The 72,089-nt window shown below is 32.3% G+C and overlaps 8 protein-coding genes and 1 non-coding gene across 13 annotated transcripts in view; 5 read left to right on the top strand and 4 right to left on the bottom strand.

The window, feature by feature from the left end:
- The window catches only part of LOC7488113 (telomere repeat-binding protein 5), a 6,130-nt gene extending 5,453 nt beyond the window's left edge, over positions 1-677 (bottom strand). For 3 of the 5 annotated variants that reach the window (XR_002983759.2, XM_024608598.2, XM_024608599.2), the window contains exon 1: positions 369-677. The gene's annotated coding sequence lies outside the window, so the exon portion shown is untranslated. The remainder of the gene's footprint in view (positions 1-368) is intronic. The other 2 variants (XM_024608601.2, XM_024608600.2) reach the window with 1 other exon arrangement.
- An 18,615-nt stretch (positions 678-19,292) lies between these two features.
- On the top strand, positions 19,293-22,190 carry LOC7481532 (uncharacterized). The gene is made up of 4 exons (XM_002314139.4): positions 19,293-19,581; positions 19,782-19,885; positions 21,639-21,768; positions 21,913-22,190. Exons 1-4 carry the CDS (start codon positions 19,453-19,455, stop codon positions 21,949-21,951), a joined length of 402 nt encoding a protein of 133 aa, XP_002314175.3. The 5' UTR covers positions 19,293-19,452; the 3' UTR covers positions 21,952-22,190.
- A 955-nt stretch (positions 22,191-23,145) lies between these two features.
- On the bottom strand, positions 23,146-28,641 carry LOC7481531 (PGR5-like protein 1B, chloroplastic). Its single transcript, XM_024608761.2, has 7 exons — positions 28,320-28,641; positions 28,103-28,165; positions 27,927-28,013; positions 27,439-27,676; positions 24,252-24,325; positions 23,998-24,096; positions 23,146-23,451 (listed from the first exon to the last, which is right to left on the bottom strand). The coding sequence occupies exons 1-7, from the start codon at positions 28,554-28,556 to the stop codon at positions 23,371-23,373; spliced, it is 879 nt and encodes a 292-aa protein (XP_024464529.2). The 5' UTR covers positions 28,557-28,641; the 3' UTR covers positions 23,146-23,370.
- A 2,241-nt stretch (positions 28,642-30,882) lies between these two features.
- On the bottom strand, positions 30,883-30,954 carry TRNAG-UCC (transfer RNA glycine (anticodon UCC)). The gene has a single exon. It is a non-coding gene; the product is annotated as a tRNA-Gly (tRNA).
- A 632-nt stretch (positions 30,955-31,586) lies between these two features.
- Positions 31,587-33,881, bottom strand: LOC7488112 (probable xyloglucan galactosyltransferase GT14). Its single transcript, XM_002313394.3, has one exon. It carries the CDS (start codon positions 33,659-33,661, stop codon positions 31,667-31,669), a length of 1,995 nt encoding a protein of 664 aa, XP_002313430.2. The 5' UTR covers positions 33,662-33,881; the 3' UTR covers positions 31,587-31,666.
- Positions 33,882-36,251: 2,370 nt separating this feature from the next.
- Positions 36,252-37,277, top strand: LOC7488111 (60S acidic ribosomal protein P3). The gene is made up of 2 exons (XM_006378955.3): positions 36,252-36,532; positions 36,934-37,277. Exons 1-2 carry the CDS (start codon positions 36,332-36,334, stop codon positions 37,105-37,107), a joined length of 375 nt encoding a protein of 124 aa, XP_006379017.1. The 5' UTR covers positions 36,252-36,331; the 3' UTR covers positions 37,108-37,277.
- Positions 37,278-42,982: 5,705 nt separating this feature from the next.
- LOC7488109 (scarecrow-like protein 14) lies at positions 42,983-46,205 on the top strand. The gene is made up of 2 exons (XM_052455963.1): positions 42,983-43,314; positions 43,573-46,205. Exon 2 carries the CDS (start codon positions 43,573-43,575, stop codon positions 45,859-45,861), a length of 2,289 nt encoding a protein of 762 aa, XP_052311923.1. The 5' UTR covers positions 42,983-43,314; the 3' UTR covers positions 45,862-46,205.
- Positions 46,206-55,702: 9,497 nt separating this feature from the next.
- On the top strand, positions 55,703-59,294 carry LOC7488108 (scarecrow-like protein 33). Its single transcript, XM_002314135.4, has 2 exons — positions 55,703-58,707; positions 58,885-59,294. Exon 1 carries the CDS (start codon positions 56,232-56,234, stop codon positions 58,614-58,616), a length of 2,385 nt encoding a protein of 794 aa, XP_002314171.4. The 5' UTR covers positions 55,703-56,231; the 3' UTR covers positions 58,617-58,707; positions 58,885-59,294.
- A 12,360-nt stretch (positions 59,295-71,654) lies between these two features.
- Positions 71,655-72,089, top strand: part of LOC7488107 (scarecrow-like protein 14) — a 2,368-nt gene continuing 1,933 nt past the window's right edge. Inside the window, exon 1 of the mRNA XM_002314134.3 lies at positions 71,655-72,089. This exon is cut by the window's right edge and continues 1,933 nt beyond it. Within this exon, the coding sequence (XP_002314170.1) occupies positions 71,940-72,089 (150 nt within the window). The 5' untranslated portion in view covers positions 71,655-71,939.

The following is a 72,089-nucleotide window of genomic DNA, read 5'->3' on the forward strand; positions in this document are numbered from 1 at the left end:
AGAGATCTCAGATCGAATCCGTTGAAAACAGAATTGTGGATTGATACGCAAATCCTTGAAGAATCTCTATGAAAGAACAAAAAGTGAGAGAGGGACACGAATTAGAGACAACAAAAGAAACCCACTTGAAGTTTCAGATTAAACAAAGGAAAATGAGATAAAAAGTTCAAAACTTCGATTCATGTATGAACAATTCAGGCATCGAATTTGCTTTTAAAATCCCATTTTACATCAACCAGGCCAAACAAAGCACAGTGTCATAAAAAAAAAAAAACCTCTCTTCAAATCGTCAAAACCCACATTAAAAACACCAAATTTTACACAATTGGCGAGATAAAACCCACAAGAGAAATCAAATTGTCACTCACCTTCTATTAAAAAGCCAAAATTCTCTTCCTTTTCTGGTTCAAAGTTCACCCCTTTATTATTTTTTTCCTTCACGTAAAGAGGGAAATTCTGAGAGGGAATTTAGAAGAAGATGCAAAGATCATGGAAGAAAACACAAATGTCTTGTCCCTTACACGGCACTTTCTTTCTCTCTGTTTCTCTAATTTTCTATCCCATGTTTTCCTTTCACCGAGAAAACGTTGTTCTTTTGAACGCTACCCAATTTTATTTTCTCTCTCTCTCTCTCTCTCTCTGATGGAAAAACCCTCTAAAAACCACCCAACATTTTTCTTAAACCCCAGTTCTTATACCATTGACTCTTGGCCACCGGACCTATCGGTTAGCGCTTCCAGGTGACTCACTATAGCCAGTAATGGCAACTTACCTCAAGACCGGTTCTTCGTGATTGGGTTACCCTTCTTTGGCATCCTTTCATCCACAGGATGGAGAAAAACATTGGGTTGCTTCTCTCTCTTTTTGTTTTTTTTGTTTTTTTTTTTTAATTTTTCTGGTGGTGCCACAAATTGACTCTTCCATTTGTATTTTGTTTCCATATATAGGAAACGCTAAAGTTGTCTGTCTCCACGTAAATTTCTTATTTGCATCATACAAATAATTGTTTGTTAAGGGAAACTTACTAAAAAAATTATCCTCTAAATATGGCTAAATCCAACAATTTATCATCAAATGAATCCACCCTAAATATGACTTAAAAGCAAATGAAATCCAATACGCTTACTCTGCTCAAATTTATAGAAAGATTCCAGGTTAATGAATTCTTCACTCATGGACTCTCGTTCGTCATCGTGCACCATGAAAGAAAACTCGTTGTCTCTAATCTTTTTTCCTTTCATCTATGAAATCTAACTCGTCCATCAAAAATAAATCTCCAAATTAGATGTAATCTTGTCAAGTTGAATAAATAACAATTTAGTTAATTAGGAATTTTGTGAGCTTGTCAAATTCTTTTCCGGTTTAGTTGAGAGAATAATCAAGAAACTCGCACGGGTTTTATACTCGAATCTCATTTTCTTAATCCATCGTTAATAACAATGAAAAAAATATTTAAGTGTATTAAACTACTGTAAAACATTATAACCATGCAAAATGAGGAAATTCTCGCATTCATACTCTCTTTCCCTCGGTGTACAAATTAAAAATATTTCACTTCTTGTTATTTTATCTATCGTTATTAAACATATTTGTTAGTTTTAGTTTTGCTCACGAGAGCTGATCTAAATTGAATTTAAATAAATTAAAAAAAAAACATCTAGACAAAGACAATACAAACTATGTAGTTATTGATTGAGGTTGATCTCTCAATAGCCTGAAAATCCATTTCTTTATCGACATAATTTTTAAATAGATATGACAACTATAATATCACATATAGTAAATAGTAGTTATTAAAAAAATAGCAAAAAGTTTCTTCCTTTTTTTTTATAGAAAATTTGGATTACAAGTTTAAAGAGTGTTTTTATAATGTATTTTTAATTTAAAATTAATTGAAATAATATTTTTTAAAATTTTTATTTTTAATATCATACATTAAAACCATAAAAAAACAATTAAAAAAACTAAAATTTTAAAGTAAAAAATAAATTCAACCATATTACCAAACACATTCCTATTTTCTAGACACGCAAGAGAACTGTTCCGATTTGTTCACCCAAGTTTTCTTACCGCCGCACGTTTTGGTTTGTAGATAACACGTAAGTTACAGTCAATCTCTGAATAACTTGCTTCAGTAATTTCACACACGTGTCTACAGATCCATACACTGTTTTTTTCTTACTTCATTATCCAATCAGATGGCAGGGGACCTCAATCACAGATCTAAATTTAAAACGGACCGTCAAGGGCATATGGGTCATTATCCGAAAACGTAGACGTTTCGTAAGTTGTTGTGTGTATTCAAGCAGTTATCCCGATAAGCATGTTACGCTCTTTTTCACTTCTTTTTTTTCGGAAGAAACAAAAACTTGTGGTCTGTTTCTTTAAGTCCTTGCCACGTAGATAATAAGAATCTAAAAGAAAAGCCTTAGTTTCGCACGTGGCGAAAGAGGAGGTCCCTATTGGTCGCTTTTTGGTCAGTATTATCTGAGGAGGGATTAAATTAAATTAATAAAAGTACTTTGAAAAATATTGCTGTGGTGGGCTGGGCACTATCAACAAGTAACGGCGAGAGGGGGAATCTCCGTAAGAGATAACGTTGATGGAGGGGTTGCGTGGAAGGTTGAGAGCCACGATAGGTAACGGCGTTGTGCTCGGGGATAAGGGGCGTGGGGATTACGGTGGGACCGAGAGAGGTGGTGGGCCCCATTAAATGGAAGATTTAAAAAGTGTTTCTGTCCAAATTTTGGTCCTAAAAGACATTAATTTTTTATCGAAAAAAAAAAAAGTGTCAATTCTTTGATGGGAAACCGACACGTGCATGAGAGAAGGGCGGGTTGCCAAGAGAGATGATCTATGGTGTTTAGTTGGGGGTTTAGGTCTTTGGCTGGGTTTAATGTTGGTTTAGGACAAGAGACGGGAGGATAATCATGACACGTGGAAGATCAGGAATGGCTCCACACTACAAAATTTCTATTATCGGGCCGATTATTTAGTTTGAAGTGGTAGTTGAGTACATTTGGTGGATATGGTTGGTGACTTATGAGAGGATAATTACAGACACCTTCCTCCCACATGCCAAACCGTGGAATTAGTGATAATCTAGACTTGTGATAGCAAATATAAGATAAACTAGACTAGGTGTCTGTGTTTTTTCCCAGGTTGGATAAATTTTTTTTATTTTAATAATGTTAAAATGTCGAAATAGAGTAAATATATATATATATATATATATATATATATAAAAATCAACAAGTAATGGCGAGTCATTAAACTCTTTTAAAATATATATATATCGCAGCCCAAGTCATAAGATTAAAATAATATAATAAAAAAATAAAAAGAATTATAAAACTCTTTTAAAAAAACTATTTTAACTTTTTAAACTCGTGACTCGAGTCATTATACTTGAAACACCCAGTATGGATAAAACCATGAAGTCCATTTCTCAATCAATCAAATATTGAATGAATGAAATTGAAAAAAGAATTTCAATTATACAAAAGAATAAAAAAATAGTAATTAAAAAAATAAAGATCAAAATTAAAACACAAAATAAATTTTATATTTGATTGAAGTGTGAGATTGAAAAGAAAATTCAATTTAGTAAAAGGACAAAAAAATTCAAAAAAATGAGGATCAAAATTGACATAAAAAATCAAAACAATGTTTTGGCTGAAGGGTAAAATTGAAAAAGAATAATAACTTTTACAAAATGACTAAGAAAAAAAATTAGAAATCAAAACAATAAGAACCAGATTGCAAAAACATGATACCATCAATTTAAATTGAATGATGAAATTAAAAATCAATAAAAATTATACAAAAGGATCAAGGTAAAAAATTAAAAATTCAAAGAATGACAACCAAGTTGGAGAATATAGTTTTTGGTAAATTGAGATTAAAAGATAAAATTAAAAACAAATAAAAATTCTACAAAAGAGCCAAGATAAAAAAAAATCAAAAGAATAAGAAATGAAGTTGAAATATCAACAATCAAGAGTGTCAAGCTATAATTTTATGGGATAAGAAAGAAAATAAGGGAAAAAAGAGAAGAAAAACTGCATAAATCACCTGGATGGCTTAGGCACCTCCCATGTGCCTCTGGGTAGTTATTCTTTTTTTTTCTTTACACCTTTTTTTGAAAAAAATATTATTTTTTATTTTTTAAATTTTGAATATTTATCACTCTACACTTGGACAATTTATATCATTATTTTTGTTTTTATCTTTATTTTTTTGTAATTTTTTTGTAATTTTTCTTTCTTTATATTTTTTTTAAAAAATATTATATAAAAACTAAGAACATGATATTTCACTGTAACAATTGCAACATTATTCTATTTTTTTACTATGTTAAAAATTAGATTGAGATCTTACATATTTTTATTAATGCATATGATCTTTATTATATTTTATTATATATAAGCATCGACTTTTTGATTTTCGGTTATATTTTTTACTCGATGTCAAAATATATATTAATAACACATGCACATTAATTCTTTTGCGTTAGAAAAAACAATTATTCTAACAGGCTTTCTAATTACAATATTTCTTTGTTAAATCTCTTCATATGCTCTAGTGCTCATATTCTTCCTCTAGATGATAAAAAAACATCTTCATAAAGTTTTTTTTTTTATGTTGGGATACTTATGATAAAGTGAGTTATAAACTTTTCATAGAGATTCTAAAAACCAAATACAAATCTAGTTCCAAATTATGAAACCTCGTCCGCACTAAACCTTGAAACATGGTGGGGAAAATCTTTTACATGGAATTTAAATCTTGTATGATCAATTCTAAGCTACTATACATGTTTTATTAGGCTTGTTATCTCATTATAGCTATCTAAATTCTTGTTAAAGAGGAAGTCTCTCAGAAGATACATGTCTAATATATAGTTGGCCAATTAAGAACCTCTCACTTGATGGGGGATCCACACCTCTATATCTAAGGCCCATATTACCGTAAATTTGACATCTTTTTTAGTTTTCTTCTTATTCATTCATGCTACCCTAGAAAAAACTGAATAAATTGTAATGGTAAATTTTACGCAAGAAATGAAAATAAAATCAGTAAATCACCCCCAGGAAGGTTGGAATTGGGCTGTATTTTGTTGCTTATTGATAAATATGGCTACCCCAAATAAATGCACGACTCAACTAATTCTGCAGAATATGGATCGAAATGCATCCCTTCGCACAAATTGTTGGCTCGAAAATCAAATAACACGTTTTAGACATCTTGCAGATATCTAAGGCAGTTCTGATCATATATATATATATATATATATATATATATATATATATATATATATATATTGGATTGTTAGAGCTCCGGCATGTTTAGCTAACAATTGATGTTGGGGAAGGATGAGAAAAAAATGAAGTGTTTCCACTCAAAGTCTTATTATTCCTCTTATTTATTTATAATTTCCAATACTTAATTTTTTTAATAAGAAAAAAGTTATGGAGGGATTTAATTCACTATTTAGCCGACATCTTTGCTATTTTGCTTCCATAATATCCAGTGCCCATTGATCCATGGAGTATGTACTTGAGCAAGACAGCGAGTCGTTGGTGGTACTTGTGACATAATATATATGTTATTATTAATGGCTTTCCTTTTATATCTCCTTAGACAAACAAGGAAAGCTTGGCTTTCAATATCCTTAGTCAATGAAGTAGATGGATGGATTTTATTTCTTACCTCAACTTTTCGATCGTACCTTATCCTCTCTCTTTTTCCTCCCTATGGTTTCCGGCTCTAAAATCTCACTAGACAATATATCCCTACGTCTCTCTCCAATGCAGCTGCTATTTGATCAGAAACCTCGTCGATAGCACTCAACGTTACTGAACAGTGCAGGAACAAGAACTTATAAAATGGTTAGATGAGTTTGGAGTTTGAGCAAGTCTTGATATTTCTTGTGGTAAAAGCGACTGCCACTACACGTTGATTCGTCGAGTCTAGTTTTTGGTCAAAGAAGATTGTGTGTTGAAAGTGAAAACCTCTTTGGTACTTTCGCTCTTGTTTGCCTCATTCAACATTGATTATCTATCAAAAGGTTTTTTTATAAAAAAAAACAAAATCTTTATGATATATGTTGTCAATTTTTTTTTTTTAACCGAGTAGTAAAGTTTTAAGATATAATATTAAGTAAAAGCTTTTTAAATTTAAAACTTGTATATGTCTATATAAAATTGGGTTATGAAACTCTAAGATATGATCTCAAGTAAAATCTTTTAGGCTTGAAATCATAGTTTTAGACCCGGCCTGGTTCAAGGCCCGGGTTTCGGGTTTTGACCGGGTCAAAAAAATTTTAAATCAGAACGACGTCGTTTTAGTAAAAAAAAAACAAAAGTCAATGGGTTGCAACTGGGTTTTTGACCGGGTCTTACTGGGTTGCCGAGTCAACCCGCCAGGTCACACTGAGTTTTTCCTTTCCCTATTTTTTTCTCAACCCGGCTCAGTTCCAGCCCCGGGTCGACCCACCGGGCCGGGCCGGGTTTCAAAACTATGCTTGAAACTTCACAAGTCTATACTAAGTCGTTAGGTAAAGCTCCAAGATATAATCTCAAGTAAAAGATTTTTGGGCTAAAAACTTGCACATGTCCACATAAAGTTGTTAGGTGAAGTTTCAAGATATGATCTCAAATGAAAATCCTTTGGGGTTGGAATTTACACAGATATACACGATCTTATACTTTATTTTTATTGAATAGAATAGGGTGATGAAATTTGAATTCATTACTACTTAATCAACAAGATTATAATACTATATATATCAACCTAAAAATTTAAATTATTATTTCAAACTTTAAGATATAATTTATATTATTTTATAATTAATATTATAACAATTCATGTTATATTGCATATTATTTTAACAATTTCAATAGATAAGAAGTGATTAAAAGATTATTCGAATGCGTGGAGCACGTTCTCTTATTGGATTTGATTCGCACAATTGCTAGATGCAGACAAAGGTTCCGTTTGTTTACGCGGCTGCAGCTGCATTTTAATTAAAACGTAGTTTGCAGCTGTTTAGCGGCTGAAACGTTGTAAATAAAAAGCAGGAAAATCCTGCTTTCCATTCACTATACATGCTAATTGCATTGTTGCAATTAGCATGAACAGTGTACATGGTACACTGTTCAAGTGAACAGTGCAGGAGAATTGCACTGTTCACGTGAACAGTGCAATTCACTTGCACTGTTAAAACATGTTTTTTTTTTTTTAGTGTGTGTTAATTTTATTAATATTTTTTTAAAAAAAAACTAGTTTAGAGTAAATTAAATTTATTTGCACTGTGATATGAACAATATGTTTTTACTGAAAAACTAGTATAGAGTGAATTAAATTCACTCGCACTGTAATATCAATTTTATACCTGATAATATTTTATTTAATTGTATTATTAAATAGTTTAATGGAATAATAAAAAATATTTTATATAAAATATTATTTATTTCATAATGTAATATGAGTAATTAATTCTACAATATTTAAATTTAAAACCATCAATATTAATATATATTTTTTAAAATTATTTTATAACCTCAATTTCAAAAGCATTCTTACCCAAACACATTAAATTACTTTTTTTCAACCTCAATTTCAACCACAGTTTTAACCAAACACCTATTTTTTCAAACTAACCTCAATTTAAAATACTTTTTATAAAACAATTTTTTTCAAACCACAACCACAACTACTACAACAATACCAAACACACACAAAGTCATCCTTTGCAATTTCTGTATTTCGATCCAGAATTTATCTAATATTTCTGAACACGATTGTCTAATTACATCTACCCAAAAGATTAGCTAGAAAGACCAAACAATACAATTATTTATCCTCATTACTAAATCAAGCATTATTTCAATTAACTTAATTAATAGTGCAGGTAAAGGATGATATAATAAAAATATTTTTAATGAACTTAATTGTTAGAGTGGATAGTGATTTTTTTAAAAATAAAGAATTTGGATTCGTGTCCTTTGAATGCAGGTCGGATATATTTTATTAAAGTATTTTTTTTCTTTTAAAATACATCTATTTTAATTTATTTTATTATAAAAAAGAAATTTCTAACTGGATTATAGAACCCAGAAGGTGAGTTGCAAAGATCTTTCAAATGTTGCTTTTAAAAAAAAATTATGAAGCGAATATTAACGACACCAAATTTATTTCTATTAAAAATATGTTTGTTTTTATATTTTAAAAATTATTTTAATTTATTAATGTTAAAAATAATAATTAAAAAAACATTTTAATATATTTTAAATTAAAAAACACTTTTAAAAAAAAAATTACTATATTTCCAAACATGTCTAAAAATGGATGACACTGCGATGCATCCTATATTCCTAAACGAGCCTTGAGAGTAGAAGCCCTACCTCTTCCTCAAATGCCAATCACCTTTCTCAAGATTTTAAATATTAATTATTAAACAACATGAAACTCTACATATAAGAATGTTTGGGGAAAGATTTATATTACAAGGTCTTTTTTTCTAGTTTTAGAAAAGAAAAAAAAATGTTAAGATTGATATGATTTTTATAAATTAACTTTTGTTATTTTTATAATTTTTAATTCAAAGAAAAGTTATAAGTATATTTAATTAGAAATGATTGTTAACTTAAATAAAAAAAAATGTTACAAAATTGAGTCAGAAATTTTAATCTAATCAAAAGTTGAAAATTTTAAATTTTAATTTATAAATTATAACTTATACTATATTTTTTCCTTAAAAATATATTCTTAGTCATTTCTACCTATATACACTTTCAACTTAAAATCATTTTAACACATTTGTTTTTTAAGTTATATATAAAAATTAACTTTTAGATTATGAATTAAGTCAAATTAAATTTATAATTAGACACTCAATTAGACGAGCTCTAGATTTATTTTTTAATCACACTCCAACAAAGAATATATACTTAAGGTCTAGATCTAGCACGGATTTAACCCAAACTAGCAGATATATTTTGAAAATTGGTTTTTGACATGGTTAGTTGATATATTTAAACCAAATTAAATATGGAGTCTATTAATTACATTTAAAATTGAGACTTATTAGATAGACTTTATTAGACTATCTACAACTCTTTAATTACATTTAAAGAGTGCCATGACACCCTTAAATTTTGAAAAAAAATTATAGTTCAATTATAAAATTCTAAATATTTTCTTAATTATATAATTAAAATCAAGACTTATGTGTTAGGAAGAATGCATTTTGCAACCCAAATATTATGTATTATCCCTGTAGCATTTTGTTTTTCAAGGCTGTTCTAAGCCAGCCCCATTTTGAAGCTCTAGTTCCGTCCTTATTTAATTCGTACATGTAAAGGGCCAAGTTTTGCTGATATTGCATCTACAGATCTACTTTACGCATATGTGTATGCTGTGTTCTTGTTGGCTGGAATGAGCTCTTGTAATCATAGTTTTAAATCTTAGTCTGGTGGGTCCATCAGGGATCCGGTCAGGTTAAAAAAAAACAGGGGAAAAAAAAACTTGGTGTGACCCGACTGACTTGGTGGGTTGACCCCGCAAGACCCGTTTAAAAATCCAGTTGCAACCCATTAATTTTTATTTTTGTTTTTTTTACTAAAACGACGTCGTTTTAATTTTTTTTTAAAAAAATTGACTCGGTGACCCGGTTAAAACTCGAAACCTGGGTCTTGAACCGGGCCGGTCACCGGGTCGGGTCTAAAAATTATGCTCATAATACTCATTACTTAGTAAATCACCTTTACAAGAGGAGGAGGAGGAGGAGAAAAAATCAATTTATATTAATGAACAGCTCAATGTTATTTATTTATTTGATATTAAAACATAATCTAAATGGTGTGGGGGAATCACTGTTCCCCCACACACATTTCACTGTGGATTACAACAGTAATCCACAGTGATTCTTTCCCACTTTTTTATTTTTTTTTAACTTTTCTCTTTTTTTCGTTTTTTTTCTTTTTTTTTCAAATTTTTTTTTGTTTTTTTCTAACTTTTCCCCTTTTTTTTTGTTTTTTTTCTTTTTTTTTTCAATTTTTTTTTCAAAATTACTTTTTTTTTTCAACTTTCCTAATTTTTTTTTCTTTTGTTTTTTTCAAAATTATTTTTGTTGATTTTACTTTTTAAATATTGACCTGGTTAAAATTTTTACTTTGTAATTTTTTCTTGAAAATACTGTGGATTGCTTTGATGTTTTTCCACATAGTTTTTCCATTTTATTTCTTTATTTTTCAAAATTATATTTTTTATTTTTTTTTAATATGGAGCTGATTGAAAATTTAGTTTTGTAATTTTTTTTCTTTAAAACATTGTTTATTGCTATAATGTTTCTCCGCATGGTTTTTCTTAATGATTTTCTCTGAAATTATCTTTTTTATTTTATTTTTTAATATTGAGCTGGTTAAAAATTACAGTTACAATATGTGAGGAAAACACTTTAACTTTCCTCGAAAATTATTGCTGGTTGCTACAATGTTTTTTCCCACATGGTTTTTTTTTTCTGTTTTCGTTATGTTTTTCCCTAAAATTATCTTTGTCAATTTTATTTTTTAAATATTAAGCTGGTTAAGAATTGTAATTACAAGTAAATACAAGTTTTTCCTCAAAAAACACTATGGATTGATATAGTTTTTCCTCACATTGTTTTTTTCCAGTTTCTTTTGTGTTTTCTTTTTTTATAATATTTTTTTCCAAAATCATTTTCATTGATTTTATTTTTTTAAATATTGAGTTGGTTGAAATTTAACTTTATAATAAAGCTTAATCATGTGGGGAAAGTATTGTAGCTTTGCTCATAAAACATTGTGGATTGCTACAGTGTCTCTCCGCATAGTTTTTTGCTGTTATAATTTTTTTCAAATTATCTTTTTCAATTTTATTTTTTTAATATTGAGTTGTTTGTGAATTACAATTACAAGTCATTACAAATAAGGCTAAATCATGTGGAGAAGCACTGTAGCTTTCATCACAAAACACTGTGAATTGCTATAGTGTTTCCAACATGATTTTTTTCGTCTTTTTAGTGTTGGTTTTGTTATTTTTTTTGTTAAATTATCTCTGTTGATTTTTTTTTAATATTGAGTTGATTAAGAATTTAGCTTTATTATTTTTTTTTAAAACACTGTAAATTGCTGCAAGTTTTCTCATGTTATTTTTTTATAATTTTTTCCAAAATTATATTTGTCATTTTTTTTAATATTGAGTTGGTTAAGAATTATAATTACAATAAAGCTAAATCATATGAGGAAAGCGTTGTAGTTTTTCTCACAAAACACTGTGGATTGCTATAATATTTCTCTAAATAGTTTTTTAGTTTATTTTATTGGGAAAAACGCTATAGTTTTCCTCACAAAACATTGTCAATTGCTGCAACATTTTTTCTCATGGGTTTTTTTCCTTCCAAAATTATCTTTATTGATTTTTTTTAATATTAAGTTGGTAGAGAATTTAGCTTTGTTTTTTTTTTTTTTTTTGCTTTTTATTAACTGAAAAGCTAAATCATGTAGCGAAAGCACTGTATCTTTCCTCACAAAACACTGTAGATTGCTACAAATTATTTTGTTCAGTCTCTAAGTTTTTAATCACCAACACAACTTTTTTTTCCTTCATGAAATATTTGTTCCATCATACCTTTAATTTTTATTACTTATCTAGCGTTGGTTCACAATTATAACACCATCAAGTGCATTTGTTTTATAAGCCCGCGGCAGCGTGCGGGCAAGTCATCTCGTAGTTAATATTCAGTGAGCACAAATATTGTTTTTTGAATAATAGATTTTACTTTATAAAAATTATTATTATTATAAAACTCAATTTATATGCAATTGTAATAATTTTTATATATTAAAAAATTATTACAGAGAGTAAAACTTAAATGTGCTTGATTTTGTTAAACGCTATATCCCGATTTTGAGAATAAAATTCTAAATTAATTTTAATGATGCATATAATTTAAATACTTGGAAGCTATTATAATCATAATTTTGCATTAGAAGTAAAATAAAGGGTGAAAACAAATAATAATAATAATAATAATAATAAAGAATGGGGTCAAGTGGCTCGCGTGCTAGGCTGGGCAAGCCTATGCCATGAGCTAAACCTGAGTTTTGAACAATCACTACCACAAATTCCAACACTTATATGGTCCCAAAATCACCATGTGCATTTTTAAGGGCAGCATAAATTATGACAGTTACTTGACCTAACTAACAACTAGTGTGTCTTAGAATGAACCTGACGGTAAGCCTGTAACCTTCGGTTAGCCATTTGCAGGTGTGGAGAATTTGAGACCTTCAAACCAATGTAAAAGGCCATAAAAAACCACAAGCCAAACCTTGACCATAGATATTTCTAACATGATAAATAAGCCTCCGCTATAGTTAAACGTCAACCCAATTGTATTGGTGGCTATATACCAAAATTAAGGGCAAACTCTGAGAGAATTTATGAGCAGATATAGTGACTGCACTAGCAAGAAATATAAATTTAAAGTTTCAATTGTAGCAATTTTGAAATTGAGACTTCTAATTGATGAATCAACATTTATTATTTTTGTTTGGATATGCCTTTCAAAAGAATGACCAGAAATAAGCTAACAATCCATCACCTTTAGGATCAAACAAGCATTGACCCAGATATTTATTGGTTTCGCGAGCTGTGAGACTCACCATCTCTAAGTTTAACCAAGGGCTGAACCCAGATTTAAATAGGTCTGACGAGCTATCAGATCCACCATCTTTTGACCCAGCCAAGTGCTGAGCTAAGACGTATGTTCTTTTTTAACTCCAAATAATCTTGGGTTTCCTGTTTAGACTATCATTCATAAATATTTTATCCTGATAAGTCAAAGATATTTCATCCTGATGGCTTATAGATATTTTATCCTTCAAAAAAGGAGATATCATTTGTCTTCATTAAATAAAGCCTCATGGGTTTTTTTTATATATATATATATATATATATATATATATATATATATATATATATAACATAACTATTTTTAGGGCTTTCTTTTAAATTATAACTGTTTTTTCTCTTATACGATACTTATTTAATTATCAGAGAGTCCTCAAATACATAAAAAAAAAAATGGACCTTTTGTAGGTATCAAATATGATTCACTAACCACATAGCCTAGGAAGGACAAATTAGATTGCCAAAACCAGTAGATTAACCAAATATCTCAGATATCAGCTTGGCCCACAAGCCTATGGGATAAATCCGGACCTTATCAGTGGCACCGTTTGTGGGAAGCTGATAAAAATGCCATCAGTTACTCTTTCAAAAGTCGGGCTATTATCATGCCTAATTACCATCAGAGTTGAAGCCTTGAGGTTTTGAAAAGCTTTTAACGGGTATTAGCAGAATGTTGGTTCAAATCATACAACTTCAGGAGTTATTACAAGTCAAGGACTTCATCCAAGTTTTTGAACCTAGCAGGGTAGATTATCTCTTAGTATAGGGGTTGTTTTATTATTCATCAGTCATACTTTCACAACAATCCAAAAAGCTATGTTGATCTAGGAGGAGTCCTTTTAGTGACCATCTAAAAAACCTCTATTGGCGAAAAAAAACCTATATTGGAGAAACATCATTCCCCCTACTTTTTAAAGCCGAAATATAATGTTATTCTGGTTGATTATACCTTAAGAAGAGATAAAAATGTATTAGGGTCAATGACTAAGAATGTAAGTTTCTTGTAGATGAGTTAAATTATTCAAAGTAATGATGCTTTCTACTCTCTAGGTTCTCCTAGGGCACAATCCCTTCAACCTTCTAAGGGTGAGATAGATTCATTCTTTCTAGTCCAATAACACATTTACTTTGGGATGAATGAATGTCTTCCTAGTGTTACGACATAGTTTATCTTAAAAATGATTGACATGGTCTCACTAGTGCAATCACACATCTCTTTAAGGATGAGATGGACACTGCCACTGCAACGGGGATCGATACGTTCTCCCCAGGGCACAAGCTCCTCAAACTTCCAAGGATGAGATGATTTTACTCTCCCTAGTGCGATAACACAATTACTTTGGAAGGAATGGACGTCTTCCTAGTGTTAGGACATAATTTACCTTAGAATAGATTGACATAGTCTCCCTAATATGATCGCACATCTTTCCAATGATGGTGTCGTGTCATGCATAACATTCAATGACGAGTATAGCTCCTATATTGAGGGAGTTTTAGAAGTGTTGGGAAAAAAGGATTAATGGGGTTCAGGAGTCGCTACCTAATATCATGGTCACTAGAAAACTTAATGGTCTACAAGAGTCTAGGTAAGGAAACTAGTTGTACATGGAAAAGACGCATCACCCCCAGTGCACCCTATTTATGATAAGTTGCATTGTTGATTATTTTTTTTTTTCTAAAATGGTATTTATATTCCTTAGTTTGTCTAAGATTTAAGAAAAGCTCATCTTAATAAGGAGGTCCTTATCTTAGAAGATTAAAATCTTAGCCAATCTAGAGTCAAAACATAAAAAAGAGAAAAAAAATGTTTTTTTATTCAATATCAGGAATATATCTTACTTATAAGTTTATAATCCTACATATTAAAAGAAAAATAATAAAAATTTTGTGTTTTCGAAATATAGGTCAAATTCTCATGATTTTAATAAACTAGTTATTAAATCCAAAATGCATGCAAAATAAAAAAAGACTATTTTTTCTAATTTTTAGTATGCTAATTTATGCAAATATGATTTATTTGTTAGAAACTTGGCCATATACACACAAATAAAAATGTATTTTTTTTTGTATTTTTCAAAACAAGGAAATTGTCTTTTGTATTTTTTTCTTTTATTTTAAAGAAAAACATGTATATTTAATATCGGGTCAGTATCTTGCAATATAAGTGTACAACCTTGATATTAAATGAAAAGGTTAAAAAACACGCGAGAGACTCATAAATAATTTTAAAATGGTCCCTGAATTTTTTAAGAATTGTTTTGGAAAATATTTTAGGTTTATTTGGCAAAAGCATAAAAAATAAAAAAAGAAACACTTCTGGAAAATCAGTAGAGCGTGTTCGCCAAACACGCCCTTAACTAAAAATCAAAGGCTTAAGAAATGTCTTAAGATCGTGTTTGACAAACACGCTTTAAGGACAAACTATTGCATTTTTTCTTTGATAAAAATTGAACATGCCAGACACTGCCTTATTGAAAATAGACTTAGCCCAATCACGTTGGATGGACTTCTTAGCCCAAAGGCCTAAGCCTATAAACACTACTCAAAATAAAAAAAGAAAGAACAGATATCAAAGAAAAAAAAATGCTCGAACTCTGCCAAGAACATGATGATCAAGAAAGATGATCCTAGAAACACATATTCGAGATCCAACCAGAATATGGAAAATGGAAGCCAAAGAAACATGCAAAGACATCATTCAAACAAGATTTTAAAGGTGGATTAGGATAACAATCAAACAATCATGGTGATTATTTGATTTTTTTTTAAGAACATAGACAGAACCAAAGATTAAACGACATGATTTAAGTGTTTTTAAACCATCAGGACCCTGGATTAGTGATCACAAGTCTTGTGCGCATGTGTAAGAACCAATAATCAATAAAAAAAAACATGAAATCAAAGACCTAAAGCAATGTTCAATCGAAGAACACCAACCTAAAAACCTAGAAATACAGCAACAAAACCTAAACCTAGAAAAACACAATTTATCCTAGAAAAGCAAACTAAACCTAGCAAACAAAGCTTAAGCATGTTTAAAATGACTTGTTTGAATAATCAAAACAACAAAAAAAAAAAAAGAAAAAAAGAAAAAACAATAGCAAAAACAATAAACGAAGTCCATAATGACAACAAGCAAAAATAACATTCTATATGCATAAACAATGTACTATTGATTAAACTTATTGTCTAAAAGCTTAAACAACATGCCTACAGCTTCAACAAACCCAACAAACTATCCTAAAACAACCTAATCCACATCAACATCAAAACTTAACATAGTTTAACATGGCTTTTTAAATGATTAACCAAACATTAAAGCATGCAAAACAACATGATACATTATCATATACCATACCTTAACATAGCTTGACATGGCTTTTTTCTTCTCTTTTTATAGCCCAAAAATGGTAGGTGGTTGTGAAACCACTTGTGGGTTTGAAGGTGGTCTTTTCAAACTAGGTCATAAGGAATTTTTTTTTCATTTTTTGCCTATGATATGTTAGGAGACCATTCTTTTCCCTTCTTCTTTTGTTTCCCTTTTCCCTAGATGTCTAACAAACTTTTTAAACTTTTAGAAAATGTTGGGAACTTCATAACTGAAACTTGGCTGAAAATAATTAATTGGGAGAGCACCTTCCATGAATTAATCATAGCAAATAGAAGATTATTTAAGCCAAACAAACCATATACCTTGTAGAGAGGATGTATATCTAACATAGGGATGAAATCTTGTTCGATCTGGAGGTCTAGAACTCCGCATTCATTGATTGGAAGGTGAGCCATCGATCAGCTTGAAACTATCAAATGTAAGGGAAGTTGATTAGTGACAAGATATTGTTGAGTTCGTTAAGCCAAATAAGGTATAAAAGTGTGATGAGGATATCAAATCCTTGTAAAAGAGATATTTCTCGGTCGAGTGGTGCTAGTTGGAGCATTTGAGGTGGTCGCAGATGCCATGTTCATTCGCTTAAAAGTGGCAACTTGATTAACCTTCTCAAATGAAAAAGACAATAAAACAGGGATAGATGGCGTGTCACTCAATTTACTCATTAAAAATAAGTGACATGTCACTTGCTTAAATCCTAAAAATTAGGGTTTTCTAATTGGAAACTTGATAAATTTCAATTTGGTCCATGTTGTTTCAATTTAAGCTCAAATGTCTTAAATTGGGATAAAATTGATTAATTTTATGCAATTAGGCCCCTGTCAAAAAATCAATTGAAACCCCTCAAGTTTGATGTCTTTTTTAAAGTAGTCCTTGTTTTCCAATTTGTTCTATTTAGTCTCTCTAATTAATCTTTAAACTTTGATTTTGCTCAATTTAGTCTCTGAAAAAGTTGGTTACAGCCCCTAATGTTGCTCACCTTTTGCAGACAGGTCCTTGTTCTTGAATTTCTTTACTTTGGCATTTAATTGAACCCTAAACTTTGTTTTTCTTGCAATTTCATCCATAATTTCATTCAATTAAGCATCGTCCTTTAAAATTCTAATCTTCTCAATTAAGCCCAAATTAAGCTTCCCAAGTTAATTTGTTTCACCAATTATGTCTTTAATAAAAATTAATTCGACCCATTAAAAATATAATTAAGTCCTTGCACGTAATTTAATTCTTTTAATTTTAGCCTAAATTAATTTATAAACTTAATTAAACCTTTATTTAGACCCATGATTAAATCAAATTAGCTTATTAAAAATCTAATTAATTCTTCAAACTTAATTTTTATGTAAACTCATCTAATATCCATTTAAGTTAACCTTGAATTTGCATTGTCTTTCACATTTAGGTCATTCAAGGGTGCAATTGATTTTTCAATATTGTTAAAGATTCAGTTTGGTCTCTCCATCCCTCATTTATACATGTAGAACCCTCTTCAGCCTGTTCTTACCAAGTTGCTCGTCTTCCTGCATTTTTTTTTGTTTTTCAACCTTTTTTTTATCTTTTATTTTTATTTTTATATAAAAGAAAAATAATAATTTTTGAGGAACCCAAAATTGGGTTATGACAAATAAGATGGGCACTACCTCAATAATGAGGATGAATTTGTTCTCTTCAGGGCACAAACCCCTCAATCTTCTAAGGATGGAATGGATTCACTCTTCTTGCTGTGTAACACATATACCTTGGAAGGAATAAATGTCTTCCTAGTGCTATGACACAATTTACCTTGGAAGGGATTTGTATGATCTCTCTAGGGCAATTGCACATCTCTCTAAGAATAAGATGGACATTATCTCAGCAACAGGGTTGAATACGTTCTCTCTAGGGCACAAGCCCCTCAAACTTCTAATGATGAGATGGTTTCACTCTCCCTTGTACGATAGCTCATTTACTTTGGAAGAATGAACGTGTCCGTAGTGCTACGACTCATTTTACCTTGGAATGGATTGACATGGCCCCCTTAGTGCGATTGCATATCTCTCCAAGTATGGGATGAATATTGCCTAAATAACGGGGATGAATATGTTTTCCTAGGGCACAAGCCTCTCAATCTTTCAAGGATAATATGGATTCACTCTTCCTAGTGCAATATCACATTTACTTTGGAAGAAATGAACGACTCCCTAGTGTTACGACATAGTGTAATCGCACATCTCTTCAAGGATGTGATGGACACTGCGTCAGCAACAGGGATGATTATGTTCTCTTTGGGGCACAAGGCCCTCGACCTTTCAAGGATGGGATAGATCCACTCTTCCCAGTGCAATGCTTACTTTGGAAGGAATAAACGTCACCCTAGTGTTACAGTGCAGTTTACTTAACAAGCATGATCCACCAATCACCTCATTTAGAAAGAATAGATCATATTTCCAAAATCATAGAATTAATTAAATATCCTAAATACCATCTTAGCTCTCAAGCCAATGGAAAAAATTTGGACCTCGTCACTAATCACTCATTCAAAATATACAATTGTCTTTTATTTTAGATTGATGTTAAGAATCGATTGAAAAATACATGTTCAAAACCTTCCTTTATCTCATAGAGAGATTGGTTCATCTTATTTCAATTCTTCTAGTTCCAACAACAATAAAACAAACAAGCATTTTCACTTAGTTGAAATAAGATTTTCAATAAAGATAGAAGATGAATTTCCTGTAGATAAATTGGTATTTTAATACTGAAGAGGTTGCAAAAACTTTAAATTCTAGATTTTATAGAGGATGATTTTATAAATATAAAAGAATGTGGTGTACATTTAAAAATATTTAGCTAATCTATTTTGATTATATTTTTAGAATTATTTGTTCTGTATTGAGAAAAAACAATTAAAATATTAAAAACATGTTAATAAAAATTCACATGTTAGAAAATTTTATTTTATATTTTTATCTCTTAAAACAAACATGTTTATATTTTTTATATATTTTTTTTATTTGAGCACTCTAACAAAAAAAAAATACAAACAGATGGAAAAAATAAAAATAAAATTATTGGAAGCAGATTATTGGGCTTCTTCCGACGTTGTGAGAAAAAACCTTTAGCGCATTTTCAGCGGTCGTGTCCCAAATGAATAGATTGAAAGCAGCTGAGACTGAGAGACGATGATTTCGAAGTTTTTAAAAAAGGGGTCCAAAAGAAAACTAAAAAATAAAATAAAAATCATAGTTAAATTGAAAGAGCATGTGCAGCGCGCAGGGAAGGCATATGCTCTCTCGCTGAGTCTGACCTCTCCACCCGCAACCCAACCAATCTTTTCTTTTTCTTTTCCTTGTAGATCTAAAAAAACAATGAAAGAAGGGAAATCTGCTGCTAAATTGAACAACAGTAATAATCAACAGCAACACCAGCATCAAAATGGGCACTTTTCTCCTTCCAAATTCGCCAAATTGTTGGATCCTGAGGCCTCTTGGGACAAGGTACTCTTTCTATTTGCACTGTGTTTGTAAAATTTCTAGCTTTGAATTAATGAATGCAAGCTTACATACAATATAATTTTAATGTTGCTTAAAAGTTGTATTGTTAATTGCAGTTAATAATAATTCATTTAATTCTTGAGTAGAAATAAAAATTGGGTTATTACTTAAGAGGAGTAGTAGTGATACGCTGCTCACTACAGGATCAATTGGGAGATGTGTTGCATTGGATTAGGCAAGTTGTTGCCCTCGTTTGCGGTATACTATGGGGTACTATCCCTTTGGTCGGCGGTATTTGGATCGGCCTGTGAGTTGTTTTTTCTTTTCACTGATCTTTCAGTTTGTGAATTCTTGCTCTTATAATAAATATTTCATTACCAAGCTTAAGTGAATATGTTGTTGTTGTTGTTGTTGTTGTTCATGTCTTATTTCCCGGAAATAGAAGTGGCTGATTCATGCATACATATGTGCCAGACTCAAATTTGTTTCTTTTTGTGTTCTTGGTATCAATGCTAGAAAAACCAGCAGTTTAGTGTAGATTCTTTTTGTTAATAATTACTGCAGTTTTATATCTACTACACTACTTCCTTCTAGCTTAATGGATGTGGATGTCCTTTTCCTTGTCCTTTCCATAAAAGTTCCATGTGAGTGCTTCAAGGCAAAGTACTAATATGACTGTCACCAATATTATTTTGAATATCGTTTAGTCGTGCTTTAGATGAGTCTAGCTATTCTAGCTTCAGATTAATCTGGGGGGTTTGGATGAGTTCTCTGGCTTAGTTTGAACATCTTTGAAGCACTGCATGCAAAATTTACTGCAATAAGCAAAAATATTGCATGTGCAGGACCCTTTTCCTCTGAAGAACACCAGTATTGGAATTTCATTGTAATTAAGAACCATGAATAGCAGGACATTGAAACCCATGTTGCATGATTGCACTTTCCTTTTATGCTCTGAAGTTACACCTAGGTTGCTTAAATCTTAGCTTGTTATGTTTGGTACTTTGGTGTTTTTGTTGAAAAAATTCGTTACTTTTTGTGAACTAATCTATAGAAAAGTGTAGTTTTTGCTAGGGCATGATAATCTTTGCTGCAGAAGTTAGAATTATGTTTTTATATTAATTGTGTGATTGGAGTTTCACTTAATCATGTTTTATGGGAGTAGCTTACTAGTGTGACTAATCAAAGATGCAAAGAAGAATAGAGAGACCAATAGTGTTTTAAGACACTAGTTGCATGGGCTTTTTTATGGATGGTCCTTGAAATGAGACTGGTCACTGGTGTAGAGACATTAGTGGTTCTAAAGCGAAGGGGTTTTGCTGAACTATTAAAAAGGGACCTTGATGTGACGTGCATGATTTATCTTAAGTGCCAGTATTAGCTGAATCAAATCTCAAGCAGTATCAATTCCATTGTTTTGATAAACAAAACCTTCTCATCAGGTCTAAGAGGTGGGCCCTGTGATACTTATAATTTAATATCTTTGAGATATACTAGGACCATATTGAGGTAGGTATTATTTGGCAGTCAGAGGCCCTTTGATTCCTTTCGCCGTCTCCTCTCTCCAAACAATTAATTCCTTCTAATTACTATATTTTTTTTCATTAGATAGGAAGTTTAAAGGTACTTTCTCTGCTCGTCTTTTTATCTATTGAAATTGACAATTGGATAAACAGCATTGCAAGGGACCGGGACTATAGCCAGTCAGTGTGATGGGAATTCTTGCTGTTCACAAGATTATGTTTCCTTGAAGAGGAAAAAGGTTTATCAAGTGTAATGCACAGTGTTGTGACTGGCATTGTTAACTTTATGTTAGTTTCTCCTAAATCCATATCAGTGCGATTCATATTAGGAACTTCCTTCGGAGTTAAAATGCATGCGCCTCCTGTTATTATTTGAGTATTGATGGTGGGCACTGATATTGTGCTACTATGTCCATAGACACGTACACAAATAGATATGCTAACATTCAATGTGCAGAAATTTCTTGTGCTGAGTTTCTAATTTTTGCAATCTTTTATTTTTCTCTGGCTAAATTCTTTGTTAATTTTGGTTGACAGTTTTCTGTTGATTTCCTCTGGGATTATATATGGTTATTATGCAATGATATTAAAGATCGACGAAGATGATTTTGGTGGTCATTCAGCTCTCCTCCAAGAAGGGCTCTTTGCTTCTATCACTCTATTCCTGGTAGTTTGGCTTCTTCCTTTTCTTTTTCAATTTTTTCTTTCTCAAAAGTAGGGCTGCCTTCAAGCACAAAAAGTCAACAAAAGGAAACCTTGGTTGGTTTCCATACTAACACACCCAGCTTCATCTTTTTTTTCTATTTTACAGCTATCGTGGATTCTAGTGTACAGCCTGGCCCACTTCTGATTGGATTGATACACCAATCTGGCTGCTTCTGCCTATCTATCTTTAAGCAATGTTCTTACTCTGTTAATCACATCTACAAGGCACCATTGCTTATGCCCCGAGAACAATGAGAAAGTTGCTTGCAATTATTGTATGTTGTCTACTTTTTGATTGTGCACCATCATTACACGTAGCATGAACATGCTAACTTTTGATTCATGGTATTTATTTTAAAGTGTCTTCATAATTTTTCCTCGAAATGTAGCGATTGATGATTTGGACACCTGACAATCAAAACTGAGGTGTGGCAAAGACATTAATTTGATAGCAAAATTGTGGTGGAGTGGAGAACGATGAATGCAGTTTCAAGGGACCAAATATTATTTATTTTCTTTAGGAAAAGTATTTTCAGATTCATGTAGTACTGACTAGCACGTGGTTTTTCGAACCTGACTGCATTTCAATCCATGGAATGTTTACTGTGCCATGCGTATTGTATACTGTATGTGATTCTGTGGATTACCTTCCCCTTTCCACTTGCTATTTTCTATCCTTGTTATTTTCAATGGGGTTTAATCAGTTGAGTTTTTAACAATAATTTCAGTTTTGACAGATTAGAGACGATTACCACTTTTCTTGTTCTTGCTAAAAAAAAAGAGTCAGATCACCCTGGAGCAGTTCTGGATGGCAACAATGTCTGGCATTTTGTTTTTTTGCCTTTTTCTTTCTTTAATTTTTTTTTTAATTGTTCCAGTTTTTCCCTTGTAGGTGAATTGTGCAATTGGATAATGAAACTTTCCCTTTGTAAGAGGCTCCCACTCTCGCAAAAGCTAATTCGCTTTTGAAGCATTGCTATAAATAAGTTGCTGTTCATTCTTGTGAACCCATTTCGTTTATTTGAAGCCAATTTTGATCCATTCCGGCGTCTCACCTCGCCGCAAAAACAGAATAATATAACTTGGGCTGTCTCAAAAAACCCAGATAACGAAGAACCGATTCCAACTCGCACAAAAATTGCAGGCCCCTCTCAGATTTCTTCGTGAGTGGTTGTTCTTTCTTGTGTAGTGTGTGCACATGTGATGGCTATGGCAGTTCAAAAGCTACCCAGAAGCCAAGGGAGAGAGAATGGATTTTTATTATGATTTGGACATGCAGCCATCAGCTAGAAAAATTCTATTATTGAAAAGCAGTCGCAAAACATAAACATCCGTGGGGGGTCATTCAAGGCTCCTTTGCTTTTCCTTTAAACTTTTGTTCAATAGGTTTTTACGACCTTCAGACATTTCTACAAGAGCAAATGGGAAGTAGTTCATTGACTTGTAACAGACTGTTTCAGAATTGTTTCAATTTAGCCACTAAAACAAGAAAATATATATAAAAGAGGAAAGAATCATTATTTTGTACACAACTGCTCCAGAAGCCATGTTTCAGGCTGAGATCTTACTTCAATCTCTGATGTCTTCGAGATACAAGGTATATGCGCCCAAACACCCACCGTCTACCTACTCTTGAAATGGTTTGCTGCAAATGGATACCAATCATGTGAGTCGGATAATTGTATTCTATAGTCTTGTTTTGTTTCTTGAATTTGTTCCTTCTATTTTTTATAAGTTGATCAAATCAGATTAATAACAAGCACATCTTAGTTAGTGCAAAACGGTGGCTAGCTTATACAGTTTCAATATGCAAAACCTTGTGGCCATTAAACAAGAATGTAGATTTTTTAGAAATAGATGGCAAGGCTATGGTATGCCTAGTCTCTGAATGAAGGTGGGTTGTTCGATGTAAAGATAAAGGGTCTTGGAAATGCATTAGTTGGAGGCTCAGAATCTGATGCAAAAACTCGTAATGAAAGAATATTTCCAACCCTCTATCCCAGAGCCCCACATTGAATGGGACCATAATTGAGTAATAACCCTTCGGAAGAATGCAAAATGCAGTACCATGATTTGTATGTACTTCCTTGTAACAAGAAACTGTATAAAGCAGTCTTACAATCAATATTTACATATTTAGCTCCTTAAACAAGAAACAGAATAATAATTTTGGCATCAGAAGATTAATTACCTCAACCTCGGTGCGGAATTCTAGTAAACTTTCACATACATGACAATCTGCTCGATGTGTGGAGTTGTTAGATTGATCTGATTTCACAAAGGCAAATACCTGCACAAAGACACCAAAATCAGTGAGAGAAGGAGCTTTCAAAGTTGATCCTGATTTGTTAGTTGGAAACAGCTGAATACATTTCTATTGGATGAAAAATGAAGTGGAAGCTTCTAAGCGTTTTCATATTAATACAAGGCTTTGTTAACACGAACCTCCTCGCCACAATTTGGGCATGCTCCCTTGAGTGCCACCAAGTCATTCCTCCATAGACCTTGCAGCACCTTCACTGTGAAAATGGGTTCTCAAGTAAAAATCTAAATTTTGAATGAAGTAAAAGAATTGACATTTTTTCCCCAATAAAGATCTATCTTCTCCTATTTAGGTTTAGGTTTTGACAGTTTTCAATGTTTAACTGATGAATCCAATAAAACACTCGGGCTTTTATTTTAAACACAGATGCACAAACCCATATATGCAATAATATTTCCTTATCATATGGCATGTTTCACTAGCCCAACCTGACACGAGGTGTTTTTTTTTTTTAATTATGAACTAGGTGGACAAAATGATCAAGTCAACAAGGTTTTCTAACATAATAAAAAAAATTAGACAATAATCGACCATGATCAATCAACAAAGATCGACCATCAACCAGAATCGACCATGATCGATCAATCATGATTGTCCAGTAAAAGCTATTTGAATTTCATTTCTTTTTCCTAGTTATATTAAAATTTCTTTTCTATTTAAGCCACAAAGTTTTGATTTGATTTTTCTAGTTATGAGTCAAAGTTTTATTTGATTTAGGTTTTTTCTTGTTTAGATTTTCTTAAATAGAAAGGGATGGCTTTAAGTTCTTATATAAACAACTTTATGTATTATTTAAAGAATAATCAAAATTTATGAAATAAAGATCTTTCAAAATATATCATAGTTTTCTCTAAAATCTTCTCCGCGATTAAAGGTTATGACCTAAGGGCATGAGAACCATGGTTTCTTTCTCTATAGTTTAGAGTTGTAAACTTTAAGGCTTAAGAAACCTTAACACTATACAATGTGTCAATTGGTATCAAAGTAGTTTGACCTATTCGATGAACAAAGATATTAGCTGAGTCTTCTCACCACGTGATGCAGTAGGTCATCTGGGATACCGGATACTATGAAGGCATGAGAGGCAATGCGAGACACAACACTACAAAGATTTGATTAATGAGAGCATTCTATAGCATACTTAATTGGGCAGATGGATCAGGTGGATCAACTATAAGGAGGCACAAACGAGAATCGTGAAGAGAAGAGAGATGTGCTCAAAGACTTACCTAGAGGCAAACCAAATCCTAGGTCTATTCCTGCAAACTCATATGGGCATCATGTACATTGAAAGAGTGGCGTATGCAATAGGCGATGCATCGAAAACTCAGTTCGCAACAACCATTCTGTAGAAGTGTTCCTAATTTTGATAAAATTCTTTTTTATGGGAATTTCTCGAAAAGGAGATTTATTAGATGATTGCTAGAAGTGGAAGCTTACTTTTATTTAAACAAGATTACTTGTTATTTAAAACTAGAATTTGCCATTCGTAAGCTTATTCATGGTGCTGAAGATTGGTGGTTTGAATTTCTAGAAGATAAAGCTTGTATTGTTACCTATAATTTCATCATGACAAATTTTGAGAAAATTATTAATCTTGAGCTTGTACAAGATGATTATGAAGAGATCTTGTACTAGGCATTTAAGCAATCACGCCATTATTACTTGCCTTCTTTTCAACCATCACCATTAGCAAGGAGGCAAAACTTAAAGGAAATATTGTCTCTTCAAAACAGACAATCTCAACAGCAGTGACAACAGCAGCAGTAGAATTATAAGGAGAAGATGAAGGACCAAGACAAGCAAACACTAGGTTTTGTCATAGAAGATGAAAAAAATGACAACCATGAAGATGCAATGGATGAGGGATGTGTGAAACAACCTCAAGCATTAGATGTCAAAGAGGACCGCAAAAAAATTGAAAAGGAAGTTAGGGAAGTCAAAATTGTTGGAAGGTCTCATATGGCAAAACATGAAAACATTGTTGGCGTTACCTCTACAAATGAGTCTGGACGGAAAGCATTTCTGGAAGCAAGCTTGACTTGCCATTAGAGACACTTGACAAGGTTGCATCTTCAAAAAAGCATTGAGCAACCGATGGATACTTGGTGGTATAGATTTTGATAATAGGTCGGTCAATATTTTTATGAATGAGTTCAAGAAGAATTGTAATATGGGAAAAAAGATTGCTTCCAAGTTAAAGATGCTTGCTGAAAAGTCCATGGTGGAAGGGGATAAATATCTGATTAAATTTGAAGGTAACTTTAAAATTCTTATCTTCAATCCTCCTAGTGTCGCAAAGCTATCCTATATATATTTTGTTGGTTTGGACTAATTTGATTACGACGTGGATATGCTATCATATAGTATGGCAAAAAGATTGAGGGTTGATTTCAGGAGCAATCGGTTTGAAAAAGTTACATGCAGATTTGGAAAGAGATTGGAGCAGCTAATTTATTCCAAATATTTATCCAAATGGCTTGGGAGAGTTCAGTTTCTAACCATGAACTCGATGATGAGTTCTCCTCGAATGGAAAAGCCTGACACAGGGTGTTATTTTTTTAATTATGGGCCAGGTGGACAAAACAAAGCTCTAGAAGAAGTCTGAGCGTGTCAACAACGTTTTCTAACAGGTTCGACAATATTAGACAATGATTGACCATGATCAATAGACAGTGATCGTCCAGTAGAAGTTGTTTGAATTTTATTTCTTTTTCCTAGTTAAGTTATAAAGTTTTAATTTGATTTTTCTAGTTAGGAGTCAGTTTTATTTGATTTAGGTTTTTTCCGATTTAGATTTTCATGATTGGAAAGGGACAATTTAAGTTATATAAACAACTTCATATATTATGTGAAGAATAATGAGAAATTATGAAATAAAGACCCTTCAAAATATAGAAGAGTTTTCTCTACAATTTTCTCCATAGTTAAGGGTTGTAACCTTAGACTTGAAAACTTTAGTTTCTTTCTCTATAGTTGACAATTTGTTCCATGAACCTATAGAACGGATATGAAACTGTAAATAATAGTACACGCAGCTCAGACAAGCCACTCAAACATTTGAACTTCCAAGATTTATCCCTGATAGGTAAAGTTTTTTAGATTTGAGGATCTTTTTGAAGATTCATCTGACATCATTCGTCCATTTTTAAGGATCCCATATACTGGAAGTTATGGAAGGTGACAAATTGAGAATTTCCCTAACTAGGGGTAAAGAGTCCTCCCTAAAAAGTAACTTAAAATTCATTATTTCACAAAATTTCTTGATTACTGAATTACAGAAGATAAGGTTAAATTAAAAGCTGTTACCCGAAGCAGATGCAATTGGATAGCCAATCAAAGCACTCACTGCCATAAAGAGAATACCATTAACAGTAGCAAGAAACCCAATAATAGGCGTCTGGCTGCCATGGGATATTACCGAGCCAAATGCATCTTGGTAAGCCAGGCCAATTGTGTAGATTATAGGCAGAGCGCACGCTGAACAGCCAACTGTAAGAAACAGGATCCAAATACTTGCTAGTGCAAACGCCTGTGATATATCTGCCTGCCCTACAGCCATGCCAATCAATCTTCAAGTCGAGAGAGAAAGAAAGAAAAAAAAAAAGGCCAAGCTGCATCTTACCAACTAAAATGAATAAACAACATCGGGAGAAAAAAACCATCATAATTATCCATGATTTCCCCCCTTTATGGTGGGCATCATGAAAACAGCAGAGTGCTTCCCTGCTTTTAGTCAATGTTACACAAATGGAATATTTTTACGCATATAAAGAAACGATTCGATAGCTCATTACCTCAGCATCAGAGTATGTTGACTGTCGTCTAATACTGCAGCGAGGGTACTTGACAACACATTTGGAACCATAACACCGCAATTTTAACTGCTTCAAATAATTGTTGGGGTAAGGAATTCGAGAGCCGTCGAAACTAAAAGTTTGATCCACAAATGTACAGAATCAAATTTTATTACCTCAACTCTATCAAACATGTCATCTATTATCAAAGGTTTACCACTGTAATATGCATCTCGTGCCTAAAACAAACATCAATTCAATACCGCACAGTCAGCCCACTTCTCCTCATCTTCTCCACAAAAAAATTCAATAAGATAAAAAGCATGAAACCAAAGTAACGAGAAAATGTTCAAATTAGGCCCAAAATTAAAATAATGAAGAAATCTGACGCACTTGACGATAGAGAGCTTCGAGAGTTTCTTGGCTTGCAGTCTCTATTGGGCCAACGAATAAGCAAGACGGTCCTTCCGGTGCAAGTGCAACCTTACGCGTTCTTGACACTCCATTGCTACTCATCGCAGAGAGGCGAGCCCAACAAAATGAAGCACCCTCTCTCCCAGACCTGCTAGCTCTGTTGTAGGATGACAGTTCGATCACGTGACGAGAGATGTATGTGCACGTGCCTGCCATGCTACTCTTCTCTAACTGCAGTTGCCGAGAACAAGAGGCACTGCTCTGCTCCACTGAAATGGTTTGTGGCCACGGAAGGAAGGAACTGGGTTTTTAAATGGTTGGAATTGTTTTATGACGAGAATGCCCCCTTCTGTGGCTCTTATCTGTTGGTTTATCATGGCGCCTTATAATTATCTCTTGCCGGCTTTTGGTTTAGTTGAGTACTTGAGTTGAATAGATTATTCAAAATATTGAGGTTGCGTCTGTTTTGAAACAGAATGATATGCGACGTCAGTCGGCTAGAAAACTCGTTGTCTGACATTTAAATTTTTTTTTTTAGTATTTTTAAATTATTTTGATTTATTAATATTAAAAATAAAAATATTATTTTAATATATTTTTAACTAAATTTGTTTTTAAAATGTAATATTTACCACACTTCCAACAAGCCTGAAGAATAAATGCTGGACTGTGTTTCCTGGGGTTAGATTATTTTTATATAAAAAATATATTCAGATAAATATTATAAGTGTGTTTAGAAAAAAAAATCATCATTCGAATTACAGACTCAATTTGGTTAAATAAATTAATTTTATTTTAATTAAATAATTAAATAATAAATAATGATAATAAATAGACCAATTTTTTTAAAAAAATATCACAATAACTTTAGAAAAAAACTTTTTTTCTAAAAATAATACAACTTAAATTTTAGTTCATTAAATATGGAAGAATGAGATTAGAATAAACAAAATACCTGATTCAAATCGAGTTAGTATGATAAACCTATAACATGGGTAATAAGAGGCGAGCTAACCAGGTTAATCCATTAAACATGTGGTTCAGGTCATGAGATTGAGATAGCCTGATAAAAAATAAAGGAAATTACAAAGCCCATTAAAAAAAACAATGTTGAATGTTGAAATAAAAAATGAAAATAAATTTTTCTTTTCTAAAAAAAAGATGTTAACCTGTGCCAATTTTTCAAAGTTATAACTCAGGTTATTAGACTAAAAACATCATATTTAAAAAAAACTATGAAATCTAATACCCAACCAATCAAATATTGAATGATGAAATTAAACAAAAAAGTTTCATTATATAAAAAGATCTAAAACAAATAGTAATTAAATAAATAAGGGTCAAAACTAAAATAAAAAATAAATTGGAGAGCAATTACAAATTTTTTATTGAATGGTGAAATTAAAAAAAAGTATCAATTTAACAAAAGAGACAAAAACAATTAAAAAAAAGTGAGGATCAAATTGTAAAAAATAATAAATCACAAATTAAAATTTAAATATGAAATTAAAAATAAATAAAAACTTTACAAAAGAGCAAAGAAAAATAATTAGAAATAAAAATGATAAGGACCAAATTAGTAAGAAATAATATATCATAAATTTGGGTTGAAGTATGAAATTGAAGTCGAATAAAAATTGCACAAAATGATCAACAAAAAAAATTAAAAATCAAAATAATAAGAATCAAAGTTGAAATATCAACAATTAAGAGGACAACTCTTAAATTTAAATGGTCACCACAATTTTGATGGAAGGAAAGAGAAAAGGAGGGGGGGAGTGTCGCCGGCGATAAACCATGCCACCTCCCACGCCCCGATAACTTTTTTATTAAAATATCATTTTATGTTTATTAAAATATTAAATTGCCATCAATCAACTTCATAATAACAACAAAAAAAACATAATGAAAGACAAAAAAAACTCATTTGACGCAAGTTTTAAAAAAATTGCTTTTAAAGATAAATGAGTGATTTCACTATGTTTTTTTTTTTTAAAAAAAAAAAGATAACTCTACCTCTAATTAGTTGTGTAATGATCAATTAGCATTGTGAAAAGATCAAAACACCATGTTCGATGCCATTGATTTTTTAGAAAAGCAAAATAGTAACTACATTGTAATCGCATAGTGAATTTGTTTTCAGCTTTAGCTTTTTTTGTGTGTGTATTCTTGTATTTTTTGTTTTGAAATTATATAAATTTACTTAAAAATTATTGCATAAACATATTTATTTTGTTCATTTATTTATTTTCAATTAAATATTTGTGTCTTTTTTGTATTTGTCTATTCTATGGAGACACTAATTAAAAGCAACTCTAAAATTATAATTTTTTCATAAATTAAATTTATGAGTAATGCTTTTTGTATTTTTATGAAAGAGAAATTAACAATTTCAGATGTATTTAATAACTTTTCAATTATATTTGGATTTTTAGTGTACATGAGATTATAATGTAAAGTACAACTTATAATAATTTTTATAACGTCAATAATTTTTATGTTATATTGCGTGTTTATTTTGAGAAAAAAAAATATAAATCTTTGCGTCTGCCGGGAGTCGAACCCGGGTCTATTGCTTGGAAGGCAATTATCCTAACCGTTGGACTACAAACGCTTGGTTTGCTTAAAACCTCGATTGAAATATCCTAATAGTTATTTCTATGTGATGCAAGGCATCAAATTTTGACAGGCACCGATATGAGAACCTCCAAACTCAGCAGTGAACTTTTATTTTTTGTATGAGTTCCACTGCGTTGTTCATGATCATATACAAGAATAAGATTGTAAGAAAAAAAAAGTTTTTTAATTAGAGGTCTTTTTTCCTCTTGCATAAGGGCTGCGACAAACTTCATATTTATCAGCTAGACCTTAGACTTCCCATCTCTGCAGAGAGCAAAGTTCTTGTCTTCAATGGCCTCCTGTTGCAATGCTTTTGCAAAGCCGTGGAGGCCAAGCTTACTGGCTAAATAAGCTTCACAACCCAAACTACCCACCAAGTCAAACTGAACTCATATCAGAAGCATGGATGCAGCACAATCATATTCAGAACTCATCTGCCATATCTTTTTTGTTTCTTTTGTTCTTGTAACATGTGCTTGATTATGAGAGACCTTCAATGTTGATCCAAGATCTTTCAAAGAAAAAAAAAGAGACGGGCAATGTTGTATGTTAAGAATCTAATCGAAACAGTTTATGTTTCTAACTTATTTTTGTTAAAATCATTCCAATATACACTTGAATTCGGAATAAAAATATAAATATCCAAAACTTTTTTATATATATAAAAAAGATTGTACATTCTATCTCTTCTCTAAAATTTAAAAATCCTAATACATTATCATCTTTGACCTATCAAAGAAATGATCCCATTCATGTTTCCTTTCTGTCCCAAATAAATTTTTCTTCCACGTATACTCTTCTATATCTTCAGAAAAATTCTTTCCAGCTTTAATATCCATCTTAATCTTCTCAACTCTTTCAAGAACCCCATCAATTGTGAGATCAAATGCATCTTTAAGGGTCTCCAATCCATAACTTGGATCAGCATACACCATGCCTGGAATCAGCTTTATAACCTCTTCTCTCATAGCCCATACTCTTTGTATCGGAATCCGAGATAACGTCCTCTCAATGCTGACTTTCTCGTCTTTTATCTTGTTTGCCGGTATGAACACGGAGTATTTAGTATAATCCCTCGGGAAATGCCATAAATACTGGGCATAAGATGAACCTGGATGGAAGAAAACTGGAATGCACCCAGCCAAGATTGAATCAAAAGTTGATCGCCTAGTATAGGAATCCCCTGGAGGCTGCAAGCAGAATGTCGAGCTTTGAAACATTTTCATCAAATTAACTGGTTCATAGCAATTGCTTGAACCGGTAATACATTCTAGCAATAGGCATTTTTCCCTTGCAGCCTGGCACTGTTCAATAATGTCACTACGGATAGAATCCGGGAGGTCAGGTCTCGGCCCACCTGCGAAAGAAAACAAGAACTGCCTTTTCAGTCTTCTCATCCTGTTTTGCCATTGAAACACTTCGTTGTCACTTGAAGGATGAAAGTATGTTGGATAGGGTACTGCAAAGTCATTGTTGTTCCACGGACTTGATTCAATAGTTAACACTGTCATGTTTCTAGATTCAGGCAAAATCATAAGCTGGTTGCCCCAGTCATTGTTGTTGTTCGTTAATCTCCTGAAATCCCAAGTGATCCTTCCAGCAACCATGAAGTGGTCACTACCCCACAATCTTTTCCACTCGGGGCTTTCTCTTAGCCACCTGACAAGATGACGAGAATAATAATCTTTCATCTTCTTGTCGGCATTCCACAGATAACGAGCAACGTCAAGCCCAGAATAGTAAGGGACAAAGATTGCTGAAGCCAATGAAGAGTCATTGGTTAAGCACTTGTACTGCTTCATTTTATGGTGGAAAATGATTTCTAGCATGAATTGGTTTGTATCATACCAGCCAGTGTTTGAGAGCGTCCTTTCCGAATTCTTTAGCCGAGGACCAAAGCCAAAGTTTGACAGGTAGGGGCACATATTAGACCATTCGTTAAGTGATTGACAATGCCTGACCAAATCACCATTGAATCGGCTTGGAAGGTTATGGATATAAATGTATCGGCCCACACATGATTCGGGATGTGAATCCGAATTGGTTTGCCTCCTTATTTGATCTTCCTTGTTAGGCTGTTCGATGACCTCCTCGATTACCTTCTCTTCTCTAGGAAGTGAATGATCAACCTGTTTCTTGACCCGTTTCTCCCTAGCCGGTTTCTTGACCCGTCTCCTCCTAGCCTCTCTAGGAAGTGAATGATCAAACGGTTTTTTGACCTGGTTCTCCCTAGCTGTACTCCTTGCATTACCAGATTCTTCTCTGTTTCCTTCACCAAAGACTTTGTTGATCGATCGAGCTTCATTTTCTGTAAGATGTATTTGATTTTCCGGTTTTGATTCTTTCCCAGCATTAGATACTTCACGAAGATACTTGTCCCAATCACCACCGGTAAAAAAATTGTCGACAGGATTACCTGTTGCTTTCGTATCCATATCCATAATAGAGTCTGATGCAACATGCCCTGTTTCTTCATTGGAATTCCGATTCACACCACCAAAACTCGATTCATCGGTATCAACAAAATTATCATAATGGTGTTTCAACAAGAAATCATCCTTCTTATCAAGTTTTGAGCCCGAATTAAAGAAGAAGTAAAGCAATAAGAACCATAAAAGAAACACGACCGTAAAATACCAGAATTTGCTGCAACCCTTTTTAAGTATCGGCACCTTCTTCATCAATCCCTCTTGATCATGCATGTATCTACTCTTCTCGATAAGCCCTTGCTGTAAGAAATGGGATTGAAGAGAGAATCAGCTGGGATTTGGTGTTTGAGGATATGAAAGAAAAAAAGAAATGCACGTAGGAATTGATTAATTTCTAGGGAAGGGATCTCCCTTTAGAAAGAAAAATATTATAGAGAACCAATGATAAGGAAACAAGAGAGAAGCTCTATAATTGTGGTGGCGTTGAAGCATTCAAGGATTTTGATCCATCGAATGTTCAGAGAATAATTAAGCAGTTTTAAGTGTCCAGTCTGTCCTTAATTGTAACTTACTTGATCAATAAAAATATACCAACGATAATAATTAATTAATAAACAAAGATCATAAAATTCATGCTGATATTTACAATCCAACAGTTCAGAGCGAGCGAGTGCATTTTTTTTTGAACGGGCAGCGGGTTTTCTTTTCTTTTTAATTTCTTCTTAATTGGTGCTTCCAATTAAATCATTTTTTTCTTTCTATAATTCAAAAAAATTCACCTACAAGCACATAAAAAGCAAGACTAAACTAAATACTCCCCTTTATTAATAGTAGTATTAAAAAGGTATTTAAGAATGTGGTACTGGTTGCGATTGCGGTTTAAAGTGATTTTTGCTTAAAAATATATTCAAATAATATTTTTATTATTTTTCCAAAACTATTCTTGACTTTAGTACATCTAAACAATCTAAAAATGTCAAAAAAAATTAATTTTTAAAAAACACGATTTCAACCGCGTTTCTAAATACTCTATAAATCTTTTTAGGTAACTTGGTGGCCTTGAAATATTAAACTATTTTTTTTTAACGTTTCAAATTATTATGTTAATGTCAAAAATAGATATATATATAACAAAACTATTTTTGACATTAACATAATAATTTGAAAACGTTAAAAAAAAAAATTTTAAATAATTTTTTTTTAATTTTTAAAAAATATGATTTCAACCGCGTTTTCAAATACTCTAGGAGTCTTTTTAGGTAATTTGATGGCCTTGGAAGGCGACTTGGGCTATTTGATTGCATTTTCAGATTTCTTAGGCAAAAAAAAAAAAAAAAAAAAACAAGATTGATGTTAGGCAGGAATCCACCATATGCTGAGAACTTTCCGAGTTCTCTATCATTCCTCAAAGCCAACAACAGATACCTTGCTACTATTTTGTTCTTCTTGTTATCCCTTGATGCATTTTGAACAAGCTCTAAAACCTAATTAACCCACATAAAAAATACAAAAGCTAACACAAAGAGTCAAGAACATACCCTCATATCTCTCGGTCAGACAAGACAAACAACAACAAACTTATACTTGAGAACTTCAGCAGAAAGCTTATTGCTTGTAGCTTGATCAGATAAAACCATGTTGTTCACCTTCTTCTGTGCTTCACCTCCTTCCATTTCTGCATATCAAACCCTTATGTATCATTAAAAATAGCATACAATCATATAGAATCCTTTAAAAAGAAGAAACATGTCCAGACCATTAGTCTTTTTTTTTGTATCCCGTCTCATTTAGGAATGCGATGCAAACCACGTTTCATGAAATTTAAATTGTTTTTGTTTAAATTTAATATCTTTTTATATTTTTGAATTATTTTGATGTGCTGATGTAAAAAATAATTTTTTAAAAAAATATATTACTTTAATGTATTTCTAAACAAAAAACACTTTAAAAAACAATAACTACCACACTCTCAAACACATACTACATTAGAAAAGCTATAAAAGATACTTTAAAGGCAAATGAATTGCTCCATGTACTACAACTCAACGCATTCAATCAGGGCTGAAGTGTGATTGCGGTTACTTTTCAAAGTGTTTTTCATGCCGAAATGCATTAAAATAATTTTTTTTTTTAAATTATTTTTGAAATCAATCCAAAACATACAAAAAAATTAATTTTTAACAAAAAAAATTAATTTTTTTAAAAATACGGGTACAACCACGTTTCCAAAAACTTACAGAAATGCCGCATAAAGTCCTAACAAAACTTAATCGAATGTCAAGCAACTAATTCAAAGAAAAAAAGAGGATAAAACTACGATAGTAATCCATAAATATCATAACCATAAAACACATCATCACCACTAAAGACTAGTTGATCTAATAATAGACAACTGGTTACGACAATCTATTTGAAAAGCTGCCCTAAGATCAACGTATAACTTCACAACAATTAAATGCTAAGGTCTGTTGCCTCAGTAGCCTTCATGTCATCATTTAGGAAAAATTAAGCTAAAAATGAAGTGAGGCTGTGAAATCTCTGACCTATTACGAGAATAATCTCATAGAAATAATAAAAATAATTATAAAATTTAATTTTCTAACTAATCTAATGTGCGAAATTAAAAATAGCAACAAAAAAATCAATACATCCCGATTAAACTGCTAAACTTATAATTTAAATTATGAAATTAAAATAATTTTATAATTTTTTTTATTAAACTTAATCTTTAATAAAACTAATATCGAAGGGAGAAATAATGAGGAGGGCAGTATAGAAATTAAAAAAGATGTTTAAGGACAAGCCGGCCTTTTAGGAAAAAAAACAAACCCTAGGTTTCCATCATATAAATACAACACTCGAAGCACTGGCGAGCCGTCTCTCTTTCACTCTGTTAGATTCATAGCAAATTCAGGGTTTAAGGAGAATCAATTCGAAATCAAAATGGGAGTTTTCACCTTCGTTTGCAGGTGCTCCGGTAACGAGTGGAGTGCCAAGCAGATCGCCGAAGGCGATATTGAGGCCTCCGCTTCCTCCACCTTCGAGTTGCAAAGGAAACTTGTCCAATCTGCTCTCTCCGCTGATTCCTCCGGTGGCGTCCAGTCCTCTTTCTCTTACGTCACTCCTTCATCCGCCGTTTTCCAGGTCCTCACATTTTCTCTCTTTATCTTTTTGTTTATTTTCTTGCTTTAAACTACAATTATCTGATTTAGTATCTCATCATGAAGTATATCTTTTGTCCGTTTTGTTAATAAATCCTTTGCAATTTGTCAAATAGTTTAGGGTTTTGAACCATCATCTCATAATCATAAATGCATGTATGTGTGTTGGCTTGCACTGCAGTGAGAAACTTATTCATGTGATCTTTTTCAAGTTATTTTTATTTACTTGAACAATTGTTTCTAATTTGGAATATAATTTAGTCATCTAAATTAGAATTTATAGGCAAGAACAGTTGTCATATAAGAGTGCAAAATATATGTGGATGTGACATTCGATGTTAGTTTTAGTTGTCTAATGAGGTGGGTAAATTTTGTTTGGTGCAGGTGATCATTGGTGGCGGCTGTGGTGGAGCCTTCTTTGGCGGTGGTGGTGGAGGTGCAGCAGCGGCTCCAGCAGGAGGTGCAGCAGCTGCAGCTGAGGCACCTGCTGCTGAGGAGAAGAAGAAGGAAGAGGAGCCAGAGAGTGATGATGATATGGGATTCTCTCTTTTTGATTAAGGCGATTGCTTAGTTACTGTGTCTTTGTTGATCTGTCTTGTTTCATTCTGTATGGTTTTTACTCGTGTTGCAAAATTTTACTAGCCCTGGTGAATTGGATTTAGATCAGATTAAGTGTTTTTGGATCAGAGATGGGTATATTGAATGAGTTCATATTTAGCATTTTATCATGTTTTAAGCTTCTGGTTGGTTATTGGAGTGTCGATTGTTATGTGTCTCTTGGCTGGCTCTTGTGATGCATGCGAATCGGTTCCTGCCTCTGGTTTGATAGTTTCTTTATTGAAGTTTTGGGTTTAGCATGACTTCGTTTGCAAGTGTTGTTCATGGCAATTGTGAGATTCGACTTGGCTCCAACCTCCGATTTTAATAACATGTAATATAATTAGGGATATCCTTACTCCTAAGATTTGTGTTTTGAAAGGTTCTGGTATGCTGAATGAAAGATGATCAATAGTATTTCTAATGTTTCACACCCTTTCAGTAGGATAGCCACAGATGCTTCCGATGTTAGTATGTTGCAGCTCTTTCTCGTTTTTTTCCGTTTCAACAACAAACCCTCAATGGTAACAGAAGTGCATGTTAAAGCAAGCTCCAGAGCAACAAATTTGCTTAGGCCTTGACATTACAACTGGATTCATCATTGTTGCCGGTAATATAGTAGGAAGGATCGTGGAAGATCCTTGCAACTTGCATGAAGACTCCCATGGATTATCTCCATGTCCTCTTTCAAATTTGGGACACAATCTCCTGAATGGCAGGGCATTTTTTTAGGTAGCGCAGACGGGACAAACTTGTGGTTGGAATGCTCTAAGTGGAGGGGAGCTAACAAGGCTTGTATGAAACATGTTGGGAAATTTGGCTGGCTCGTCATGCTTCCCAAGTCTGCAAAAATTTATCAACGGTGCTTCTCAAATTTACCTCTGAAGCAAGTGTAAAGATACTGAGATGTGACATAACCGTCTTTTGGAGCCAACCGCAATTTAACTGGTTGGAAGCTAAACACTGATGACATTTGCCACCTCAATACGCAACCCCGGCAACGCTGGAGAGGTGTTGTCATTTGTGACCATAAAGGCAAATGGATGTTGCAGACTAGGCACCGCAGCTGTAATGGTGGCAGAATTGTGTGTGGGGATATTAGAGAGGGTATTCTTGTTGTGGGATTTTTTTATCAAATCCAGTTAGAAGCAGATTCTGATGAGGTCATTTGGTGGAAGTCTCAAAACCTTGCTTCTTTCTGATTAGAGACATTACTCTTGCTCCCCATATCAATGGCGCTTCATCCATCTTTGGCGAGAAGGGATATACTTCGTGAGAATTATTTGGCCAAAATAGGTAGCTCTCAGACCGTTTAAACTGAAATAAAAATCAAATTATAAAAAAAAATAAAAAAAATTCAACGTGCAAGTCGATATTGTTTGGTCTTGGTCCTGGGTTTAGATTTGGACATCATCGGAATGGACCGAGATTGTTTGTCCAATCATGACCTTGCTTATCTCTATCTCCCTAACTAAACTGGCAGGGATGCAAGCTCAGCTCAGCTGTTTAGGGTTTTTCTTTCGCGCTAAAAATAAATAAAAAAGAGAGCACTTCTTAGGGTTTTAATCGTACCACTCCCCAATTCATGACCAATTTTCATCCTTCGTAGCTCTTAATAATTAACTTCGCTGAGTTATTATCATGTCGAATCAGCCCGGCTACTAGCTCCATCTGAATTTTTTTATGACGATTTGAGGCTTATAAATACACTTCCTTTTCTCATATTATTGATATTCAGGTGCTCCTCCTCTTTATTCATTTATTTTTTTTTAATTTTTTTTAAGTTTATTTAGAAGTATAGTTGATATTAGTTTTCAAAATATTTTTCATTCAGAAATATATTAAAATAATCTAAAATCATAAAACAATTAATTTAAAATAAAAAAATAAAAAAATATTTTTTAAAAATACTTTTCAAACACAAAACAAACATAAATTTAATTTAATCCTTGCATGAGCCAAAACTAAGATTGAAGCAAGTTCCTTCTCTTCTCTTTTCTGTTTTTGGTTTATGTAGCCTGTCAACACTCATGAAATCTTGTTTGGGGTCAACTTTGGGCTTGGTTTCTTCTGTATATTTTTAGAGATAAAACTGGAGTTCACTAATGAAAAGAATTAAAGTTTAATACATCGATAACAGATAACTCAAAAATAAGGCTGGAAACTTGTTCTCGAAAAGGACAATCTCTCGGTTCCCTGATGTGTCGTGAGCTAGATAATGAGCTAAATTTCTAGATTATTAAGGAATGAAGCTGAAACTTGAGTCCTGGAAGTTTGAGCCAATGTCTCTGATATCTGCAATGGTGAGTCCAATATAAGTTGCCTGGGGTCTGCTTCTGCTGTTTACTGCCATGCTGACAGTCTGAATGTCACTGTTAATATCTAATTCAAGCAAACCTGCATCCCTGACCAACAGAAATCAAAATAAAATTGCTTGAGCTTCAAAAAATTCCACTGATGCTTGACTGCTTATTGTTTTGATGCATCCCTAATGTTCATTCCCTCTTCATCACAGACAACACCACCCAAACCAACTGAGCTTCCATCAAACATTGCAGCCTCAGTATTGAGTTTATATATAGGAGCTTGCAAAGGGATCCACGCTCAAGCTTTATCTGATCATGTTTGGGAAGGAGAACTTTGGTGCGCCTCTTGATGCTGACTCATAAACTCCAAGCATACTGAATTATTTGGAGTGGTTATGTCATTTATTTTAAAAAACCGTACTGTATTTTGATTTTTTACTTGTTCATCATAACTGAATATTACTCGAATTTCACTCAATTTCTTGTTAAGTTAAAAGTTTTAGGGAAAAACTTGAACAACAATCTAAATTTGAGTTTACAAGAAATTCAATACGACTAAACTCACAAATTTGAACAAATTTTGTTGCATTCGATTAGATTTCAATCAACAGTAGCTAATGATCAAAACTACCCATTTGATATAGTATCTTTGAATCACTGATGCCTATTTTTTCCCCATTGTTAAATCGAATGATGTTTTTATCGCAGGGCTTTCTTTGGATCATTATATAGATGTTTCAAGTGTATCCTGAAAACATAGCCCAGCTACACTGGTCGAAAACGAAAGGATCGATTTTGACCTTTACATTACATGTGAAGCCATCCTATAGGAAAACTATACATCATTTTGTATGCTGACCTTCATGCATTGCCTTGCCCGTTCCTGCTGCTGCTCAGTGAAATCCATGTTGAAGATCAATCACATCGGGGGGGTAGCCAGCATAAAATACTTGGTCAGGCAAGTGTGAAATCAGAGGGCGGAAAATGATTTTTCTAGCCAACGCATGAATCTGGTGTCTTATCTATTTCTTATAATATATCTATCTATTAGTTACAAACAGCTTGAGCATACTTAACATACGGTTTCTTCTTTTCCTAGATGACCAAGGCAGAGATACAAATCCCCCCGCCGTGTTTTGTTACTTTTCGCCAAAATGAAAAACAAACAAGCAAAAACCCTAGAATATCAATGACTAGCACAAAGGTTAGTGTCCAAGATTGCAAGCCATACACTGCAAATGTTGTTGATCACACAAATGGGGACACAGTTTGGTTCTTCAACCTGACTGCGTCGATGAAAAGGCCGAATGGAGAACTTTTGGCAGTGATGATGAGACTGGTGAACATGATCCCAACCGCGGTGGTTCTCTCTCAAACCCTCTTTTAACTCATACCACCTTAACAGCTACAATCTCCAAGCCTGCCCATGGGTATTGATAATGCTACTACTGACGTCGCAGTTTCCAAGAACTGGTTCGAAACCATTCAAACAATTGTTAGTAGTTTATTGCATGTAAATAGTGTTTTAAAGTATTTTTTATTTGATAATATATTAAAATAATTTTTTTTATTTTTAAAATTTATTTTTAACATTAACACATCAAAATAATTCAAAAGCATAATTTAATTTGAAGCAATATTTTTTTTTAAAATAACAAAATAACAGTTCAATTACAACACTAAACATCCCTAAGTTTCGTGCAATTAATCAAGTCAGGGTAAGATACAAAAACTCTATTTGGAGCAATTTTTTTTTTTTTAAAAAAGCACATAACTCAAGTTATAGACTCAACTGGATCAAATAAGATGAGTTTAATTTAATTAGACAAAAAAAAAACAACAATAAATGAATCAAATTTAAAAAGAAAAGTGATTAAGGATAACTTGAAAAAAAATCTTTTTTAAAGAAACAAACGATATATCTCAATTCACAACTCATTAAATAAAAAAAAAAACTTAACTTTTTCAGTGTTCGGTTTCTCGATGTAATTAATATCCTTTCATCAATAATATTTTGATTTAACATTAAAGGATATAATATATCTGCCATGTTAAATCATATTTGTTCTATACATAATAGTCATTAATCGTTTGAATAAGATTTAAAACTCTTTTCAAATTTCATTCCACCTAACCAATAATTTCTCAATCAATATTATTTAAAAATAGATGAAATATTTTTCCTGATTCATATAGGATGATGAATATTTTCTTGATCACTCAAGTACCTTCATATAGTTCATGTTATAACAATATCTTCCATTTTGTTACCTTAATTAAAATAACATGTAACATGATCAAAGTATAACATTCTCTATATAAGATGACTTGGTGATCTTAAGTCTAAAGATCACTTACATAACCATCACGTGAGTCTTTCCATAGACATAAGTGATCTCTTTATATGTAATTTTCATGCGGGTCAATTCAGTGTACATGTCTTATGACAAGAAACTACATATTAGTTTTAGGTATCCTTTATACCCCAACTTATAAGAACAACCGTTTCTTTTCATAAAAAAAAGAACATATATTTACCAGTCTTTACAGCTTTAATGAATGTCTAGTATCTAAGAGAGTGACCATGAACATTTTAGAAACAATACTTTGATACAATAGGGATTATATAGTTCTAACAACTTTATAATTTTCTTTGCAAAATATTTTTGTCTTATGAATTTTATATTTACTCTAGATTTATTAATATAATATTATATGAATATTAAAAATAATTAAATATATATTTATAGATGAACAATGAGAAGTGTCCATGCCTATATTACTTTAATGATGCTATTTAGTTTTCTTTAATTATGATATTGAAGAAATTCAGTTTAACTAGATTTTTTAATGCAATCAATCTTTCATTTCTATTTTCTTTGACACAATTAGGAGATTTGGTAGAAAAATTATAAAGATCTGCTTTTGAAGACAACATGGTATGCGGTCCCACTTAAGAGTCCAATCAATACATGAGAAAACACTTACAATACAACAACATGCTTCATTGAGCATGCAATCCTTTTTTTTTAAATGGGTTATTTTGTAGAAGTAAATGCTAGTCATAAAATGGGTTTGAACGACGCTAATTTAGTAATTAGTAACACTAAAGTCAACGAAAGTAATTATATTAAAAAAAAAAAATTAAAACCTAATCTCGAGGACAAAGTTATACTTGCCATACAAGTATTGCCTTGAAAGTTGAAAGATATCCCATGAAGGATAAATTAAATTAAATTAAATTAAATTAAATACAAAAATATGACACCACGGGACAAAAGAAGAGACAACCTTCTCACGTGTCATCGAATTACCGAAGTCAACACGGCAATTACAAGTAACGACACATCACTCCATGACTGCCCCTGTCGCTTTATCCTCCACAGCAAGAAATTTCCTTCGACTGGTTACCTGTAGATTCATTCGAGCAGCCGGTGCTAATATTACGCCCCGTGTAAGAGATATTACTGCTGTTCTGGCACCCACAAACCATTATTTTAAAACCCGATCCGAACTAATGGGTTAAATTATGACCCGGGTGACACAGGACTTAAGTCGAACCGGGGTTCCAGTAAAAAAAATATATTACGACGGGATCCAGTCAAACTGTGCACTAAACAAATAATTTACTGCAACATCGGAGATGTGATTGGGAAAGTCCAAAGTCTTGCGGTAGTGGCCGGTGAGATTTTCTTTTTGGTATCGATATTTTGAGGACCTCAACAGGTAAAAGAAGATATATAGACGCAAAATGGGCTGTCTTACTCCTTTTACGAAGGAAAACGCGCCACTCATTTGCTAGTCAGTCAGCGCCTCTCTTTTAATCTTACCCTTCCTTAATAGGGTTTACTCGGTTTCTCAGGTACGTCAATCACTCACTTTTACTCTTTCATTGACTGTCTCAGAGTTCAATTTGTCATGTTTATTTAATCTTATTAGCTGAAACTTTGGATCCTGTTTGTAATTTATTAGTTTTTCTTATGGGTTTGGATGTTTTTCTGAGTTTTAGTTTCAAGTAATGAAAAAGATTGTAACTTTATACGTTTAAAGAGCTCAAAAGCTTAGTTTCTGTCAGTTAAATTTTGGATATTGATTGAGTTGATTTGGGGTTTGATAATAGATGGGTTCGGATTCTCGCTACACTGAATTCCCTGGCTCTAACAAATTTGAGGATGAGATCGTGTTTCCGGTTTCGAATCAGTATCAAAATGTTACTAATGGATTCAAAATTGAAGATTTAGACCTCGACCATTTAGAAAATCCACTTGTTTTGCCTGACCCCGATCCGGGTAACTCTGCTTTGTCATCGATCACGAGCATGGATGGAGATTCTCCTTCTGATGATAACGACTCGGAGAATCTCCTCAAATACATAAGCCAGATGCTTATGGAAGAGAACATGGAAGAGAAGCCCTGTATGTTTCATGACCCGTTGGCTCTTCAAGCTGCTGAGAGATCACTTTATGATATTCTTGGTGAGAAGACCCTGCCCTCCTCACCCCATGAATCTCCTTCTTATGGTGATCAATTTTTGGTTGATAGCCCAGATGATAATTTTTGGAGTAGCCGCAGTGATTATAGTAGCAATAGTAGTTCTACTTCCAATACTGCTAGTTTGGTTGATCCTCAATGGAATGGTGAGTCTGGGGAATCCAAACCATCGTTTATGCAAATGCCTCTTTCTACTAATTTTGTTTTCCAGTCTGCTGCAAATCCCAGTTCACAATCATCATTCAAATTACACAATGGGTTAGCAAGTAATAGTGATAGTGCCATAAAGCCCTCTGTGGGTAACATTGTGGTACAAAATATTTTCAGTGACAGTGATTTGGCATTACAGTTCAAGAGAGGTGTAGAGGAAGCTAGTAAGTTCCTTCCTAAGGGTAATCCACTGGTTATTGATTTAGAGAACAGTTCATTGGCACCAGAGATGAACAGAAATGCCCCAAATGTGGTAGTGAAGGCTGAGAAGGAAGACAAGGAAGACAAGGAGTATTTGCCTGAATGGTTGACAGGAAAGAAGAATCATGAGCGGGAGGATGGAGATTTTGAGGAAGAAAGAAGTAACAAGCAGAGTGCAGTTTATGTAGATGAGAGCGAACTGTCAGAGATGTTTGATATGCTATTAGGATTTGGGGATGGATGCCAGCCTCCTCAGTGTATACTTCATGAGGCTGAACAACGTGAGTCAGGCAAGACTTTGCAGCAGAATGGGCAAACAAGGGGAACTAATGGTAGCAAGACTAGGGCTAAGAGACAAGGAAATAACAAGGAAGTTGTTGATTTGAGGACTTTTCTAATTCTTTGTGCGCAAGCAGTCTCTGTGAATGATTGCAGAACTGCTAATGAACTGCTGAAGCAGATCAGGCAGCACTCTTCACCTCTCGGTGATGGATCTCAGAGGTTGGCTCATTGTTTTGCTAATGCCCTTGAAGCACGTTTAGCTGGAACTGGTACCCAGATATACACGGCTTTGTCTGCTGAAAAAACATCAGCTGTGGATATGTTGAAAGCTTATCAAGCTTACATTTCAGCTTGCCCGTTTAAGAAGATTGCTTTTATCTTTGCAAACCATAGTATTCTGAATGTGGCTGAGAAGGCATCTACACTTCATATAATAGATTTTGGTATATTGTATGGTTTCCAGTGGCCTTCCCTTATCTATCGCCTCTCATGTAGACCTGGTGGTCCTCCCAAACTGCGCATTACAGGAATAGAGCTTCCCCAAAGTGGTTTCCGGCCAACAGAGAGAGTTCAAGAGACAGGTCGCCGCTTGGCAAAGTATTGTGAGCGCTATAATGTTCCATTTGAGTACAATGCCATAGCTCAGAAATGGGATACCATCCAAATTGATGACCTGAAGATTGATCGCAATGAAGTTCTTGCTGTAAACTGTGGCTTTAGATTTAAAAATCTGCTTGATGAGACAGTTGTAGTTAACAGTCCCCGGAATGCTGTTCTAAACTTAATCAGGAAGACAAAACCAGATATATTTGTCCATGCTATTGTCAATGGATCGTATAATGCTCCATTTTTTGTCACAAGGTTCAGGGAGGCACTGTTCCATTTCTCTGCTTTGTTTGATATGTTAGATACTAATATGCCCCGTGAAGATAAGATGAGGTTGAAGTTTGAAAAAGAGTTCTATGGTCGGGAGGTTATGAATGTCATAGCGTGTGAGGGCTCAGAGAGGGTTGAGAGACCTGAGACATACAAGCAATGGCAGGTTCGGAACATGAGAGCTGGGCTGAAGCAGCTTCCCATGGACCCTCTTCTCATCAAGAAATTGAAGTGTAAGGTGAAGGCTGGGTACCATGAAGATTTTGTGGTCGATGAAGATGGCAACTGGATGCTGCAAGGATGGAAGGGGCGGATTGTCTATGCATCCTCTGCTTGGATTCCTGCATAGGAATGCGGTAGCTTGTTTATGAGAGCTCACAAAGTTGGCAGAAAAGGGTTTTTCTTAGTTAAAGCAGTCCATGTCAGCAGATTCTAGTTACCATTTAGGTTTTTGCAGCACACCACACCCTACTGTCAGTGAAGCTTCTGTGCTGATTACGTAGTGATTTCATGTTGTCACACATGATTTTCTTGTGTATAGTAATCCTCACTCAAACCTAAACTGTCGCAAGCATGCGAGTTTGGTAGCAACTGGTAGCTTTATCTGATTGTTCGCTATTACTTTTAAGTTTTAACTCGATAGATGGTGCACTGACACTGTCATTTAGCCAAAGCTTTGGCTGTTTGATGTGATCTTGTCTTTTTAGGCATTTTCTTCTACTTAGTTTCTTTTGCGTGTCACATCCATAAAAAAATGTCTTATTTTTACCAAAAGATTGGAGCTGTTAGTTTCATAAAACCCCAGTTCATTAATTTAGCCAAGGTTGCTGGTCATTAGAGAAGTTCTGATATCTGTAACCAACTTGACAGCCAGCTGCCCACAAAACTCAGGAAATGCTGGATCATAAGACCCCAGTTATATTCATCATCAGGGCTATTTGACAAACTATATACCCATAAGCAGTCTATTCTGCCTGCAGTTACTAAAGAGTAATTACTGCTAGCTCATACAATGAGTTATAACCCAACTGATATTAGTGTCTTCTTTTCTCTGTAAACAAAATTACTGGAAAAAATATACTGCTAATTTAGTTACTTCTGGTCAATGTATATTCAGTCGTCGGAGCTAATTAATTACTCGTAAATGCTAGATAAACACACAGTCCGCTATACGACGGTTTAGTATATTAATTAATTCACAACGCTGGCCGGCTTGAACGCTGAAGTAAACACTTCCGATCGTTATTTAAGTCAAAACATAAAAATCCAGAATTAATACTAATGGTCCTAGGTATCAAGCCTTAACCCTAGATATATGGATTACATTCAATGCATGACCGATAGTGGGGAGCATTGACGTGTATTTTTGTATAGTTTAATCAACTGATTGTTGCCTTCTTCCAAGCTTAAAACAAAAAATTGCTTGAAAGATGACAATCTATTTAATTATTATGTTTCTTTCCCATCTAATTAATCCGGTTTTACATGGAGAAGGTCGCCGTCCACAAATAAAACTCGAAGACAAAGATATTGGTAATGTTGGGTGGAAGCAAATCCCATTTCGCATGGCTTTTTCTGTCCATGACAACATTTATTTACATTTTACAAGATCAAATCTGGATCTCTGGACCCTTGTGGACTAAATGAATTAATCCTGGTAAAAGCCGATCCTCTCTCTTATCCCAGCAAGGTCTTCTGATTTGTTTAGAGCAGAAATTGCTAAAATACGAACTGGTATTTGGTGCATGTAGGTCAATTACGAACTGTTTGAGAGTGTGGTTGAAGTTATTTTTCAAAATGATTTTCATTTAAAAAGTATTAAAATAATATTTTTTATTTTTTAAAAATTATTTTTGATATCAGTGCATTAAAATGATCTAAAAATACTAAAAAAATATTAATTTGAAGAAAAAAAAATTTAAATTTTTTTCAAAAATGCTTTTGAAACGTAAAAACACACATGTTCTTAATGCTTCTTCGAGGCGAGAGTGGCGGCAATGATTATGCAGATCTGTCCAGTCCTCTCCCTCCACCACCTAGAACATCCTGGTAATTTGAGCCTACTTTCTACTTTCCTCTCTCCTTCCACTCACTCTATGATAAAAAAAAAAATAACTATGTTTGTTCACTTTTCAATAACACTGTAGCGGTGACCACGCTAGGCTGCATTAAATTTTTTATAAAATAAATAAAAATGTTTAAATAATAATAAAGTCAATTTGATGAACAGGTAATCTGGAATATAAAATTAAAATATCTCTATATAAAGTAAAAAAAAAAAAAGTACAAGGTTCGATATTTAAATGTAAGAATGAAAGTAAAAAAATCAATTTTTCTTTTAAAATACATTAAAAAAAAGACCCGAGTCAAGTCGGGTTAATTTTACGAACCCATCAAAGTGATATGAGATGAAGATTTAAAAAATGTTTTTTTAAGAAAAAGACCTAAAAAAAGACCGAAGTTAAATAAAAAATGATAAAAAAACCGAGTCAATACGTGTTAACTTGACCACCCCGCACCCGGATAACCCCACATAAAGTAAAGTGAAAAAAAATCACAATGCTCAAGGATCAATAATTTAATGGAAAATGATAAAATAAAAAAATCAATTTAAAAAAAAACGAGCAAACCCAGGTTAACTCGACTAACTTGCGACTCGAGATATAAGATATGAAATATGAATAACCCTATAAAAAGAAAAGCATAACAATTCACGAAGCTCAAGGCCCAATAAGTCAATGCCAAATGATAAAAATAAAATAAAAAACAAATTTTTAAAAATGATTTTTTTAAAAAAAACCAAACTTAAACCAGGTCAATCATCGAAATTGATCGACCGGGTCATGAGAATGAGATTACACTGTAAAAGGTAAACATGAAAAAATTACAAAGCAAAATTCTCAACCATGAAAAAATTAAAATTAATGCACTAAATCTTGCAAAAAAATAATTGAAAGAAAATATTTAGGGATTAAATTGAAAAACAAAATAAATGAAGAAAATGATTAAAAAAAAGAACAATACAAAAATGAGGACCAAATTTGGAAACAAAATAAAATGAAATAAGATTCTAAATGACAAAATAAGAAAAAATAAATAAATGCAAAAGATTAAAAAAATCAATCAAAAGAATGAGGACCATATTGGATACAAAAATTAAATGAAACTAAATGCTGATGGATGAAATTGAAAAAAAAAACTTCAAGAAGCATTAAAATCAAAACAAATAGAAATAAAAAAAATAAGGACTAAATTCAAAACAAACTGGAGGACATAACTGAATTTTTAAAGACTCGATAGGAATACCAAGGCTCAAGAGAGAGAAAAGAAGAGGATGAGAAAAAAAATTCATCGCCACCAAACAGCCATTAACTTGACCAAACACACCACTCCAACAGCTTTGACGCCACCTTACAAATCAGATGAGATGACAATCAATAGTTTTTTGCCATTAGAATACTCTCCATATGCCTCCAGAATGGCATGAGGGATGATGACATCATAACACATGCTATTACTAAATATTTTAATAATAAAAATTACTAAACAAACCCTAAGGGCATATGAATATTACAAAAAAAAAACATATTGCAAAGACGAAAACACCCTCCCAAGCTAGCCTTAGATTTTTTGAAGTCAAAGGTTAAATATGTCAAGACAACAAAACTTCTCTTTGCAAGGTCAATATTTTTAAGCTTTTAAGGGTATCAATATTATTTTACTATATATATAAATAAATAGAAAAAGACTTTAACCCGCTGTAAAGATAATTATTAAATATAATGAAGAACAAAATGACCAATACACTGTCTGTATACATAATATTTCTCATCGCATGCTAATGCTGAGTCTTTTTAGTGTTTTTATTTTATTTTAATTTTAATGTTGCATGCAATAAACTAGCAATAAATGTGAGTGCTTGGTATTAATTAGCAATTAAAATCAATGAATCTCTCTCAATTAATGAACTAAAAAGCAATAATGGACAGATATCAATCATGATTCATGAGCAAGGGCATTCGCCTGGTTAAAGTTGGACCATCGAACTCTCCCAAGACAGAGACGAATCTTTTCCATATTAATCAATGGTGGTGCATGTGCCCACTCAGTGGTGCTGATGATCTTATTATTAATAAAAGGGTACATCGTATCTTACAAGGAACACTGCCCGATTTTAAGCTTGTAATGAAATCATACGTCCACCTATGCATATACGTGTACTTTGATTCTCCACACCCTTTCAACTTTATTTAATTAATAAAAAAATCCCTTCAAATTAATTTGCTTGCTATTCAACCAGAAGCATACAAACAATTAAAATTAGGGCATTATTAAACAAATTATACTCTCTTTAATTATCTTGACTGTGTGTGTGTGGTTCTAAAAAGTCATGCGGATAAGGAGATTGATTTTTCCTGTTCAACGACAATATAAATACGTAAATTGACATTGACCCATGAATTGACATTGGCACACCAATATATATAATTCCTCGAGACCTGAAATGAGTTGTATATTTTATAAGCATGGAGAGTTATTCTCCCTTCCATGACTATATAGAAAATGATATAATTATAGAAGATTGTAATATTTAGTTTTTTTCCTAAATAATAATAATTTTTTTGTGTGTAATGAACCTCCAATAAAAAAGAATAAAACATAGAAAAAAGAATCCCTGAATACCAATTACTCTCATAAAAAAAAAAACCCCACAGTTTGAATAACATGTATTAAAATATCGTTCAAATAAAAAACTAGTTTCTTGAATTCAAACTCTCACCACAAATTCGCTACATACTCAAACTTTTTATTTCCCTATCTAGCAATACCAATACCAACAACGAGAACAAATGATCCATCAACAATTTGCAATCGAATCCATCAACAATATTAACACCAAACTTTGTGCTCTAATAGAAGACAAGACCATCACTCAATCTGGAGCCGTTTCCCAGTAGTAAATCACTCAATATGCAACAGTTTTCTAGCCCAACAATCATCCACAATCATTATACTAGCGTGTCTTATATAGGTACAGTTATTTTATGAAATATTTTAAAAAAATTAGATTAATTTATTTTTATATTTTCATATTGTTTTGATGTGTTGATATAAAAAAAATTTAAAACAAATAAAAAAAATATTATTTTAATGTATTTTTAGACAAAAAATATTTTGAAAAGCAACCGTTACTAAAGTCCCTAAAGTCAAGTACCTTTTTTAGTTTAGTCCTTGATTTTGAATTTCTTCAATGAAATTCCTAATCACCCATCAAACTTCAAATTAAATTTTTTGATTGAGTTCAAGCTCAAATTGAACTTAAAAACTTATTTTTCTTACAATTAAATCCTCAATAAATTTAATTAAACCCTGAAAAATTATAATTGAGTTTTTAAACAACCAATTTTGAATTGTTTTTTCCCAAATTAAAATTTTCTTAGTAATATGGTTTTTATTAGTCAAATTTAGACTGCTAATTTTTTCAACCTTATATATTATGATCCTCACTAACCAGTCTTTGGCGATTTTCTAGGTGTTCATGTTCTCTCAATTGATATATATATATTTTATCTTTTCAACTTTTTCATTTTTTTTTATTTTTTATATATATTTATATGGGGCCTCATCATAGGTAACAACATGTCTCACAAAAGCTATATATAAGATATTGAGATACTTAAAAAAAAAAAGAAGCTCTTGCTAGAGTTTTGTTATGCCAATAATAATGAGTTTAAAGTAGAAGGGTACACTAATGCTAAGTGGGTAGGAGATCAAATAGATAAAAGATCTACCTTTGTCTACTTTACATTTATTAGAGAAACTAAATGACATGGAGACGTAAGAAACAATAGGTCTTCGTAAGATCTATGTTAATTTGGCTGTGAGGATTGGAAAGACTTGCTTCTCACGTCTTGGGAAGAAAGATGCTTTTGACCTCGAAATTAGAACGATGGAGGAAGAAGATGGTTGGACTTGGACATGGTCACCTTGGCAGGCAGGTAACCGGTAGTTTTCGCTTGTTTGACTTCATCAAAGCTGTAGTCTAAGCTTGTCACATGTCGTTTCGTGATAAAATTAATATTTCTAGATGAATCAAGATCACCAGATTTTTATATATTGCATGTGCCTTCAGATTAATTATTATAAATATACTTGGAGGCCATCTTTGAAGATATTTCACAGCAATATCATCTTCTTTACTTGTCTTCGATTGCCGCTGTGGGAACAAAAGTGACATGACTGTCTTTTGTAATTCCAGTCATAGGTGAGATATATATTGTTCTTTCAAGTTATTTTTTTAAAATATTTTTTTATTTTTTAAAATTTAATTTTGATTTCAGTATATTAAAATATCTGAAAATATAAAAAAAATAACTAAAACATTATATATTTTTTAAAAGTTTTTTGATATTTTTTTTAATTCCTCTTTTGACTCTTGGGCCGCAAGCTACTTTTGTGTGTTTGGTTTCTTGGATGTTGATGCTATTTTGAATCAATGTGCCCGTTCAAATAATTGGGTATTCAGATAATTCTACGCTAGGAGACTTGTCAGATTTTTGTACTATTAATAGATTTTACCATAAGCTGCTTTTTTCATGTTCAATGGAGGCCTAGTTGAATTTCAGCATATACTAATTATTTGATCCGTGATTTGCCATGAATTTGAACATTTTATACGTGTTTTTTAATTTAAAAAATATTAATTGCAAATCAAAAAATTCATGTATACATTTAATTAAATAAACCAACCAAGACCTATTCATGCAAAAAATAAAATGAAATCTAATTACTCATTAACCAAAGTTAATCAATCAAAACTGTAATTTGGATCATGAATTTAATTGGGTGAAACAATTTTTTTATATATAATTTTGTTATCTAAAATAGACATTTATAAAATTAAAAACTAACTAAATATTGAGGCAACTAGATAAAAATACTAAACTGAAACAAATTATGTTGCTCAATTAATAATCAACAAAATATTAAACGATAAAATTGAAAAACAAATAAGCAAGAAAAATAAATTCAATGATGAAATTGGAGAAAAATTAAGCAAAATATTACACAGTGAGTCATATCATTTTTTTAACGTAAAAAATAATCTAGAAGTTACCAATGTGTTTCCTAATTAAAAAAAATTTAAACTATGTAGGGGTCGACCTAGTGTGACCCGTTTAACTTGATGGGTCTATAGACAACCCGGAAAACCGTTAAAAACGTAGTTTGACAAAAAAAATAAAATTAAAGCGATATTTTTTTTAAAAAAAATATTGAGACAAAACATATTAGATCGATTCAGGTTAGTCTGAGTTAACTTGTCAAATCCATATTCTGGATCATGAGACCAGAATAACTCCATAGAAAAAAAATCAAAACCAAATATGAAATCCAAATTTTTAATTAAACCAATGTTGAAGGATGAAATTGAAAAAAAATCAATTAAAAAAAGAGATAAAAAAACAAACAACTTGAGTCAACTCGGATTAATTTGTCTAAGTTGCAACCCAGGTTAAATGATTAGGATAATTCCATACAAAGAAAATCAAAACAAATTACGACGCTCAATTCCCAATCAATTTATTGTTAAAGGATAAAATTGAAAAAAAATATCAATTAAACAAAAAGATAAAAAAAAAAACTCGAGTCAACCTGGGTTAACCTATCAAACTCATGACCCAGGTAATGAGATCGAGATAACATCGTAGAAAGTAAGAAAATTGGAAAAAAATAGGACACAATAAAATAACCCGAGTCTATACAAGTTAACTCGCAAAAACTCAACCCGAGTCATAAGATTGAGATAATCTCATAGAAAGCAAACCAAAATAAATCACAAAGTCTAATTCATAATCAGCTCAATACTTAATGATGGAATTTTAAAAAATATCAATTAAAAAAAGACAAAAAATTAAAAACAAACATTGTAATGACCGGTAAAAACATGACTTAACTTTTAACAAATAATAATATTTTTCACAAAAACTATTGAGACAATTACAAATTAGATCGATCTCAGTCCCCAAGCAAACATTATCATGAATTCCATTGAGTTTAATAATTTATTTTTCATAAAATATTTTTTAAAATTATATGATAAAAATATATGGTCACAAAATTGAGCACCAACCCAAAAATAAAAACTTATTTGAGATAGTAATAACCATAAAGAAAACAAAATAAATAAATAAATCATGTAATTTATTTCTCAACCAATCCAATATTGAAGAATAAAATTAAGAAAAAACTATTAAAAAAAATTAACAGACCAAAAACCAAAAAAGCATATCCAGTCAGTTGGTGAACTCGTCAAACCTATAAACCAGGTAACTTGGGCTAGTATGCCAAACCTGTGAACCGGGTTATAAACTTTAGTGGGATTATAATTTTTTTTCCTAAACTATTTTTTATTTAACTACATGGCCAAAAAAATACGATCACAAAATAAAACACCAACATAATAATTAGATGCTGTGAACAATTAAGCGACAAATGAAGATAAAGATACTTAACATCGCAACACAAGTAATTTACCTTGTTGTGTTTAATAACTTTCTCTATCAAAATAAATTTGTAATAAAAGAACACATAAAATTTATAATAGAAACCGACACACACATAAGATTTATTGAATAAAAAAAAAATACAAGGATGCATATATGAAAAATCTTATAAAAAAAATAAGAAAAAACCACAGATAAATCACACAAACCTCTTTAAAAACTAAACACACTCAATATTATTAAAAAATTATCACAAACTAATTAAAACATAAATCCAAAATTTATTTTAAAAAATATCAACTAATGCATTAATTTTTAAAATAAGCAATTTTTTATAAAAAAAATCAGGTCAGGCGTTACTAGGCTTGGTAGGAAAAATAGGATCCTTTATTTTTTTACTCAAAAACCTATTTTTGGCCTAAAACACGTAGGAAACACCCAAGAGACCTTGTTAAACCAATCCATAGCCATGAAAAGCGTAAAAAACTGCCTTAAAACCCAAAATTCATCTAAAACAAAAATAAAATTCCGGAGCTCATATATGATTTTTTAGGTGTTTTCAAGTTAAAAAAACACATAATCTTAACTTCTCTCATCATATGGAACCATTTAACACAAAAAAATAATCGTTTTGGTGACTAGATTCTTCACCAACAAACATTTTCTCTTTCTAAGCCGGAATCTAGTGACTCCCTCTCTTTTCTCTAACAAAAAAGAACTGAAAAATGAGTAAAATTAAGTTTGGTATCAAAATTGAATTTTATAAAATTCAATAGACTAGTCACCTAATAGCTAAAAAAAATAGAATAGCTTTTAACAAAAAATTTCAATTTGCAATCTATGTTACCCGTTTTTTTTTTTTTTCATTTCAGGCCCTTTTCTTTTAATTCAACCCTCCCTTACAAAAAAAATACAATTAAACTCTAATTTAGTCTAAAAAAAGCTCAATTGTGCAATAAATAAATAAATTCAATAACCAAATTTAAAATTTTTTAAAATTGTACTATTATGATCCGCATTAAAATTAAAATGGGAGAGTGTAAACAGTGTTTTTGTGAACAATGGTCACCTGCCATCTGTATATTGGACCCTATATTTTGACTTGTTAATAGTCAATGGCACAGAATTGGGAGGCTCGGATAGTCGGATATATACATGTGATGTGATCCCACCTCTCAAGTCTATTTAGAGCGTGTTTGTCAGTGTGATTATGAAGGCTTTTTAAATAATTTTTCGTGTCAAAATACATGTTAATGATGTTTTTTTATTTTTTAAAAATCATTTTTGATATCAGCACATCAAAACGATCCAAAATGTACAAACCATATTAAATTTTAATAATAATAATAAAAAATTTAAATTTTTTGGGAACACAGCCGCAGCCGCGTTCCCAAACGTTCCCTTAATATATTAAAAATTGTATTTCTTCTCATAAAAATATGAGATTAAAGATTTTCTTGTAATAAATTTCATATCTTTTTTATGAGAAAGATGAGATATAATTTTGGATATATTTAATAATATCTCTAACAAAAGTTGATGAAAATATTTCTTAAAAGAAAGAAAAGACAAAAAAGAAAGAAAAAAAGCAACGTCCATTTGGACGAGACCGCTTCTACCGGTAATACATCTATCTAATATGCCGTGACAAGATGGCAACCCTCAAACTGTCTCTCTCAATCGCCACTCCATTTCTAACATTTCCAACTTCCATGAAGGATCCTTTATTGACACTGTTTCACTCTCCCTTCCCTCATCAGCTCTGTTTTACTGCTTACATAAATGCAGCCCCACTCGCCTGATCACTTGAATTTCAAGAACCCTGTTCTCCTCTTTCATCCTTCTCTACGTTCCAAGAAGCTAGTTGAAATGAACATGCTCCACTATAATAAAGCCTTTTCCTTGCTTGTTCCGTCTATTAGTTGCTCGGCTTCTATTCTTTGCTACTTTCACCTTTCCTTCTACCACTTCGCTTCCTTACAAATGTCTAAGGTGAAATAATCTTTCTTGTTGGCTTTAGCCTCTTTAATCACTCCATTAGATATATATCTACATGTTTTCTTTTTCTGTGTTTACTTAATCGGTTTCCATTTACTAATTCCTTTGAGTTTGTGTAGGCTAATGATGTTTTAGAAATTTAGGAGTATTAAGTTTAGAGCTTAACTTTGTAGGTTTCATCCTTTTCGTAGGGTTTTGAGGGATAGATATAGATAGGATGGTCATGGATCGTAATTACACAGGACTCTCTGATTATCAAAATGATTCCAAATTTGATGAAACGATCATGTTCTCAAATTCAGATCAATACCCAGTCATTGAGCACGGACTTGAATTCAATACCCCTTCTCCTGATCTCAGCTTCATCAATCTTGATAGTGATCCTGATAGTTTTGGACTATCCTTTAATTTGAATCCAGCGGGGGAGTCATCTGTTCCTTCAATGAGCTTGAGCCCGGATGGAGGGTTACTTGATCCCTCAACGGGCTTGAGTCCCGAGGCGGAAGCCTCCTCTCCTTCTGAGGATAGTGATTCCACTGACCCGCTTCTCAAGTACATAAGCCAGATGCTTATGGAAGAGAACATGAAAGATCAGCCACACATGTTTCATGATCACTTTGCTCTAAGCGCCACCGAGAAGTCATTGTATGATGCACTCGGTGAGCAGTATCCTCCTCCTCTCAATTCGTCCCAGTCTTATCTCAACCATGAGAGCCCTGACAGTAATATTTCGGGAACTGGCAGTAATTTTGGTGATAATACCAGTAGCAGTAATGGAATTAGCACAGTCACTAGCAGTTTTACCACTGATTTTTCTAAAGAACCTCAGTGGGTTGGTGGTGACGCCGATGTTGGAGGGTCGAATCCATCTTTCCAGAGAATCTCTCTTCTCGGTGATAACCATCTCCAGTCCAATTTGCGGCCCAATATGCAATTTTCAGCGAGTCCATATGGTTTCACCGATTCGCGTGACAGCCTTATGGGTTCCTCTGCGGGTGAGATGGTGCAGAATATGTTTAGTGATATGGAATCTGTTTTGCAGTTCAAGAAAGGGTTAGAGGAAGCTAGTAAGTTCCTTCCTAGTGCCAGTCAACTGGTAATTGATTTGGAGACAAATGCATTTTCCACATGGAAAAAGGAGAAGACTCCTAGAGTGGTGGTGAAGGAGGAGAAATCTGAGGCGGACAGCTCGCCGAATGGTTCGAGGGGTAGGAAGAATCATGAGCGAGAGGATTCAGATCCAGAAGAAGGAAGGTCTAATAAGCAGTCCGCGGTGTATGTGGAAGAGGGTGAACTATCGGAGATGTTTGATAAGGTATTGCTTTGGACTGGGGGACAATGCTGTGGCAATGACGCTGACCAGGAAGTAGGATGCAAGAGCTTGCAGCCAGATGAACAATCAAATGGATCCAGTGGTGGGAAAAACCGTGCTAAAAGACAGAACAAAAGGATGGAAACAGTGGACCTGAGGACTCTCCTGATCCTCTGTGCACAAGCTATCTCCGCCAATGACTTCAGGACTGCTAATGAACTACTGAAACAGATCAGGCAGCACTCTTCTCCATTTGGTGATGGGACTCAGAGATTGGCTCATTTCTTTGCCAATGGTCTTGAGGCACGCTTGGCTGGTAGTGGCAACGGAACCCCAAATTTTATCACTTCCCTTGCTTCAAAGAGGACAACAGCTGCTGATATGTTGAAAGCCTACAAAACCCAGCTTCGAGCCTGCCCCTTTAAGAAACTTTCAATTGCCTTCGCAATCAAAATGATTTTGCATGCTGCTGAGAAAGCAACTACTCTCCATATTGTAGATTTTGGTGTCCTCTATGGTTTTCAATGGCCAATTCTTATCCAGCAACTCTCTCTGCTACCTAATGGCCCCCCAAAGCTACGCCTTACTGGAATAGAGCTGCCCCAACATGGTTTCCGGCCATCAGAAAGAGTTGAGGAGACAGGACGTCGCTTGGCCAAGTATTGTGAGCGCTTTAAGGTTCCATTCGAGTACAATCCTATTACTGCACAAAACTGGGAAAAAATCCCAATTGAGGACATCAAGATTAATAGAAATGAGGTGCTTGCTGTGAACTGTCTATGTCGGTTTAAGAATCTACTCGATGAGACAGTAGAAGTTGACTGCCCAAGGGATGCTGTTCTTAAATTAATTCGGAAGATGAATCCTGATATTTTTGTTCATACTATTATAAATGGATCATACAATGCTCCCTTCTTCCTCACACGGTTCCGGGAGGCACTATTCCAGTTCTCCTCATTATTTGACATATTTGATTCTACTTTACCTCGAGAAGATCAAGAGAGGATGATGTTTGAGAGAGAATTCTTCGGACAGGATGCAATGAATGTTATAGCTTGTGAGGGTCAGGAAAGGGTTGAGAGGCCTGAGACATACAAGCAGTGGCAGGTCCGGACTGTGAGAGCCGGGTTCAAGCCTCTCCCATTTGACCAGGAGCTCATGACAAAGGTTAGGGGTAAGTTGAAGAACTGTTACCACAAGGATTTTGTAGTTGATGAAGACAACCACTGGATGCTGCAGGGATGGAAGGGTCGAATAATTTTTGCTTCCTCTTGTTGGGTGCCTGCATAGGAGCATTGGACAGAATTTGAACTTGGGATGGAGAGCTGTAAGTTTCTTCATTAGCTGGACAGGAACAAATAGTTTCAAATTCAGACTAAAGGTATGAGAGCCTTAAAGAGTTATAATATAGTTTTTGCTCTAGCTCCTCTCTTATGATCTGACAATTTTTATCCTTGTACGCTAGTTTTAGTGCTTCTAACTCTGAACATTTTACTGGTGTTCAAATGCAAGACAGAGGGTATAATAGGTTCTAACTTTGCTCCTTCCATGTTGTCAGATGATCCGTCGTGCTACCTAGCTCTTGAGAAGAACCCTTTGAAGTTTTAGACTTAATTTGTAATTTCTGGACCATCATTATCCTTCTATATATATAAAAAATCCGATGGTTGATGGCTTGTTCGTCTTTGTCTAAAGCTTTACTTTCCGAAAGCCAGTGGGGAGGATGTGCTTCTTACAGTGAGCTTGGGAACAAGCTTGAAACCCTCTTATGTTTGAAGGATGTAAATTCATTACTGGCAACTGGTTTTTGTTGGGAAATTTGGTGATCAAGTCATGTAGTTTTTGTCTAGAAGATTTTCCATCTGGAGCGGTGATCAAGGGAGTTTTGAGACCGAGTATTTATACATGAATTCATCTTGGTTCAGCTTATCTCAGTATCTAATAAATCATGAATTTATTCCCTTTAAACTGCTCTAAGAGGTTATTTTGTGCATATCTTCTCTTTTGATGAATGAACCTTTTCCTGTAATTAAAAAACCCTCGTCCTGATAAATTGTTACTGCTGATTGGAAACTGAAACCAAAAGGCAAAAAAAACCTTGAAGGCTTATTAGCTGTGGTTCTCTGATCTGAAGTTTATGATGAGACTTCTCTGAGCGTGGTTGGTAGTGTGGTTGGCAGTGTTTTTCAAATAACTTTTCGTGCTAAAATGCATGCCAATGATGTTTTTTTATTTTTTAAAAATTATTTTTGACATTAGCACATCAAAACGATTTAAAATATACAAATCATATTAAATTTTAATAATAAAAAAAAATTTAAATTTTTTGAGAACGCAGCCATAGCCGCGTTCCCAAATGAGCTCATGTAGTGGCAAGTGGCTATAGCCAATGGATGTTGTTGGAGTCGCTTTGATTTATTTCTCATCAAAATTTTGAAATATCATTTGGATATAAGCATATGCAGATTTCATGGTTTCGGGCAACTGATTTAATATTTTTTTAAAGATTATGTTTTGTCTGTTTTTGTGTTTTAAAAATATTTGAAAATTTTTTATTTTTTTTATTTTAAATAAATGTTTTTTGGTGTTTTCAGATCATTTTGATGTACGTATATCAAAAATCATTTTTAAAAAATAATAATAAAATATTATTTTTATACATTTTTTAATTAAATAAACTTTATTAACTTCAAAGAAAAAATAAATGATTTTTCTCATCTAAAGAAAACTAAGTTTCCTCCTCGGACTTGCATGTTGAAAATTTTCTCTTTTATTAAAAAAAAAAAGAATAAAAATTGTTGAAAAAAAAAGAAAAACTCTCAATGTCCTTTTCAATATATTATAACTTCCTTTCTTCCCGTTCATCTCATTAAAACTGTATCGCAGTATACATCCTTTTATCCTTATATTTTTACTTCTATTAGTTTATTCCTTTACATGCATTCTTAAATTAATAAATATTTTAATGAATTCTTAATTTTTTTTTATAGGAAACAGGGCTAAAAGCCCCCCAAAAAACAAGAAACACTACAAATCACAAAGTAGGCTGCACATATTAAAATAAATATTTTTTTTTCTTTTTAGAAAAAGATCATTTGTATAAAACATAAAAAATATAGAAAAATCATAATAGTATCTTCAAAAATTAAATTCATATAATATATATAAAAAAAACAATTAAAAAAAGCTAAATAAACAAAATAAAAAAAATCATAGAGGAGGGATATTAACTTGAATATAAATTTAAAAATTATTTTTATAAAAAAAATATAATAAAAAAGTATCAATTAAAATAAAACCGAAAATTAGAATAAAAAATAAGAAAAAGGTAGTGATAGTTTAAGTGACACAAACACATTTAAAAGAAATTAGAAAAACAAACGATTTGGGTTACAGACTTCACTAGATTTAATAAATTGGTTCTAATTTAATTAGAAGATAAAAATAGACAATAATAGTAAATAGATAATTTTTTTATAAAAATAAAAATCATGATAACTTGAAAAAAAACCTTGAAAGTACAAAATTGAATAAAAAAGACAAAAAAAACGACAAGAGTCAACTTGAGTTAGTGTGATAGACATGTAACCTGGGTAATAAAAGACGAGCTAACTTGGGTTAACCTGCAAAGCCTGTTGCCTAGATCATGAGACCAGAATAACCCAATAGAAAAGAAATTGAACGATGAAACCAGAAAAAAATGAGTAAAAAAAAAGATGTTGACTTGCGTTAACATTTCAAACTCGTAACCTATGTCATTAGATCAGAAATATCATAAATGAGAAAATTGCGAAGCTTAATCCCTGTTAAATCTGAAAGTTGAAATCGAGAATAAAAATCAATTACACAAAAGGATATATATATATATATATATATATATTAAAATTAAAAGAACGAGGGTGAAAATCAAAACAAAAAATAAATGAGAGGGCAACAATTTTTTTTTATTGGAGGGTTAAATTGAAAAGAAAAATAACCTTAACAAAAGGAAGAAAAAATAAAAAAAAATGAGGGCCAAGTTGAAAAAAATAATACATCATAAACTTTGATTGAATGGTGAAATCTAAAATCAATAAAACTTTAACTAAGAGGCCAAGGAACCGAAATTGAAAAAAAAAATATATGATAAATTTTAATTAAATGACTAAATTGAAAATAAATAAAACTTTTATAAAAAAGATCAAGAAAAAAAGTTGAAATTAAAAGAATAAAGACTAAAATTGAAACATTAAGAAAAAGGGATCAATGTGTACTTCCAAGGGGGAGAGAAAAAAAGGGAAAAACAAAAGAAATGGTAACCTTTAACAAATCACCTATCATCCACCAACACGTGCAACACCTGGAGGAAAAAAAAAGAGGTGACTCTTCCAACAATACCGTGGAAGGCAGCATGTGACGGCTAGAAGCCACCATATGAGCCGCTTAAAAGGGCGTGGATGATGTCTATTTGCAGGCGCGTGCATGTCATGTGGTAATAACTTTTTTTTTTGAATGTTTTATATTAGTGAAAGTTAGAAATGCCCCTAACCTCACCTGAGAATTACAAAAAACTTAGATTTAAAAGACAAAAACATTCCTCCAAGGACGCTTTAAAATTATTGATCCTAAGGGCATTTAAATGGTTTTACTATCCATTAAAAAGTAAAATGACGACAAAATCCCTGGACAAAAGATTTTTTTTTCTTCCTAAAAGGTTATTTTAGTAATTCCATTATTAAAAAAAGAGCAAAAAAACCTTTTTGACCCCAATAAGTTTTTAAAAGGCACATGTGTCCCTATAAAAAGACTAAACTACCCCTATTACTAGCCTTTATTATTGTGTTGAGAGGGACAAAATGAGAAAAACAATGTGGATTCACTGTGCATATCCACAATGTTTTTCCCACATGTTTTTAGAGTTTCTTTTAATTTTGATTTTTCACTCTTTATTATGGAGGTAATGTTTTATCCATGATAGATTGCAGCATATATACAAGAAATAATTAGAATACATTCATGATAAAAATAGATTCACTCCCTCCCCAGGCTGCTTCGCCACTGGTGATCCCTACTGAAATATTAGCCAAGAATGCATCAAGTTTTTTTTTTTTTTTAATTTTTAATATTTAAGTTTTTTAATTTCCAAAAACTATCAAGCAAGTGCTTGTGTTCAAATCCCTTGGTAATACTTAAAAGTGTTTATTTCGCATCCTTAATTGACCATATTTGAACAAGTCCAATACAATAAATAAGAAAATTCACTGAACGAAAAGAGAATAAGAATAAAAATCAACATGTGAGGAAACTGTTAAATTTCCCCCATTTTCTCACAAACCATACAAACCTAAATCTATATCTCAATTTAAAAAGCCAACAAATTTAATTATTTTTATAAAATTAACAATTTTAATATATTGATGGGTAATGAAATCATTTAACACATTAAATTATTATGTTTAAAAATTAAACATATTTTTAAGATTTTTTTTAACTAATCCTTTTTTTCTTTAAAATTTAATTTCTATGTACTCATGTTGATATGTGTGAAATTATTTTTGGTTGTCAAGATATCCTTTCTTGATGTAAGTGAATTTAGACTGAATCAATACAATATTTATATGTTCATTTAGTGTGAGTGGTGGCTTTTAGGTCCATTTCAATTAATATAATTTTGGATAAATTTATATCTATCATCGATTCATCATCCTTTAAAGTCCACACATCCTTATTTCAAATAAAAGAATTGGATCTTGTGGGTCAGATCATAAATCATTGTTTTATATCTTAGTAGCATTTCATTTTAAATAAAAAACATGCATTTATCAGTTTAGACAAACTCTTAACATGTAAATATAATATATATATTTATTATAAAAAACAAATGCAAAACACTTACCTTAAGTAGGATATATAAGATGATTGCTATTATTTTTTTTATTACATAACCAACCCAACCTTTAAAAATTAATTAGAATTTTTTAATTATCATAAAATTAGGTAACAATTTGTTTTTTTTACTTCTTTACATATAGTTAGTTCATCAAGATATTCTCTATGATAATGGTTAGAGGATACATTATTTTCTTACTCATGTTGTACGGTGTAGACTTAAAACAAATGACATGTATAAAGTTAATGGGAGAAGAAAACACTTATAAAAAAACTCTCTCTATACATAATATAATAAATAAGAGACAAAGTCTTTTTTTTTTTTCCATTTGAGAATTGAAATAAATATATTAATATTTTCAATTATATCATTTAAGAACATAATTAACTCTTTAATTGCTAATAAAATTATGCTCAAATTACTTATACACTAAAACACGTGGGATTTTCACTGTACATTTGTTACTATGCAAAATTTTGTTTTTTTAGTTTGATCCTTAAACTTTGTTTTTGGGTGATCAAGTCCTATTTAATGAGTAATTGATTTCAAATTCTTATGAAAGGGTGGGATTGGAAGATGGGGGATCAAAATGAAAAATGCGGTAAACATAGGTGACGTATCATAAGTTTCGAAAACATTCACTTTGATCCACCAATTTAAATAATCTCGCAAATTATACAATTGTAGTCCCTCAAAATTGTTCCAATTCCATTTTGGTGCAAAGGTTTATTTTTGTTATTTTTTTGTCCCTGGTTGAGAGAGGAGAGAGGGGTCACCGAATTTTTGCAGTAGAGAAAGAAACTTGCCGTTGATACCGATTTAGGACATCAAAAAAGGATTTTTTATGTCAAATTATTTCATTTGATGCGAGAAGTTCATATTAGGTGTCTTTGTACCTTAAAAGTTCATGAAAAAACAGATCTGAGCTCGGGTTGATTTTTGGTTTTAGGTTGAGTTTGGTTTCTGGGGTGGTTTTTTGGGTTTTTTTAAGGCCATGAATGGATTTGTCTTAGTTTTACGGTGTTTTATAGGTGTTTTGGGTCAAAAACAGGTTGCAAAAGAGGTTTTTGGGTCAAAAAAGCATAGACCCTGATTTTTCAGCCACCATAATGGTCAGAATCTTGACAAAACAGGCGATACGTTGTCTGTTCTGGCATGAATGCCAGGCTCAAGACACTTGGGTCTAACATGGTTACTATGAAAATATAACTTTAAAGAATGCAATGGAAAAGTAATAAAGTGACGTGATCGGTTAAAAAACTAAAAACCAAAAAAATAGACAAAACCTCTTCTCTTTTATTTTGTTCAGATGATCTTTTTTAAATAATATTTATTTTTTTGTTACATGTTTAATTTTCAAAGAGGTTTTTATGGTTCATCTATGATTTTGTTTTTATCTTTTATATAGATAAACTATGTTTTTGAAAATAAAAAAATATTTATTTTTAGATGATATTTTTAATATGTGTAACCTTACATGCTATTCCCTTTTATTTTATTCAATCAATTTAATGTCCTATTTTTGAATATTAAATATCTTAATTTACATCTATCTATCGGTTTTTCAACTTTTATTTTTAGGTGTCATTAATATTTATTTATTTATTTATTAGCACACATAACTCTTAGTTTATTTAATTACATGTGTGCATAAACTTTTTAATTTGTTATATTTTTTAAACTACAAAAATATGTTTAAAAAATCTAAATATATAATATTTAATGAAAAATAAAAATATTTGACCTATGGCGAAACAGTGGTAAACACTTGCTAGTTTATTCGAAAAGGTTGAAACATTAACTAAGTATTTAATATCAAACTATATACTATAATTGAGATATATTTTTAAAATGTTGTGGATATTTTTGTTACAATAGATGATAACAAAATTTACTACTTTAGTATGTTAAAAAATAACAATGAAACAAATTTAAAAGAAAAAAGACAAATCAATCCATTTAGGCTAACTCGAACATACTTCCCTTGCACGAGGTCAGTTCGTTTGGGCTAGCCTAAATGGACTGGCCAAAACAAAAAAGCAGACACACCAGAGAAGGGGAGCTACAAAGATGGTGCACATCGGAGCACAAGAAGAAAAAAATAGACTAGTAGCTTTTCTAAGCAGAGGAGAAAAAAAAAGAACTTTGGAGACACATCAAAGCAATGATTGGTAATATATATATATATATATATATATATATATATATATATATATATATATATATATATATATGTTTTTATTCCTTTTACGATATGTTTTTTAATGTATTTTGTGTTTATTGAAAGTTATTTTTATGAGTTTGGTATGCCTAAGAGATTTTATGAATTAATTGCTAAATACATTAGAATTTCTGCATTTTATGTTTCAGACCTTGCTTTTTGTAACAGGTTTTTCACCTAGTTATAATTTAAGAATGTGAATGTGGGCCGAATCAAAGTTAAAATACACATATCAAGCTTTTCAAGAAGGTATTATGGGAAAAAATCCGAGTTTGTTTAGACCCCTAATCAGACCTGCAAAATCAAGCTGAATTCCTACTTACAACAGGATTCTCTACTTTCACACTATAGATTCAAACGAGCTTATCTTGAGCCTCAGACATTAAAATCATGCGATTCAAAATCCCAAAATAGTCTACACACCTAGGACCACAAATTTTATGAAAGATGTCAAGTCAGATAAAATTATTTCAAAGGCGAAAACCTGGATGAAATTTGAAGGACAAGATTGGTCTTCTAATTTGATGAGAAAACTAACGATGTTGAGCATCTCACTATGGCTGAGAGTCTGACATATAAATTGTAGGTTTTAGGACCCAAGAAAGGTGCATATCAATCCTCTAGCATACCATGAATGAAAAAATATAGTTAGGATGGTCGGATATTAGAAACCGAGTAAAAAACAAAGTCTAAGTTACAGCAGAGTCGTGACAGCAGCAGAGTCTGTTTTCAACACAAATTCTAAGTGATTTAACTAACCTTAAGGACCAGATAAAGAAGGAAGGAATTAAGCAGCATAAGGACTTCTAATTAGCCTATGAATTCTAAAGAAATTCAGCAGTCAAGGGAGAGAATAAATAAAGCAGAACACGACTGAAACAAGGGCTCGACAACATTCTTTTCTTCTCTGTTTTTGTCATTTTTTTAGCAGTTATGAACTAAACTTTGGCTTTCGGTTCAAGTGGAATACACACCATCTCCATTAGAAAGTTACGACAAGTAATGTTATCATTATAATTCTTTCAGATTCAAGTATTTATTTTTTTCTTGTTTAAAATTATGCTATTGATTGTTATTCAAGCTTATTGAATTTATTTGAGGTGACATGTATATTTTCTAATTTCTTTCAATCCGTAATTGTTGTTAGGGACTAAAGTAAGAAGCAAAAGAATTAATTTGATTGTTGCAACTCTTATCTTGATTTATTAGAGAAGAATAAACTAAGTTAAATTGTCAAACTTTTAAACGTTTGCTTAGAATAATTTCACAGACTTTACTCCTAAGGCTAAGACTTTACTCCTAAGGCTACTGCCAAGTGAATGACTATTACTTTCAATATTAAATTAGTTTGAAGGTAAGAAATTGATTAAAGAACTTTATCTAATTAATTTACTCGTAATCTCATCGATTTCCCTCATCTTTAAGGGATATCAAATTTATTTGCATGACGTGAAAGAATATTTATTTTTACTTCGATGATTAATAGATTTATAGGAATGGATGCGTGGATCCTTGAACTGAGTTAACGACATATAAATTTATTATTTTTATTTTCAGAATTTTATTTCTTTAATTCTTTATTCAAATCTCCCATTCTTTTTTATTTCAGTATATTGTAGGAAGATTAAACATAATTTCCCTTGGGTTTGACCTGGTTTTCACGATCATATGACGAATTTATTTTGTTTGTGATAATAAAGTTAGAATTATATTTCAGGGGTTTTAACGACCAACTAATGATCAACACATCTACAACATCATCAACAAGATCTCGATAAGATAATTTCAATGAAATTAAGGAAGGCAATCAATGGAGGTAGATGCGAGCCACATTCACTATCTAAAGACGATAAGCCTGACTCACTTGCTGACGTGTGTATTACATGAGCTAGCCAATTTTTCTTCTTCTTATTTTGTTCATTCCCTCGTTCTCCTGCAATTGTCTAATTTAGTCTCCTAAGGGAGAAGGGGAAAAAAAAGGAGAAAATACTCAACTCACGTGCCATTTAACCACCTTTATTGGTACAATCACTACCCAAACACCTGATACAATTTATGGAATCATCATTTCTTAATACAATGCCTTACAATCATTCACTAGTGCTAATTCTTCATGAAAAGTAATTAGATCAGCACACAAATTGTTAGTGTGGTGCCTATCTTCCCTGCCAATGACTTCTCGCCAATATATCTCATCAGAAGACTCAAACTTTTCTCTTTATGCCCGAGGGTGCCCAAATTTTCCATCAGTGGTGTGACACCTCCCTCAATATGGCACCTACATTACTACATATGATGTTTACAATTCCACACTCCATGAGGTAAGTTCATATGAACTAATATATATAAGAACAACAGAGCAGACCATACAACGCCACAAAGCCACATTGCATTTCCCCAACTTTTACTCCACTCTTAATACACATTTCTCCTGCTCTACTTGTTATTCTTCTATTGTTCACTCTCTCTTACTTTTATGTATATTATTTATCTTTTTACATTTATTGTCTTAAGCATCAAGTGGTCCTTTATTCTTATATAAGACTTGTTTTTGACAGTGGGCGTTAAAGTTACCATGTCAACTCATCAACCAATGGTCAAACCTAGTAACTCCATCAACCCAAGACACAGTCATGGAAAACCCAATCCAGATTGAAGTTTTCACAACTTCATTAAAAAATATTTGGAATACATGTAATTAAGATTAAAGATAAGTTATCTTATAATTTTGGGTATAATTTTATTATTAATTATAACATTTATGAAATATTTTCTTCATACAAGATTCTATTTGTAATGAACTTTAAATAATTTAATTGTTAAATTTATATTTTTATGAGTTTCTTTATTTATATATGAATTTCTTAGTTAATTGATTTTAAGATTGTATTAGAAGTGATAAGGCTAATTGTTTCAAAATAAATAATACTATACAAATAATGCAATTATTTATAATATATGTGTTGACATTAAGATTTCAATAAGTCTAGCCAATGAACCAAAGCTCTCCATGAAAAAAATTAAATTTATTGGGTTTGGATTCAGATTAAATTAAAAAACTCAGTCAAAATAAATTTCATGATTTTTACTTTAATATCCTTCTATTAAGGGTATTTTAAGTAATTTTCATATCAAATTTCCTAAAATACCCTTTACATGAAGGACATTTAAGGTAATTGCACATGATTTATTTATAAATAGATAATAAAGCCATCAATTCAAACATAAGTATAGAAGACAAAAAAACACAAAAACATAGGAGACAGAAGAGAAGAAGAGAAAGAAAAAAAAATAACTGAAGACCGAGCAAAAATACTAGAAGTTCTCTCAAATAAATTCAAATTTATCAAAGAAGCAAGGGATCAAAATCCTTTCCTTCATTCAAACCAAATCAAAGAAACAAGGGATCACAATCCTTTCTTTCATCAAAACAAATCAAGTCAAGATCTCACATGGTTAAAACTTTTGGACTTGTGTGAATACTCTTTGTCTTCATGAAATGAAGTCAAATCTATACATCACACGGTTAAAGCTTTGGAGCTCGTGTGAATACTCTTCATCTTCATCAAATCAAGTCAAATCTATATATCACACAGATAAAACTTTCGAACTTGTGTAAATACTCTTTGTCTTCATCAAATTAAGTTAAGATCTCACACGGTTAAAGCTTCCGGACTTATGTGAATATCTTTCCATCTAAAATAAGATCCAAATCTGACAATGAATTATCAGAGGATTCATTCACACGAAGAGTACCTTAAGAAAGTTTTTATCTTTTCTTGTAATCAAATTCATTATTGTGATTTTGACATCATTTTTAGTATAACATGAAAACCCTTTTTTCTTAAAATAATAATTATATTGTGTGGAATTATTTGAAGACTAAATCTAAGTTCAGATTAGTTTAAAACTAGAATATTTTCATATGACTATTGATCTTTTTTTTTATTGATAAGTGTACATTTAATGACAGGTCGAGCAGGTATGAATCCTAAAAAGAAATTAATGGAACCCGTGATTTTTTTTCTTGATAAGCGTGTATTTGATAACAGAGATTGGTCAAGTAGTTAATAACTCAAAAACTATCTTCATAATGTTTACGGTGAAAATTAATGGAACCCGTTAATATTGAAGACGCAACAAGAAATCATTGGTTTTTTAATCTATATTGATCAAGTCCATATATATAACAATCTGATTTAGTCATAGTTAAATCTCCTTGCCTTATGTGTGAAAGTGTATATACGACTGCATCCTTTTATTAATTCATAATGTTTATGGTGAAAATTTAATATTATTTCTTGTTGGTCCACAAGTAAAATTAATTATGCTCTTTGATTGTTTCATGTGTAAATCCTTACTAATATGTTAGGATAATTAAAAATATGAATAATCTCAAATATTTATGAATACGCAGAAAGCAGAAAGCAGCCGAATGCAGTAGAATATTTGACAATTTCACCACCAGTTCTTGTCGTAAAATTAATTATCTTCTGCTGCATCAATTTCAAATGACGGGAAAACTTGTTGCCTCGAATTGCTTGTTTGTCAAGTCGGTTTGTGTGCTGGGTCAAGATTATATTATATGCTTGCCGTGTGTTCTCTGGCTTGTTTTGTCATTTAATATATTACGTGCCTTGATTTCTCTATATATTTTTTTCAACTTGCAAAATAATTCTAAGGAGCTGTACGTAGCTTAACTGACATTTGCGGCGTCTTTCCATAACAGGTTTCGGATTCAAATCTTTTCTATGTAACGTAAAAAACACAACTTATAAAATAATTTACAGTTCATAATTCAAGAATTATGTGTATATGAATGAAGTTACGTGTCTGAATTACCATAAACCTAAAAGAAATCAATTGCCCAAAGAGAAGTTGATGCAGTTGTGGCATAATTTCTTCACCCACAATGATTTAATTACTCTACAACAGTGCAATCCACTGCGGTTTATTAATGGCATTTTGCGACTAATTGTTATACTGCATAAGAAATTTCATAACCCTTGCTTTCTAGGACTCTCTACGACTACAGACCGTGAATTTTGACTTGTGAGCCGGTGCGGAGAAAAAATGGAAGTGAATGCCGAGGACAAGATCGGTTCATTGCAACATGCTTGTCCCTTCAATGGTAAGTAATATATTTATATATACAGCGATGTAACTAGAGATGCTCTCCGAATTGGGCGACTGCTTTGACGGAGATTACTTTTCCACACTCCCCACCAGTTCGCTTCCGGTTTTAGGCCCATATAATACAATTTATGGAAGACTAGAGCATCCCTACACATTTCTGATCCGATCAAAAACAGGTTATTTATGTTTCATAAGAGTATAATCTGGAATCGGTAACAAATTGAAGTTGCACGTTATGTGTTTCTTTTTATTTATTCCTATTCACAGTTATGGGCCTGAAACTCAAGGGATGTTAAAAGACAGAAGTGCTTCGAGCTAGGGTCAAATCCTTCGAGAACAAGCTACGTCCCGTGAAAGGTAGGAAAACGCAGAATTTGGTTTCCTCATGCTTTGTAATGAATCTTGTTCCTTAACCTGCATAATTCTTTGGACATCCCACACGAGGGGTATCTGGCTTGTGGGTCAAAAAAATCTGCTCAACTCCACTTGTGTAGCGTGAAGCTCAACGACGTATACGTCATAGAAATAATGATTTTGGTCTAATAATTTACGTTTATTTCTAAATTTATGAAAATCCTGATATTGATGTTCAAACTTTCTCAATGCCAAGTTCAGGTAGGAAAAGGTTAGCTAAAAACTGTCTCCACTGTTCTGTACAGCTGAAATGACATTATATTGCAGAGAAAAACAAAATGCTGTGTACCATTCCAGCATTATAAAAAGAGGTTATGTTCCTCGTCTAAGTGCATTAATTAATTGTGATATCGCATTAGGTTTCTTCCTGTTAAGCTATTACTTTTGGCTTTATTTTGTTACTATTCACAAACCAAATATCAAGTTTAAGCTAGCCCGATCTCTTTCATTTTTCCATATTCATGCAGAGCGTGTTGCTGCACGGATACTCAGCCACGGATACTCAGCTGCTGCTCATAAATTCAGGTAAAGAAAAAAAATATGCGGTAAATTATCATGATACCTATTTAGCGATCTTCCATTCTCCGTTGCCTGTATAAGTTGCACACTTTTGTAACTTATATTTACTAATAAATCATAGAAATCTATTTATCCATCTCAGTTAACCAGATGGGGCCGGGCCATTTCTCCCAACAGCTTCAACTGCATACAAAGGAGCATTATGTGAAGAAGCAAACACAGACCTAGTGCATGAAAATGAAGTTGTGATCAGAGTACTTTTTCTTTATTGCCTTTTCTTGCCTGCTTCGTTTTGTACATTTCAGTATAAAAAAGTACATTGAAGTATATAATGGATCTCTTTGTATGCTACATGCATCTAAATACTGCCTGAGGACATCCTTCTCAACTCCTGACCTTCTATCTATAGTTCCTCCTAATTCCCACTCCCAAGAAATTGAATCCATCTCTGAACATGAACCCAGTTTTTAAAGATCCTACAGCTGATACTGTTTTGAAGTGCATCAGCCAGATTCTTATGGAAGAAGAGTCCAATGAACAAACCTTTATTGCACGGGACTTTTCTCTTCGGGCTGCCGAAAAACCCTTTTCTGATATCCTTGAT

Source organism: Populus trichocarpa, chromosome 9, assembly GCF_000002775.5.
Source record: "Populus trichocarpa isolate Nisqually-1 chromosome 9, P.trichocarpa_v4.1, whole genome shotgun sequence".
In the NCBI taxonomy this organism is placed as follows: Eukaryota; Viridiplantae; Streptophyta; class Magnoliopsida; order Malpighiales; family Salicaceae; genus Populus; species Populus trichocarpa.

Excerpts from the sequence above, each read along its gene's own strand:
- LOC7488111 (XM_006378955.3), top strand. The coding sequence starts at position 36,332 with ATGGGAGTTTTCACCTTCGTTTGCAGGTGCTCCGGTAACGAGTGGAGT. Across the intron at positions 36,533-36,933 it reads CTTCATCCGCCGTTTTCCAG|GTGATCATTGGTGGCGGCTG; the intron begins GTCCTCACATTT and ends TGTTTGGTGCAG.
- LOC7488108 (XM_002314135.4), top strand. The coding sequence starts at position 56,232 with ATGGTCATGGATCGTAATTACACAGGACTCTCTGATTATCAAAATGAT.
- LOC7481531 (XM_024608761.2), bottom strand. The coding sequence starts at position 28,556 with ATGGCAGGCACGTGCACATACATCTCTCGTCACGTGATCGAACTGTCA. Across the intron at positions 28,166-28,319 it reads TCGAAGCTCTCTATCGTCAA|GCACGAGATGCATATTACAG; the intron begins GTGCGTCAGATT and ends TGTTTGTTTTAG. Across the intron at positions 24,326-27,438 it reads TCCAATTGCATCTGCTTCGG|TGAAGGTGCTGCAAGGTCTA; the intron begins GTAACAGCTTTT and ends CCATTTTCACAG.
- LOC7488109 (XM_052455963.1), top strand. The coding sequence starts at position 43,573 with ATGGGTTCGGATTCTCGCTACACTGAATTCCCTGGCTCTAACAAATTT.
- LOC7481532 (XM_002314139.4), top strand. The coding sequence starts at position 19,453 with ATGAAAGAAGGGAAATCTGCTGCTAAATTGAACAACAGTAATAATCAA. Across the intron at positions 19,886-21,638 it reads GGCGGTATTTGGATCGGCCT|TTTTCTGTTGATTTCCTCTG; the intron begins GTGAGTTGTTTT and ends TTTGGTTGACAG. Across the intron at positions 21,769-21,912 it reads CTTCTATCACTCTATTCCTG|CTATCGTGGATTCTAGTGTA; the intron begins GTAGTTTGGCTT and ends TCTATTTTACAG.
- LOC7488112 (XM_002313394.3), bottom strand. The coding sequence starts at position 33,661 with ATGCATGATCAAGAGGGATTGATGAAGAAGGTGCCGATACTTAAAAAG.